The 72,089-nt window shown below is 46.7% G+C and overlaps 3 protein-coding genes and 1 pseudogene across 3 annotated transcripts; all 4 read right to left on the bottom strand.

The window, feature by feature from the left end:
- Window positions 1–36,727: 36,727 nt before the first annotated feature.
- LOC125515053 (cold-shock protein CS120) lies at window positions 36,728–38,171 on the bottom strand. Its single transcript, XM_048680472.2, has one exon. The coding sequence runs from the start codon at window positions 38,069–38,071 to the stop codon at window positions 36,896–36,898; it is 1,176 nt and encodes a 391-aa protein (XP_048536429.1). The 5' UTR covers window positions 38,072–38,171; the 3' UTR covers window positions 36,728–36,895.
- A 2,120-nt stretch (window positions 38,172–40,291) lies between these two features.
- LOC125516941 (uncharacterized) lies at window positions 40,292–41,558 on the bottom strand (annotated as a pseudogene).
- Window positions 41,559–43,052: 1,494 nt separating this feature from the next.
- On the bottom strand, window positions 43,053–46,212 carry LOC125515050 (protein CYPRO4). The gene is made up of 2 exons (XM_048680470.2): window positions 44,450–46,212; window positions 43,053–43,584 (listed from the first exon to the last, which is right to left on the bottom strand). The coding sequence occupies exons 1-2, from the start codon at window positions 46,088–46,090 to the stop codon at window positions 43,303–43,305; spliced, it is 1,923 nt and encodes a 640-aa protein (XP_048536427.1). The 5' UTR covers window positions 46,091–46,212; the 3' UTR covers window positions 43,053–43,302.
- An 8,881-nt stretch (window positions 46,213–55,093) lies between these two features.
- On the bottom strand, window positions 55,094–56,041 carry LOC125512768 (NDR1/HIN1-like protein 26). Its single transcript, XM_048677850.2, has one exon. The coding sequence runs from the start codon at window positions 56,024–56,026 to the stop codon at window positions 55,268–55,270; it is 759 nt and encodes a 252-aa protein (XP_048533807.2). The 5' UTR covers window positions 56,027–56,041; the 3' UTR covers window positions 55,094–55,267.
- Window positions 56,042–72,089: the final 16,048 nt, after the last annotated feature.

Here is a 72,089-nt window from a genome sequence, read left to right as displayed (position 1 = left end):
GGCGCATCGGACTCGGGGCGTCACAACACTCCACCACTATGAGAAGATCTCGTCCCGAGATCTAGGATGGCACCGGAGGGAAACGGAAGAGGAAGAGAAGAGGTAAAACTAAGTTGCTTCTTTGACAAAAGAGTGAAACCGAAGAACCTTGAGAGGTTGAAAAATTGAAAGAAAGAAAGAACACAACAGAGTTGAACGAATTTGAGAGCACTCCAGTAGAAAAGAGAAATAAGGAACATTACTAGAACCTAGTAGGTTGAAACACATAAGAAAAAGGGTTGCAATGGACAGGAAGTACATGCAAGCACTCCGGTAGAAACGATATGTACAAGGAACGATAAGGATCAAATATGACAACACTCTGGTTGGAAATGGAAGGTAAAGAATATGAGCTTGGCAAAATGAAAGCACTTGGATGAGAGTCCGGTTAGAAGAGGAATGATAGCCACAACACTCCGGTTAAAACGAGATAGAGAAGGAATAAGAATGATATAATTTGGGCAGCACTCCGATTGAAAATGGAAGGAATTGAACATGAACTTGACAAGATGAGAGGATACTTGATGAAATCAACAACACACTACCTCTGGAACTATTGAAAGAATGGCACAAGGGGTAAGAAAGATTTCAGACAGCACTCCAGTTGAGAAGGGAGGCAAAACTTGATAAGATGAGAGAACTTGAATGAAGGACACGACACTCTGGTTGAATGGATAAGCACAAAAAGAACACGATCCTCGCAATTCGAGATGATGAGTGAAAACAGCAACATCACAATGCCTCCAAAAGAAAGACTAGAAGAAAGATCGTCGGAACAAAAGAATGGAGAAGAAAATGACAACTTCTACCACAAATGAGCTTGAAAAGCACCCTTCCAAGAAAGGTTATAACGGAGTTGTTGGAAAACCAACAACAAAAAGAGTAAGCTTGTAGTGGGCTTATGGAGAACATCTCAAAACTATGAGGTGAAATTCTGCCACTAACGGAAACAATAGATTGGATTGATATGAACAAGGAGACGAGAAACTTATTTCACCGGGAGGATAAATGAAGAACTTGGATCATTTATAAGCACCATAACTAGCAACAATCCTTAGGAAAGTTTCTGGTGAAATATAACCCAAGATAACTCCAATGAAACGATTGATGGGATGCAAAGGATCTCATGAACGAATTGAAAATGATGGGTTTAAAATATGTCATTTCGGCCAACTTGTGAATCAGGAAACATGAAGGAAGCTGTCAAAACGACATAACACCACCTCAAAAGATAATGTAGAAAGAATAGCACTTCAGAATGCAAGATGAAGAATACTTGAACTCCTCAAAACAAGACATGTGTTGAACACCGTGTTTATTTCAGAGTATAGCTTGGCGGATCTTATCTTCGAGAGAAAACTTGAAGAACAATTGAAGAATGAAAAGAATCCTTGATGAACCACCATGTAGAGCCTTCATGAAGAACTCTGGTAAGAAAAGATGAAGCATCTCGACCCGAGAATGTGATATGATGAACAACTCCGGAAAGAAGAAATTAGGTCACTTGGATGAAACAATAATAAGAATTACGTTATGCGTATCCTTCACCAATTTAAATTGATGACAAGCAACAGATTTTGCATACTACTTATTCTCGTAGAAAGGATTAAAGAGAGGTATAGCTAACTTGATAAGGTCTTCAACGAACCACCGGTAGGATTGAAACAACGAATGAATTAATATGATAACCATGGAAGAGAATCTTGAGCAAACCACCGTAAGACTTGAAAATGAAAGTAGCAAAAGCACAAAACACCGGGAAGATTTTGAAAACGAATAAAGATACTTGCTGGGATTTAGATACATGAGAACGAAGAGATCACGAGCTGATAAAAGAATACTTGAATGATGCACCGGTAAGATTTGAAGAACGACAGCTGAAAGCTGGAATGAATAATTCTGAGATGAGGACTCCGGAGAATCAAAAGTGAAGAGGTTGAGCCAACGATGAACGAATTTGAAAGATCTTGGAGGAAGACATATGGCTGATGACAGTTCATTCTTACGTCAAACTTGAAATGAATTTGAGAATAACACCGGGAAAATAAGAGTCAGGTAAGATCCTATGAAAAACTTGTGGGTTAGGGCCCACTCAAAAGAAACATCGTTGAAAAGATTGCTTGAAAAGAGAGATTGCACCGGTTGAATTAAATGGCTTGAATGAAATAACATCCTCAAAAGAGCTTGAACAAATGCAGAGTGGAAACACTAATCTTCGAGATATCTTCAGCACTTCGGACCAATTGAATTGCGATAAGTGGATGATTAAGAGGTGCACCGACATGAGAAGGCATTTTAAACAAGGAAAGGAATATGATCAACAAGGCTTGAATTGAATCCACCGGAAAAGAAAGAGAACGAAGAGTGATGAACTAGAAGCTCCGTTAGAATCTTCCTGAGAACCACCAGATAAGAACATTGACGGAAAAGAGTGGAGAGACTTCACACCCATACGATGGATACTTGATTAAGAAATATGAGTCCTTGAAGAAAAAGGGTGGGAGGGCGGGAAAACAAAAGACAGCTTGGGACGGATGAAATGAACATGATGATGCAATGCAGATGATGACATGGCAAGATGCAACACGCAAGCGAAAGACATGGCAACAACAACGAATAACTGGAAGACACCTGGCGCATCGGACTCGGGGCGTCACACCCCTCCCCACTATATATAGGTGGAGGGGCGTGGTAAACAGCCCCTCCAAGCCCTAGGGCGCAGCTAAAGGGGAGAGGACTTCTGTCGGTGTCAAAACCGGCGGATCTCAGGTAGGGGGTCCCGAACTGTGCGTCTAGGCCGGATGGTAACAGGAGGCAGGGGACACGATGTTTTACCCAGGTTCAGGCCCTCTTGATGGAGGTAAAACCCTAAGTCCTGCTTGCTTAATATTGATGATATGGGTAGTACAAGAGTAGATCTACCACGAGATCACAGAGGCTAAACCCTAGAAGCTAGCCTATGATATGATTGTATGTTATGGTTGTTGTCCTACGGACTAAAACCCTTCGGTTTATATAGACACCGAAGAGGGTTAGGGTTACACAAGGTCGGTTACAAAGGAGGAGATATCCATATTCGTATTGCCTGGCTTGCCTTCCACGCCAAGTAGAGTCCCATCCGGACACGAGACGAAGTCTTCAATCTTGTATATTCATAGTCTAACAGTCCGGCCAATGGAGATAGTCCGGCTGTCCGGAGACCCCCTAATCCAGGACTCCCTCAGTAGCCCCTGAACCAGGCTTCAATGACGATGAGTCCGGCGCGCAGTATTGTCTTCGGCATTGCAAGGTGGGTTCCTTCTCCGAATACACCGCAGAAGAATTTGAATACGAGGATAGTGTCCGACCCTGCAAAATAAGTTCCACATTCCACCGTAGAGAGAATAATATTTTCACAGATCTAATTTGTTGGCTTGTTTTGGCAGCATGACGTTACGTCATGGCCCGGTGATTATTCGAACCGTTTCTTTTAACCAGCCCCGCACATAACGCGAGGCAGTTTTTCGACACGTCTTGTCAAAGCAGAGATCGTGTCCCCTTATTACGGGATTCTCATCAATACGGGCATGGGTAACCCAACCGCGCCATGAATTGCTGTGCTTGGGGGATAAGCGAGTTTTACCAGGCAAGTGGGGACGCTTAGTTTCGTCCGCCCATATAAAGGGATAAGGATTCACCTTTCTATCCACGCCTTCTTCCTCCTTTGCTCATCCGTTTTCGCACACTCGAGATCTAGCGCCCAAGTCCGCACTTCCCACCTCGACCTTCTCCAATCATGTCCGGAGCGGGAGGCAAGTGGATGGTCTTCTCCATCACGGAGGGAGACATCAAGAAACTGAGGAGAGCCGGATACCTGCCCGACGACATCGCGCACCAGCTCCCAGATGAGGGGCAGCTCATCCCCACCCCCAGGCCCCATGAGAGGGTAGTATTCCTCACCCATTTCCTCCCCGGACTGGGGTTCCGTCTGTTGGGGAATGTTGCAGAAAACAAAAAAAATTCCTACGTTTCACCAAGATCAATCTATGGAGTCAACTAGCAACAAGAGGAGAGTGCATCTACCTACCCTTATAGATCGCGAGTGGAAGCGTTCAAGAGAACGGGGATGATGGAGTCGTACTCGCCGTGATCCAAATCACCGATGACCAATTGCCGAACAGATGGCACCTCCGCGTTCAACACACGTACGGAGCGGATGACGTCTCCTCCTTCTTGATCCAGCAAGGGGGAAGGAGAGGTTGATGAAGATCCAGCAGCACGACGGCGTGGTGGTGGATGCAGCAGTGATCGCAGCAGGGCTTCGCCGAGCTTCTGCGAGAGGGAGAGGTGTAGCAGGGGAGAGGGAGGCGCCAAGGCTTTTTGTGTGGCTGCCCTCCCTACCCCCCTTTATATAGGCCCCCTGGGGGGTGCTGGCCCTAGGAGATGGGATCTCCTTGGGGGGGCGGCGGCCAAGGGGGAGGCTTGCCCCCCAAGGCAAGTGGAGGCGCCCCCCACCCTAGGGTTTCCAACCCTAGGCGCAGGGGGGGCAAGGGGGGCGCACCAGCCCACTAGGGGCTGGTTCCCTCCCCACTTCAGCCCACGGGGCCCTCCGGGATGGGTGGCCCCACCCGGTGGACCCCCGGGACCCATCCGGTGGTCCCGGTACAATACCGGTGACTCCGAATCCTTCCCAATGGCCGAAACTGCACTTCCTATATATAATTCTTCACCTCCGGACCATTCCGGAACTCCTCGTGACGTCCGGGATCTCATCCGGGACTTCAAACAACTTTCGGGTTGCTGCATACTAATATCTCTACAACCCTAGCGTCACCGAACCTTAAGTGTGTAGACCCTACGGGTTCGGGAGACAAGCAGACATGACCGAGACGACTCTCCGGTCAATAACCAACAGCGGGATCTGGATACCCATGTTGGCTCCCACATGCTCCTCGATGATCTCATCGGATGAACCATGATGTCGAGGACTTAATCAATCCGTATACAATTCCCTTTGTCAATCGGTACGTTACTTGCCCAAGACTCGATCGTCGGTATCCCAATACCTTGTTCAGTCTCGTTACCGGCAAGTCACTTTACTCGTACCGTAATGCATGATCCCGTGATCAACCACTTGATCACATTGAGCTCATTATGATGATGCATTACCGAGTGGGCCCAGAGATACCTCTCCGTCATACGGAGTGACAAATCCCAGTCTCGATTCGTGCCAACCCAACAGACACTTTCGGAGACACCTGTAATGTACCTTTATAGTCACCCAGTTACGTTGTGACGTTTGGCACACCCAAGGCACTCCTACGGTATCCGGGAGTTGCACAATCTCATGGTCTAAGGAAATGATACTTGACATTCAGAAAAGCTACAGCAAACGAACTACACGATCTTTGTGCTATGCTTAGGTTTGGGTCTTGTCCATCACATCATTCTCCTAATGATGTGATCCCGTTATCAATGACATCCCCATGTCCATAGCCAGGAAACCATGACTATCTGTTGATCAACGAGCTAGTCAACTAGAGGCTCACTAGGGACACATTGTGGTCTATGTATTCACACATGTATTACGATTTCCGGATAATACAATTATAGCATGAATAATAGACAATTATCATGAACAAGGAAATATAATAATCATTTTATTATTGCCTCTAGGGCATATTTCCAATAGTCTCCCACTTGCACTAGAGTCAATCATCTAGTTACATTGTGATGAATCTAACACCCATGGAATTCTGGTGTTGATCATGTTTTTCTCTAGGGAGAGGTTTAGTCAACGGATCTGCTACATTCAGGTCCGTATGTACTTTACAAATCTCTATGTCTCCATTTTGAACACTTTCACGAATGGAGTTGAAGCGACGCTTGATATGCCTGGTCTTCCTATGAAACCTGGGCTCCTTGGCAAGGGCAATAGCTCCAGTGTTGTCACAGAAGAGAGTCATCGGGCCCGATGCATTGGGTATGACTCCTAGGTCGGTAATGAACTCCTTCACCCAGACTGCTTCGTGTGCTGCCTCCGAGGCTGCCATGTACTCCGCTTCGCATGTAGATCCCACCACAATGCTTTGCTTGCAACTGCACCAGCTTACTGCCCCACCATTCAAAATATACACGTATCCGGTTTGTGACTTAGAGTCATACAGATCTGTGTCGAAGCTAGCATCGACGTAACCCTTTACGACAAGCTCTTCGTCACCTCCATAAACGAGAAACATTTCCTTGGTCCTTTTCAGGTACTTCAGGATATTCTTGACCGCTGTCCAGTGTTCCATGACGGGATTACTTTGGTACCTTCCTACCAAACTCACGGCAAGGTTTACATCAGGTCTGGTACACAGCATAGCATACATGATAGACCCTATGGCCGAGGCATAGGGGATGACACTCCTCTTTTCTCTATCTTCTGCCGTGGTCGGGCATTGAGCCAAGCTCAATCTCGTACCTTGCAATACAGGCAAGAACCCCTTATTTGACTGATCCATTTTGAACTTCTTCAATATCTTGTCAAGGTACATACTCTGTGAAAGACCAATGAGGCGTCTCGATCTATCTCTATAGATCTTGATGCCTAATATATAAGCAGCTTCTCCAAGGTCCTTCATTGAAAAACACTTGTTCAAATAGGCCTTTATGCTTTCCAAGAATTCTATATCATTTCCCATCAACAGTATGTCATCCACATACAATATGAGAAATGCTACAGAGCTCCCACTCACTTTCTTGTAAATGCAGGCTTCTCCATAAGTCTGCATAAACCCAAATGCTTTGATCATCTCATCAAAGCGAATGTTCCAACTCCGAGATGCTTGCACCAGCCCATAAATCGAGCGTTGGAGCTTGCACACTTTGTCAGCATTCTTAGGATCGACAAAACCTTCCGGCTGCATCATATACAATTCTTCCTTAAGGAAACCATTAAGGAATGCCGTTTTGACGTCCATTTGCCATATCTCATAATCATAGAATGCAGCAATTGCTAACATGATTCGGACGGACTTCAACTTCGCTACGGGTGAGAAAGTCTCATCGTAGTCAACCCCTTGAACTTGTCGATAACCCTTAGCGACAAGCCGAGCTTTATAGATGGTCACATTACCATCCGCGTCTGTCTTCTTCTTAAAGATCCATTTATTTTCTATGGCTCGCCGATTAATGGGCAAGTCAGTCAAAGCCCATACTTCGTTTTCATACATGGATCCTATCTCGGATTTCATGGCTTCCAGCCATTGGTCGGAATCCGGGCCCGCCATCGCTTCTTCATAGTTCGAAGGTTCACCGTTGTCTAACAACATGATTTCCAAGACAGGGTTTTCGTACCACTCTGGTGCGGAACGTGTCCTTGTGGACCTACGAAGTTCAATAGCAACTTGATCTGAAGTTTCATGATCATCATCATCAACTTCCTCTCTAGTTGGTGCAGGCACCTCAGGAACATTTTCTTGAGCTGCGCCACTTACTGGTTCAAGAGGTAATACTTCATCAAGTTCTACCTTCCTCCCACTTATTTCTTTCGAGAGAAACTCTTTCTCTAGAAAGGACCCATTCTTGGCAACAAAGATCTTGCCTTTGGATCTGAGGTAGAAGGTATACCCAACAGTTTCTTTAGGGTATCCTATGAAGACGCATTTTTCCGACTTGGGTTCGAGCTTTTCAGGTTGAAGTTTCTTGACATAAGCATCGCATCCCCAAACTTTTAGAAACGACAGCTTAGGTTTCTTCCCAAACCATAATTCATACGGTGTCGTCTCAACGGATTTCGACGGAGCCCTATTTAAAGTGAATGCGGCAGTCTCTAAAGCATAGCCCCAAAATGATAGCGGTAAATCGGTAAGAGACATCATAGATCGCACCATATCTAATAGAGTGCGATTACGACGTTCGGACACACCATTACGCTGAGGTGTTCCAGGCGGCGTGAGTTGTGAAACTATTCCACATTTTCTTAAGTGTGTGCCAAATTCGTGACTCAAGTATTCTCCCCCACGATCTGATCGCAAGAACTTGATTTTCCTGTCACGTTGATTCTCAACCTCACTCTGAAATTCCTTGAACTTTTCAAAGGTCTCAGACTTGTGTTTCATTAAGTAGACATACCCATATCTACTCAAGTCATCAGTGAGGGTGAGAACATAACGATAGCCACCGCGAGCCTCAACACTCATTGGACCGCACACATCAGTATGTATGATTTCCAATAAGTTGGTTGCTCGCTCCATTGTTCCTGAGAATGGAGTCTTGGTCATTTTACCCATGAGGCATGGTTCGCACGTGTCAAATGATTCGTAATAAAGAGACTCTAAAAGTCCATCTGCATGGAGCTTCTTCATGCGTTTGAAACCTATGTGACCAAGGCGGCAGTGCCACAAGTATGTGGGACTATCATTATCAACCTTACATCTTTTGGTATTCACACTATGAATATGTGTAGCATTACGCTCGAGATTCATTAAGAATAAACCATTCACCATCGGAGCATGACCATAAAACATATCTCTCATATAAATAGAACAACCATTATTCTCGGATTTAAATGAGTAGCCATCTCGTATTAAACGAGATCCTGATACAATGTTCATGCTCAAAGCTGGCACTAAATAACAATTATTGAGGTTTAAAACTAATCCCGTAGGTAAATGTAGAGGTAGCGTGCCGACGGCGATCACATCGACCTTGGAACCATTCCCGACGCGCATCGTCACCTCGTCCTTCGCCAGTCTCCGCTTATTCCGCAGCTCCTGCTTTGAGTTACAAATGTGAGCAACCGCACCGGTATCAAATACCCAGCAGCTACTATGAGTACTGGTAAGGTACACATCAATTACATGTATATCACATATACCTTTTGTGATGTCGGCCTTCTTATCCGCTAAGTATTTGGGGCAGTTCCGCTTCCAGTGACCACTTCCCTTGCAATAAAAGCACTCAGTCTTGGGCTTGGGTCCATTCTTTGGCTTCTTCCCGGCAGCTTGCTTACCGGGCGCGGCAACTCCCTTGCCGTCCTTCTTGAAGTTCTTCTTACCCTTGCCTTTCTTGAACTTAGTGATTTTATTCACCATCAACACTTGATGTTACTTTTTGACTTCTACCTCTGCTGATTTCAGCATTGCAAATACTTCAGGAATGGTCTTTTCCATCCCCTGCATATTGAAGTTCATCACAAAGCTCTTGTAGCTTGGTGGAAGCGACTGAAGGATTCTGTCAATGACCGCGTCATCCGGGAGATTAACTCCCAGCTGAGTCAAGCGGTTATGCAACCCAGACATTTTGAGTATGTGCTCACTGACAGAACTATTTTCCTCCATCTTACAGCTGAAGAACTTGTCGGAGACTTCATATCTCTCGACCCGGGCATGAGCTTGGAAAACCATTTTCAGCTCTTCGAACATCTCATATGCTCCGTGTCGCTCAAAACGCTTTTGGAGCCCCGGTTCTAAGCTGTAAAGCATGCCGCAATAAACGAGGGAGTAATCATCAGCACGTGTCTACCAAGCGTTCATAACGTCTTGGTTCTGTGGGACGGGTGCGTCACCTAGCGGTGCTTCTAGGACATAATCTTTCTTGGCAGCTATGAGGATGATCCTCAGGTTCCGGACCCAGTCCGTATAGTTATTTCCATCGTCTTTCAGCTTGGTTTTCTCTAGGAACGCATTGAAGTTGAGGACAACGTTGGCCATTTGATCCACAAGACATATTGTAAAGATTTTAGACTAAGTTCATGGTAATTAAGTTCATCTAATCAAATTATTCAATGAACTCCCACTTAGATAGACATCCCTCCAGTCATCTAAGTATAACATGATCCGAGTTGACTAGGCCGTGTCCGATCATCATGTGAGACGGACTAGTCAACATCGGTGAACATCTTCTTGTTGATCGTATCTTCTATACGACTCATGCTCGACCTTTCGGTCTTCTGTGTTCCGAGGCCATGTCTATACATGCTAGGCTCGTCAAGTCAACCTAAGTGTATTGCGTGTGTAAATCTGTCTTACACCCGTTGTATGTGAACATTGGAATCTATCACACCTGATCATCACGTGGTGCTTCGAAACAACGAATTGTCGCAACGGCGCACAGTTAGGGGGAACACTTTCTTGAAATTATTATGAGGGATCATCTTATTTACTACCGTCGTTCTAAGTAAACAAGATGCAAAAACATGATAAACATCACATGCAATCAAATAATAGTGACATGATATGGCCAATATCATATAGCTCCTTTGATCTCCATCTTGGGGCTCCATGATCATCTTGTCACCGGCATGACACCATGATCTCCATCATCATGATCTCCATCATCGTGTCTCCATGAAGTTGCTCGCCAACTATTACTTCTACTACTATGGCTAACACGTTTAGCAATAAAGTAAAGTAATTTACATGGCATTTCTTAATGACACGCAGGTCATACAAAAAATAAAGACAACTCCTATGGCTCCTGCCGGTTGTCATACTCATCGACATGCAAGTCGTGATTCCTATTACAAGAACATGATCAATCTCATACATCACATATATCATTCATCATTCATCACAACCTTTGGCCATATCACATCACAAAACACTTGCTGCAAAAACAAGTTAGACGTCCTCTAATTGTTGTTGCAAGTTTTTACGTGGCTGCTATAGGTTTCTAGCAAGAACGTTTCTTACCTACGCCAAAACCACAACGTGAATTGCCAATTTCTATTTACCCTTCATAAGGACCCTGTTCATCGAATCTGATCTGACTAAAGTGGGAGAGACAGACACCCGCCAGCCACCTTATGCAACTAGTGCATGTCAGTCGGTGGAACCGGTCTCACGTAAGTGTACGTGTAAGGTTGGTCCGGGCCGCTTCATCCCACGATGCCGCCGAATCAAGATAAGACTAGTAACGGCAAGCAAATTGACAATATCGACGCCCACAACTACTTTGTGTTCTACTCGTGCATAGTAACTACGCATAGACCTAGCTCATGATGCCACTGTTGGGGAACGTTGCAGAAAACAAAAATAATTCCTACGTTTCACCAAGATCAATCTATGGAGTCAACTAGCAACGAGAGGAGAGTGCATCTACATACCCTTGTAGATCGCGAGCGGAAGCGTTCAAGAGAACGGGGATGATGGAGTCGTACTCGCCGTGATCCAAATCACCGATGACCAAGTGTCAAACGGACGGCACCTCCGTGTTCAATACACGTACGGAGCGGATGACGTCTCCTCCTTCTTGATCCAGCAAGGGGGAAGGAGAGGTTGATGAAGATCCAGCAGCACGACGGCGTGGTGGTGGATGCAGCACTGATTGCAGCAGGGCTTCGCCGAGCTTCTGCGAGAGGGAGAGGTGTATCAGGGGAGAGGGAGGCGCCAAGGCTTTTGTGTAGCTGCCCTCCCCCCCCCCTTTATATAGGCCCCCTGGGGGCGCCGTCCCTAGGAGATGGGATCTCCTGGGGGGCGGCCAAGGGGGAGGCTTGCCCCCCAAGGCAAGTGGAGGCGCCCCCCACCCTAGGGTTTCCAACCCTAGGCGCAGGGGGGGCCAAGGGGGGCGCACCAGCCACTAGGGGCTGGTTCCCTCCCCACTTCAGCCCATGGGGCCCTCCGGGATGGGTGGCCCCACCCAGTGGACCCCCGGGACCCATCCGGTGGTCCCGGTACAATACCGGTGACTCCGAATCCTTCCCGATGGCCGAAACTGCACTTCCTATATATAATTCTTCACCTCCGGACCATTCCGGAACTCCTCGTGACGTCCGGGATCTCATCCAGGACTCCGAACAACTTTCGGGTTGCTGCATACTAATATCTCTACAACCCTAGCATCACTGAACCTTAAGTGTGTAGACCCTACAGGTTCGGGAGACAAGCAAACATGACCGAGATGACTCTCCGGTCAATAACCAACAGCGGGATCTGGATACCCATGTTGGCTCCCACATGCTCCTCGATGATCTCATCGGATGAACCATGATGTTGAGGACTTAATCAATCTGTATACAATTCCCTTTGTCAATCGGTACGTTACTTGCCCGAGACTCGATCGTCGGTATCCCAATACCTTGTTCAGTCTCGTTACCGGCAAGTCACTTTACTCGTACCATAATGCATGATCCCGTGATCAACCACTTGATCACATTGAGCTCATTATGATGATGCATTACCGAGTGGGCCCAAAGATACCTCTCCGTCATACGGAGTGACAAATCCCAGTCTCGATTCGTGCCAACCCAACAGACACTTTCGGAGACACCTATAATGTACCTTTATAGTCACCCAGTTACGTTGTGACGTTTGGCACACCCAAGGCACTCCTACGGTATCCGGGAGTTGCACAATCTCATGGTCTAAGGAAATGATACTTGACATTCAGAAAAGCTACAGCAAACAAACTACACGATCTTTGTGCTATGCTTAGGTTTGGGTCTTGTCCATCACATCATTCTCCTAATGATGTGATCCTGTTATCAATGACATCCCCATGTCCATAGCCAGGAAACCATGACTATCTGTTGATCAACGAGCTAGTCAACTAGAGGCTCACTAGCGACACATTGTGGTCTATGTATTCACACATGTATTACGATTTCCGGATAATACAATTATAGCATGAATAATAGACAATTATCATGAACAAGGAAATATAATAATCATTTTATTATTGCCTCTAGGGCATATTTCCAACACCGTCTCCATCCCTTTGTCCGAGGGCTCATGTTTTATTACGTCCTGGATTTCCACGATCTGGTCCCGAACTTCATCCTCAACATCTCGGCGTTTATCGTCGTGTGCGAGGCCTTCCTCCGCATCAAGCCCCACTTCGGCTTATGGCTGAAGACCTTCAATGTCAAGCCGAAGGTGGTGGGCGGCCGCCAAGCGGAGTGCGGAGGCGCCATGGTGGGCAAGATGCCCAACATAACATGGCTCAAGGGCTCCTTTGTGGAAACCATAAAGGGGTGGCAATCGGGGTGGTTCTATATCACCGAGCCACGCGACCCTGCATGGGCAGCGGCCCCGAGTTCCGATCTGGCTTCCCCACGCGGCTCACCTCCTGGAAAGAGAAGGGCCTGTCCTGGGGTAGTTTGAAAGAGCTGACCGGACTCCAAACATGTATTCAAAACATGGTGGACAAGAAGCTCAAGCTTGTCAACATAGTCCAAGTTATGCTCATCCGCCGGATACTCCCGTGCCAACAACGGGAGTTCAACTTGTGGGAGTTCAATCCGGCACAGCACCGAACTCTGAACAGGCTCTTCGACACAACTCATGAAGACGCCTGGAGGGTGCTGTTCAAAAGTGCCGAGGTCCCCCCCCCCCTATTACTGAGGATCGCGGATTCAGCGCGAAGCGCCAAGCCAGTGCGGTAAGCTGTTTTACCTTTCACAGGATAATTATTTTTTATATAGATTGACTCCATGCAGGATCTAAACTCCTGTACCTTTGACAGGACTGGCAGAAGATGGCCGGACAGATCGACTGTCCGGCTCCTTTGCCCGAAGGCCTCGCAGACGCTCTTCTGGCGAAGATGCTGACTCCGGTCCCTTATAAGGTGCCGGAGAAGACCAAGAAGGCCAAGGGAACCCGAAAGAGTTCCCGGCGCCAGGCGTCGTCGGACTCACCGTCTGATGACTCTGCGGCGCTCTCTTCCCTCGAAGACGAGGAAGAAGAAGAAGAAGAAGAAGAAGATGCTCCCCCACCGACTGGGGGAGACAAGAAAAGGAAGGCCGCCCCAACCGGGGAGGCCGAAGGGTCCAAGCAGGGAAGGATTCTCCTTCCGGACAGTTCCACCGCCGCCGACGAAGGCAAAGGCAAGTGGTTGCCCAGGGTCAAGCCCCCGGGGAGATCGTAAGTAATCGGGTACCAGAGTAACTCCTAGGATTCCTTTGTCGCACTGCTTTCCCTAACGCCGAACGCAATTATGCAGGCCGCCACGAGCCAGTATCGATGTATCATCGGATGACTCCTTGGGCTTGTCGGACATGGATAGCGATCTAGTCCCGACCGCCACCTCCCCTCATCCTGCCAATGACGCCGAGGTGTTGTCACAAGAGGCACCGGATCGAGGGGAGACAGTCCTGGAGGCGCCTCAAGGCAACCTTCCGGACTCCGGGAGCCGCGGGGATGGGGCCCCCTAGAGCTCCGAGTTCGGCCCTCAGCTGAACACCGTGTCGGACCCTCCAGCGGTTCCGGGCTCGGGCAGGCGGCCTCCTTCTAAGAGGGGCAAGACGCCTGTGCCGGTGACCTCTGTCCATCCAGAGGCACCGGACAATCTGCTGGAAGCGCTTCGCAGCGCTTCCATCAACGAGGAGCACCGCACTATCATGAGTGCGGTGATCCAGAAGGTTCAGTCTGCCAAGAGCAGATTGACTGAAGCCTGTGCCAGCCTTCTAACAGGCTTTGAGGTAAGTGTTTTAAAATGTAGTAGAAATATTACCGCATAGACAGTAGCCCCTGATGCTTTATTCGGTGTTCACAAAGAAAAGCCGAACAGAGGATCAAATAATATCGCAGGAGTCTAATATAAGTATGTCAATATGCATATGCAAGCTTCGCTGCTGGCGTCCGCCGCACTAACTGTGGAGGTCGCTGTACTGAAGCAGGACCTCGAAGGGTCCAAGAAAGAGCTCGGCCTTGCCAAGAGGCAGCTCGAGGAGAACAAGGGTAAGTAATACCCCGTCTATAGATATGTATATATAAAAAAGGACGCGATTTTAAAATGACAGGATCATTGTATGTTTGCCAGGGGCCACGACGAGGTGGCGACCCTGAAGCAAGCGCTGACCAAGGCCGAAGATACAGCGGCCAAGGAGCGCACCGAGCGAGAGAAGCACGAGGCTCGGGTAGGCGAGGTGCAGCAAGAGCTCCAGGCTCTTGTGGCGAAGCACGAGGCGTTGGAGCTTGACTCCAAGACGCGGGAGTCTGGGCTTGCCGCGGCCCTCGAGAGTGTAAAAAGTGCCAAGACCGAAGCCCAAAAGGCCCTCTAAGAGATCGACGCGATGAAGAAGATAGCGGCGGGTAAGGCTTTCTATATGCAAAGCAAGCATGTAAAAGTAAATTACCGGTTACTTACCCGGATCCGGAGCTCTTCAGGAGCATTCGCAGATTTGCCCCGCAGTGTGTCCGATGCCGCACAATTTTACCAGGCCGAGGATGGAAGCTCGACGGAGAAGCTGTTCTGGTCTCACTATGCTGAGGCCGAACATCCGGTGCCAATGAGCGACCAGCTGAAGCAGATGGTCGAGCTACATAAGGCGGCCGATCAGGCCATGAAGAGCTTTGTAGTCCGGTTGTGGCCTGGCGACGCCCTTCCGAACAGCTTCTTCGGCCTGGTGAGGCGGCTCGTGGATGCCTGCCCACGGCTGGAGGTCGTCAAGCGATCCGTCTGCATTGAAGGTGCACACCGGGCTTTCGCCCGTGTGAAATTGCAGTGGGTCAAGCTAGATGCCGTGAAGCTGATCAAAGAGGGGCCCCCAGAGGGCAAGGAGCACCGCCACCCCGAGATGTACTACGAGGGTGTTCTGCCGGGCGCCCGTCTCATCGCGAACGAGTGTTCGAAAGATGTAATATTTGAATGAAACTTGCCCGTTTTATCCTGTATGTATGAAAACTTGTTTCATATGCGCTATGCAACGCTTGTTGGAATTTAAAATATTACCTTCTGTTTGGCTGTTTATCCAATCTGAGAGATGGCTAGTCCTCGGCTTCTGCCCCCATGCCACGAGTGCTGGGGTGTTCGGGATAAACCTGAGCACTCTTGTTCCCATGTTTGGGTCCTTCGAGGGAGGTGCTCAGCACAACGAACAAGGCAACCGGACTAATAATGCTTTATCACTCTCACTTAGCCATAGAATTCTATAATTTTAAATTTCGGCGAAGCCCCTGGTATTCAGAAGGCCGAATTCGGGGCGCGATACACGCCTGTAAGCCGGACAGGGCCGGCCCCTCGCCCTAAGCGGCATAAGTCTTTAGGGACTCGAAAAACCTCGCTGAACAGCGACCAGTCTCTCGCCTTATCATGACAGTCAGTTTTAGCTTTCTCTACTGAGGTGCTCAGCCCGGCAGAACCGGGGCACAATCGCAGTAGTTCTCCTAGCGCTACCTTAGCCGATAGAGCGGAACGTAAGGTACCAAAACATAGGAGCCGGGCAAACCCAACATTTGACCAAAGACATGATTCGGAGCTGATGCATATAATGCTATAAGTTCGGGGTGCCGCACTTGTGGAAGTGTTCGGACTTTTCACACCGCATTGTGGGGTACGTGAGCCCCTGGTGTATTGGCCGTACCAGAGTGTACGGTTGCAAGGCGTCATTAATGAACACATAGATATATATATATATATATATAACAAGATTGCAATAATAGTCGTAATGTCATGCATTGTTTATTGAAAAATTGCGTTAAAGCAGAGTGATACAGATAGTGCGATAAGCAAAGAGTAGGACTATGTCCCTTCCAAGGGCAAGCTGAGGAATGATATGAAATCGAATATTTCGCTCGTTACTTTAATCAACCTAGGAATTCCGTGGTATAACGTAGCTATCTGCCTCCTTGGTTGTAGCATCATGTGTTCGGCAATAGTGCTGCCGGACAGTGTTTCCAGAGATTAAGGTCCTGAAAGAAAAAGAAAAATAACCAAACGGGAAGCCCCTAGTGCGGTTTAGGCCACGTTTTGGGGCGTGCCGCAGTTGTGCCCCCCTCCCCACCTGTGCCCATGGTATTTTTAATGCGTAATTATGTACGCGCGGCACGAATATCGCCGTTGGGCTGGGATTGGGGTGTCCTCCGTATTGCTACGCGAGCTCAGATCGTGCCAGGCAGTTTATTTGCCGATTGCCCCGAGCGCGCTTGAAGGTGTCTGGGCTTTGAAACGCCGAACTGGTTGATTGCCTTGAGAGGCTGCTTTGCGCTTCTGCTGCGAGGGCCGCGGTGTGCTCCTCTATTCGGAGAGAGCGCTCTGTGTTTCCATTGACTGTAATAACTCCGCGAGGTCCTGGCATCTTGAGCTTGAGGTATGCATAATGCGGTACCGCATTGAATCTAACAAATGCGGTTCGCCCGAGCAGCGCGTGATAACCACTGCGGAACGGGACTATATCGAAGATTAACTCTTCGCTTCAGAAGTTATCCAGGGATCCGAAGACCACTTCCAGTGTAATCGAGCCTGTGCAATGGGCCTCTACGCCTGGAATGACGCCCTTAAAGGTCTTTTGTGGGTTTGATCCTTGAGGGGTCTATACCCATTTTGCGCACTGTGTCCTGATAAAGCAGGTTCAGGCTACTACCGCCGTCCATAAGGACTCGAGTGAGGTGAAATCCTTCGATGATTGGGTCTAGGACCAGTGCGGCGAATCCGCCATGATGGATACTAGTGGGGTGGTCCCTGCAATCGAAGGTGATCGGACAGGAGGACCAAGGGTTGAACTTTGGGGCGACTGGCTCCAACGCATATACGTCCCTGAGCGCACGCTTCCGCTCCCACTTGGGGATGTGGGTTGCGTATATCATGTTCACCGTCCGCACTTGCGGGGGAAACCTCTTCTGTCCTCCAGTGTGCGGCTGCCGGGGCTCCTCCTCGTCGTCGCTATGCGGCCCCTTGTCCTTGTTTTTGGCAATTAACTTGCCCGCCTGCTTGAACACCCAACAATCCCTGTTGGTGTGATTGGCTGGCTTGTCTGGGGTGCCGTGTATTTGACACGAACGATCGAGTATACGGTCCAAGCTGGACAGACCCGGCGTACTTTGTTTGAATGGCTTTTTCCGCTAACCGGGTTTAGAGCCTTTGAATCCGGCATTGACTGTCGTATCCTCGGTATTTTTGTTGTTAATGTGGCGCTTATGCTTGTTGCGACGTGACCTGCTATTGCCGTCCTTGGTATCTGAGGTACCATGGTTCTTTGATATGTTATTACTGCGAGCCAGCCAGCTGTCCTCTCCCGCACAAAAGCGGGTCATGAGCATCGTGAGAGCTGCCATAGATTTTGGCTTTTCCTGACCAAGGTGCCGAGCTAGCCACTCGTCTCGGATGTTGTGCTTGAAAGCCGCTAAGGCCTCCGCATCCGGACAGTCGACGATTTGATTTTTCTTTGTAAGGAACCGAGTCCAGAATTGCCTGGCCGACTCTTCTGGCTGCTGAATTATGTGGCTCAAGTCATCGGCGTCTGGTGGTTGCACATAAGTGCCTTGAAAGTTGTTGAGGAATGCGGCTTCCAGATCTTCCCAACAGCTAATGGAGTCCGCTGGCAAGCTGTTAAGCCAATGCCGCGCTGGTCCTTTGAGCTTTAGTGGGAGGTATTTGATGGCGGGTAAGTCATCGCCGCGGGCCATGTGGATGTGTAGGAGGAAATCCTCAATCCATACTGCGGGATCTGTTGTGCCGTCGTATGATTCAATATTTACAGGTTTGAAACCTTCTGGGAATTGATGTTCCATTACTTCGTCTGTGAAGCATAAGGGGTGTGCGGCGCCTCTGTATTGGGTTATATCGCGACGCAGCTCGAATAGGTCTTTCCCGCTGTGTTCGGCCCAGCCGGATTTGCTTTTACTGTATCCGGCGTGACGTTTGTCGTCTCGCAGAGTGGTGCGTCCTCGTGATCCATAGATCGATCTTGAATGCTTTGCCTTGTCCTCCAATATGTCTCGTAGGTCTGGCGTATCTCCCCATGCCTTTTTATTTGAATGGCGTTGGGGTGGAGGCTGAGCTTTTGGCTGGAATGCCTCTCTATCGCGGCCACGAGGTGGCCAATCAGCCATATCATACGCTTCTTCCTCCAGTCGGGGTAGTAACATGTGCCTTGGGTAACTCTTGGAAGGACGCTCGAGTTTATATTCCTCGGCCGCGAGGACTTCAGTCCATTTTTCAGCTAGAAGATCTTGATCAGCTTGAAGCTTCTGCCGCTTTTTCTTCAGGCTATTTGCCATGGCCATAAGCCGGCGCTTGAAGCGCTCTTGTTCGACGGGATCCTCTGGTATGGCGAATTCATCATCGCCGAGGCTTGCCTCGTCTTCAGAGGGGGGCATGTGATCATCCTCCTCCTCTCCGTCTGCCGCTCTCTCAGGAGAGCTGGCTCCTTCATCCTCCTTCTCTAAATCTTGCTGGAGGGGATTGTTGTTGTCTTCGGCACTATCCGGAGTGTTATTATCTCCTATGCCGGTATCACCACTTTTGCTTTGGTGGGACTTAGAGCAGTGCCGCTGACATCGGCGCTTGGGTTGCTTCTTGGAGGGGTCATCCTCCGCTATCTCGTCGCCATTGCCTTCGTTGGGTGTATCCACCATGTATATGTCATATGACGAGGTGGCTTTCCAGTGCCCTATAGGTGCTGATTCATGTTCGTCTCCTACATCGTCGTCCATACCGTCGATGTCTTCGGAGTCAAAGTCGAGCATGTCAGTTAAATCATCGACGGTGACTACGAAGTGGGTGGTGGGTGGGCGTCGAATTTCTTCGTCGTCCGCATCCCAATCATGTTGGCCATAATCCGGCCAGGGCTCTCCTGACAAAAAGAGAGACCTTAGTGAATTCAGAATGTCGCCGAAGGGCGAGTGCTGAAAGATATCCGCGGCGGTGAATTCCATGACCGACGCCTAATCGGATTCGATTGGCAGGGGCGCGGATGGTTCGGAGTCAGAAAAAGAGTCCGACACCTTGGAGTCATGGGCTGCGCAGAGGATTATGCTGGTGTTTGGCTCGATCGTCGTTGAGACTGCAGCCCCTGAGGCAATGTCTAACCACCCGTCCTCGATTGGCGCAGTTGGCTCCGAGCTAAGGGTCGGAGCTGATGCGGGCGCGGCCTCTGGGGTATTGTTCGGAGGCAGAGCTAGGTCATACCCATCGCGACAGTGCGTCGCGCCCGGCTGTGGCTCGAATCCGTCGAAGATCAAGTCTCCGTGGATGTCGGCCGTGTAGTTCAAACTTCCAAATCTGACCTGATGGCCAGGGGCATAGCTTTCAATCTGCTCCAGATGGCCAAGCGAATTAGCCTGCAGTGCAAAGCCGCCGAATATGAAGATCTGTCCGGGGAGAAAAGTCTCACCCTGGACTGCATCGCTATCGATGATAGTAGGAGCCATCAAGCCTAACGGCGATGACACAGAGGAACTCTCAATGAAAGCACCAATGTCGGTGTCAAAACCGGCGGATCTCGGGTAGGGGGTCCCGAACTGTGCGTATAGGCCGGATGGTAACAGGAGGCAGGGGACACGATGTTTTACCCAGGTTCGGGCCCTCTTGATGGAGGTAAAACCCTACGTCCTACTTGATTAATATTAATGATATGGGTAGTACAAGAGTAGATCTACCACGAGATCAGAGAAGCTAAACCCTAGAAGCTAGCCTATGATATGATTGTATATTATGGTTGTTGTCCTCCGGACTAAAACCCTTCGGTTTATATAGACACCGAAGAGGGTTAGGGTTACACAAGGTCAGTTACAAAGGAGGAGATATCCATATTCGTATTGCCTGGCTTGCCTTCCACGCCAAGTAGAGTTCCATCCGGACACGAGACGAAGTCTTCAATCTTGCATCTTCATAGTCTAACAGTCCGGCCAATGGAGATAGTCCGGCTGTCCGGAGACCCCCTAATCCAGGACTCCCTCAACTTGGACTCCAAGTCCAATCCTATTCCTACTAGGACTCCTTCCTCTTTTTTTGCTTTTCCTAGCCACATGGGCTTTTGAGGACTTTGTGCGCCTAGCCCAATAAGTCCAGGGCGCCTCCCCGCAGCCCAGGCTAGCCCTTGGGTCGTCGTGGAACCACTTGTGGACTTCCGGACCCCTCCAGAATCCTTCGAAAGCTTCTAGAAGCTTCCTGGTACAATACCGAAAAAGCTACATCTTTTTCCGGAACCCAAAATATGACTTCCCATATATAAATATTTACCTCTCAACCATTCTGAGACTCCTCATGACGTCCGGGATCTCATCTGGGACTCCGAACAACATTTGGTTACCACTCATCAAATATCCCAATACTACTCTAGCGTCAATGAACGTTAAGCGTGCGACCCTATGGGTTCGGGAATTATGTAGTCATGACCGAGACACCTCTCGGTCAATAACCAATAGCGGAACCTGGATGCCCATATTGATTCCTACATATTCCATGAAAATCTTTTATCGGTTGAACCTTTATGACAACATACGTAATTTCCTTTGTCTGTCGGTATGTTACTTGCCCGAGATTCGATCGTCGATATCTCTATGCCTAGTTCAATCTCGTTACCGGCAAGTCTCTTTACTCGTTCCGTAATACATCATCTTGCAACTAACTCCTTAGGCACTTTGCTTGCAAGCTTCTTGTGATGTGTATTACCGAGAGGGCCCAGAGATACCTCTCCGATACATGGAGTGACAAATCCCAATCTCGATTAACACCAACTCAACACACACCTTTGGAGATACCCGTAGAGCATCTTTATGATCACCCAGTTACATTGTGACATTTGATAGCACACAAGGTATTCCTCCGGTATCCGGGAGTTGCATGATCTCATGGTCAAAGGAACTTGTATTTGACATTAAGAAAGCAGTAGCAGTAAACTGAACGATCACATGCCATGCTAACGGTTGGGTATTGTCCATCACGTCATTATCCTAATGATGTGATCCCGTTCATCAAATGACAACACATGTCTATGGTTAGGAAACTTAACCATCTTTGATCAACGAGCTGGTCTAGTAGAGGCTTACTAGGGACATGGTGTTTTGTCTATGTATCCATGCATGTATCAAGTTTCCGGTTAATACAATTCTAGCATGAATAATAAACATTTATCATGATATAAGGAAATATAAAATAACAACTTTATTATTGCCTCTAGGGCATATTTCCTTCAATTATTGCCTCTAGGGCATATTTCCAACACATATGCCTCTGGATCACCATAATTTATGGATCTCCCTCCATATCGAGCCTTCCAGCCACCATAATTGGCAAGTCAGGCCTGCCTTTTGGAGCGCAGTCCATATGAAAGTTGCATGTGTCATGAAGAAAACTTCAGGTGGTCCCTCACCTCACCTGGGATGGCAGGGATATTGGGGGAAAAGATGCACCATTATTGAGTGGGTCCCACAATTATAAAGGTAGCAAATATGGAGATACAAGTTTGCGTATCACCTCGACAATCTCCATAATGCATGTGGAGCGGCTACCAATATGGCAACTCTGCTAGAGTTGTTCTAAGTAATAGGTGCTTGCACGTGCTAACGACCGACCTATCGGAACTCCTTCGAGCATGCTTTGCCAGCACCTGTAGCCAAGCGTGTAGCAGTCAAGTCACAATGAACCTCCCAGGAGTCCTGGTTGGACATGAAAGTCATGCACGTAGATGGGGCGGAGATTGGATTTTGTTGTTATAGGAACGCCAATTATTTTCTCGACCAATGCACCATCCATAACATTGCTCAAGGACAGACTTAAGGAAATAAAGTAGACTAAAAGTGAATTCAGGATCTAAGAGGAACTCTAAGAAACTCCAAAAAAGCTTTAACTCCACAAAATATTCCCTTTTGAGGAGTTAATTCACACCTAGACGAACTCTCCAAAGGTAAATCTTATCCAAAAAAATTAGGACAAGCGTCCGCCGACTCTAAAATTTGATCATCCAAAATGAGTTCTCAACAAAATATTCCTTTGGGTTTCTGCTCCCTTTCTCTCGGCGGCCTCCACCATGCCGACATCCTGCAACTTTGCTGACCAATTGGTCCACCTTGAATTTACTCGTCGGCCTACCACGCAGCCAAAATTGCCCCATATCGTTGGAAATGTCGATCGGGAGCTCATGCTTGAATAGGGTGACATTGAGCATCGTTTCACCAAAAAAAAGAACCGCCAGAGGAGCACGATGGCTTAGAGATGCTCGCGTTGAAGATGAACGGTATCGGAATTGTGGCCATGCGCAACATGGCGAAGAGCTCATGTGGGAAGTGGAGTTTGTCACTCTGCAATACGAGCACCCGGATCTCTTCGACGATGATGACTATCCATGTAACTCAAAACAACCTTCTCAGGGTGGTCAGAAATTCTTGGCTCTATTATTTTATCATTGTTTAACCCCCTTCATCACTCTGATGCTCTTGTTCTTTTTTCTTTCTTTTCTTCTGTGCATCTTCATGTGCGTATTCTTGACCTGTCCTATCATGTTGTGGAGAATCATGAACTTTTTCGAGCACGTGATGGAGGATGGAAAAGGTGCGCAGCCAACCCCTCAAGGAAGATGTTTGCTAAAAACTTAAACTGGGTGGGAACACACCCATTGATGCTGCTAATGTCCCGCAAAGGTGTGCAATGTTGTTGCTTCATAAAATGTTTTGGTTTGATGTTGCCTTTCTACTACTCCCTCCGTCCCATAATATGAGAGAGTTTTGGACATACGCTCTTATATTATGGGACAGAGGGAGTACATTGTTAATCGTTGGGGGCTTATTCAAGATAATTTCATACCTTGGTACCCTATTGAACAAACCCTGGAGTTCATGAGTTATTTATATATGTGTTGCGCGGATTGTTTCATATATGCTGGTGTAAATAGGAATATCACCATTGCCCGCATCAACACCTCGCGCAAGCCACGACACCACCTTGCATGAGTGCATATGTGTGCCCAGCGGTTAGACAGGCAATAGCCCCAACCAATGGTATCATAGACCCCAAACATCAACCAGGCAGTCAGGTACGCAGACACAACAGAATGGCCCCACCAACACTCTAGTCGGTGTGTGATCGAGTGCCATGCCGCTAGCCTTACCCGGCTGGGTTTCTCACATGAAATGACGCAGGCATTGCAAAACTGGTCGAGCGCCAAAGGGCATCCCCCATGAGGAAGAACAACGCTATGCATCGCTGCTGCCGTGTCCACAATGGACAAAGGTTTTCACCCAGAACCCTGATAACCCACAAGTATAGGGGATCGCAACAGTTTTCGAGGGTAGAGTATTCAACCCAAATTTATTGATTCGACACAAGGGGAGCCAAAGAATATTCTCAAGTATTAGCAGCTGAGTTGTCAATTCAACCACACCTGGAAAACTTAATATCTGCAGCAAAGTATTTAGGAGCAAAGTAATATGATAGCAGCGGTCAATGGCAAAAGTAACAGTAGCAGTTTGTAGTAATTGTAATAGTGGCAACGGAAAAGTAACTAAGCAAAGATCAATATGTGAAAAGGTCGTAGGCAATGGATGAGTGATGGATAATTATGTCGGATGTGATTCCTCATGCAATAGTTATAACATAGGGTGACATAGAACTAGCTCCAGTTCATCAATGTAATGTAGGCATGTATTCCGAATATAGTCATACGTGCTTATGAAAAAGAACTTGCATGACATCTTTTGTCCTACCCTCCCATGGCAGCGGGGTCCTATTGGAAACTAAGGGATATTAAGGCCTTCTTTTAATAGAGTACCGGACCAAAGCATTAACACTTAGTGAATACATGAACTCCTCATACTACGGTCATCACCGGTAAGTATCCCGATTATTGTCACTTCGGGGTTAACGGATCATAACACATAATAGGTGACTATAGACTTGCAAGATAGGATCAAGAACTCACATATATTCATGAAAACATAATAGGTTCAGATCTGGAATCATGGCACTCAGGCCCTAGTGACAAGCATTAAGCATAGTAAAGTCATAGCAACATTAATCTCAGAACATAATGGATACTAGGGATCAAACCCTAACAAAACTAACTCGATTACATGATAAATCTCATCCAACCCATCACCGTCCAGCAAGCCTACGATGGAATTACTCACGCACAGCGGTGAGCATCATGAAATTGGTGATGGAGGAAGGTTGATGATGACGATGGCGATGGCGACGGATTCCCCTCTCCGGAGCCCCGAACGGACTCCAAATCAGCCCTCCCGAGAGAGATTAGGGCTTGGCGGCGGCTCCGTATCGTAAAACGCGATGAATCCTTCTTTCTGATTTTTTTTCTCCCCGAACGTGAATATATAGAGTTGGAGTTGAGGTCGGTGGAGCACCAGGGGGCCCACGAGGTAGGGGGCGCACCCAGGGGGTAGGCGTGCCCCCACCCTCATGGATAGGGTGTGGGCCCCTGGCCTTGATTCTTTCGCCAGTATTTTATATATATATATCAAAAATATTCTCTGTTGATTTTCAGGTCCTTTCGAGAACTTTTATTTCTGCACAAAAATAACACCATGGCAATTCTACTGAAAACAACGGCAGTCCAGGTTAGTTTCATTCAAATCATGCAAGTTAGAGTCCAAAACAAGGGCAAAAGTGTTTGGAAAAGTAGATACGATGGAGACGTATCAACTCCCCCAAGCTTAAACCTTTGTTTGTCCACAAGCAATTCAGTTGATAAACTGAAAGTGATAAAGAAAAACTTTTACAAACTATGTGTGCTCTTGTTGTTGTAAATATGTAAAGCCAGCATTCAAGTTTTCAGCAAAGATTATGAACTAACCATATTCACAATAACATTTAGGTCTCATGTTTACTCATATCAATGACATAATCAACTAGTGAGCAATAATAATAAATCTCGGATGACAACACTTTCTCAAGACAATCATAATATGATATAACAAGATGGTATCTCGCTAGCCCTTTCTGAGACCGCAAAAGATAAATGCAGAGCACCTCTGAAGATCAAGGGCTGATTGGAAATTGTAATTCATGGTAAAAGAGATCTAGTCAAGTCATACTCAATGTAAACTAATAATAATACATGCAAATGACAGCGTTGCTCTCCAACTGGTGCTTTTTAATAAGAGGGTGATGATTCAACATAAAAGTAAATAGATAGGCCCTTCGCAGAGGGAAGCAGGGATTTGTAGAGGTGCCAGAGCTCAATTTTGAAATAGAGATGAATAATATTTTGAGCGGTATACTTTCATTGTCAACATGACAACCAAGAGATCTCGATATCTTCCATGCTACACACATTATAGGCGGTTCCCAAGCAGAATGATAAAGTTTACACTCCCCCACCTCCAACAAGCATCAATCCATGGCTTGTCCGGAACAACAGGTGCCTCCAACTAACAATAATCCTGGGGGAGTTTTGTTTGCAATTATTTTGATTTGATTTGAGCATGGGACTAGGCATCCTGGTGACCAGCCATTTTCTCGTGAGTGAGGAGCGGAGTCCACTCCTCTTGAGAATAACCCGCCTAGCATGGAAGATACAGACAACCCTAGTTGATACATGAGCTATTCGAGCATACAAAACAGAATTTCATTTGAAGGTTTAGAGTTTGGCACATACAAATTTACTTGGAACGGCAGGTAGATAACGCATATAGGAAGGTATGGAGGACTCATATGGAATAACTTTTGGGGATGGAGTTGGATGCACAAGCAGTATTCCCGCTTAGTACAAGTGAAGGCTAGAAAAGACTGGGAAGCGACCAGCTAGAGAGCGACAACAGCCATGAACATGCATTAAAATTAATCAACACTGAATGCAAGCATGAGTAGGATATAAATCACCATGAACATAAATATCGTGGAGGCTATGTTGATTTTGTTTCAACTACATGCGTGAACATGTGCCAAGTCAAGCCACTCGAATCATTCAAAGGAGGATACCACCCTATCATAACACATCACAACCATTTTAATAGCATGTTGGCATGCAAGGTAAACCATTATAAACTCCTAGCAAATTAAGCATGGCCTGAGCAACTATAATCTCTAATTGTCATTGCAAACATGTTTCATTCATAATAGGCTGAATCAGGAACGATGAACTAATCATATTTACAAAAACAAGAGAGGTCGAGTTCATACCAGCTTCTCTCATCTCAATCAGTTCATCATATATCGTCATTATTGCCTTTCACTTGCACAACCGAATAGTGTGGATAATAATAATAGTGCACATGCATTGGACTAAGCTGGAATCTGCAAGCATTCAATTCAAGGTAGAAGACAAGGTAATATGGGCTCTTTGTTAGATCAACAATAATGCATATGAGAACCACTCAACATTTTCATCAAGGTCTTATCCTCTCGACCCCCAAAGAAAAGAAACAAAACTATTTATACGGGAAAGCTCCTAACAAGCAAAATAAGAACGAGAAATCTTTTTTGGTTTTATTTTTAATTACTACTACTACAGGCATGGAAAGTAAACTAGCTAAAAGCTACAACTAATTTTTTTTATTTCCTTAAGGTTTTTCAAACACACAAGAAGAAAGCTTAAAACAGAAAATAAACTAGCATGGATGATACAATGAAAAAGTATGAGCACCGACAACTGGCATGAGTGTGTGAACATGAATGTAATGTTGGTGAGAGATACGTACTCCCCCAAGCTTAGGCTTTTGGCCTAAGTTGGTCTATGCCCACGGATCAAAGCTGTCCTCTCCGGTGTACTGAGAGGGTCCTCGGGGTGCCACTGGTTGGCGATCTCCTCCGGATCCCACTGATAAACAGACTGACGGTGAGGATCCAATAGTGGCTCCGGCTCTGGAGCTAATGTCGGGCTCTGGTATGCCTGAACGGCCTCCGGCAGAACAAGGTACGTGCCTGAAAATATGTTGAACAAAGAGGGAGCAGGCAAGGTAATAGTCTCAAAGTAATTTTTATCAAATATCAGTGTGTAGTTAAGCATCTTCTTCTTATTCTTAACAATAAAGTTATGTGCTACCATACTCTTATAATCTAGAAAAATAGGAGGCAGCAACTTTTCCTCTTTCTCAAAATGCCTAATAGGTATATTAAAGTGTGCAGCAAGGTGCGAGGCAAAGATGCCTCCAAAGACGGGGCCCTTTGTACGTTTCAGATTTAACCGTTTAGCAACAATAGCGCCTAAACTAGAAGTGGTATGACGAAACAAAGCATGGCACAAAATAACAATATCAGGGGCACTAAGATTTCCACAGTTCCCGCGACCAATTAAGCATATACTAGCAAATATTGCAAAGTAACGTAGAACAAGAAAATGTATGCTAGTGAGTCTTGCATCGGAAACTTTCCTCGTTTCCCCTACAGCAATCATATCAATAAATCCCTCCACTTCATTACGATGTGGTTTCTCTATGCTGCCCTCAAAGGGCAACTTGCAAACCGCACAAAAGTCATAAAGTGACATCTCCTTATGCTCATCATATAAACAACATTCCACCAAAGGTGACGATCTCCTAGCATGGAAATGAAAATTTTGCACAAAAATATTGGTGAGTGGGAGATACTGTTCACACTAGTCATGGGGGAAGTCGGTAAGGCCTGCATTCTCAGCCAAATAATAAAAATCTTCATAAATCCCGGCTTCTCTCAAAAACTCATCACAGGGCCATTCGCACGGCCGAACCTCCGCAGTACGAGGGAGATTATACTTGGGCTTCTTATTCTCTTCACTTTGCTTATCCTTCGAGCTTCGGCTCGAGGAGCCCCTCAAAAATCTATTCATAATTTTCTGAAAATTTTAGTAACTCAAAATAAAAGTGAACCGAACTCAACAAGATTGATAGCAACTGCTCCTACAAGTGCCTAGAGGCCATATCATGCATTAAAACTATTTTTGACCACATAAATTTGACATGCAAGCTCAAGAACAGGGTCACCTAAGCAGCAAAAATTTGCAATAAATAAAGCACTAGAACAAAAACTAATTGGACCATTGGAGGAGTTACATACCGAAGAACAATCCCCCAAAGCAGTTTTGTGAATGGAGCTTTGAGCAAGGAGATCGAAAATGGCAGCAAGATGAGCTAGAACACGGGTTTGGGCTGGTGGATGATTTTTTCTGGAGGAAGACGAAGTATGTGGGTGCAAGAATAAGTGGAGGGGACCCACGTGGGGTCCACGAGGCATGGGGCGTGCCCAGGGGGTGGGCGCGCCCTCCACCCTCGTAGGCACATGGTGAGGTCCCCTGGTGTGTTCTCAGTGCCAAAAATTCTTAAATATTTTAGAAAAAAATCATATTGAATTTTCAGGGCATTTGGAGAAATTTTATTTTCAGGGTATTTTTTATTGCAAGGATAATTCAGAAAACAGACAGAAAATACTATTTTTGCTTTATTTAAACTAAATAATAGAAAGTAAAAGGAGGGTACAGAGAGTCGTGCTTTCTAACTTCATCCATCTCATGCTCATCAAAAGGAATCCACTAACAAGGTTGATCAAGTCTTGTTAACAAACTCATTCCGAATTGCATGAAACCGGAGAAATTTCGAATAACACTAGGTTACCTCAACTAGGATATGCACATCCCCAACAATAAGAATATCATATTTCTTCTTGACAGTAGGAAGAGGAAATTCAAAACCTCCAATAGTAATTGTTGAAATTTTTCCAAAAGAATTGATACTGTGGACTTGAGGTTGTTTCCTCGCGAAGTGTACCGTATGCTCATTACCATTAACATGAAAAGTGACATTGCCTTTGTTGCAATCAATAACAGCCCCTGCAGTATTCAAAAAGGGTCTACCAAGGATAATCGACATACTATCGTCCTCGGGAATATCAAGAATAACAAAGTCCGTTAAAATAGTAACGTTTGCAACCACAACAGGCACATCCTCACAAATACCGACAGGTATAGAAGTTGATTTATCAGCCATTTGCAAAGATATTTCAGTAGGTGTCAACTTATTCAAATCAAGTCTACGATATAAAGGGACATGCATAACACTAACACCGGCTCCAAGATCACATAAAGCAGTTTTAACATAGTTTCTTTTAATGGAGCATGGTATAGTTGGTACTCCTGGATGTCCAAGTTTCTTTGGTATTCCACCCTTAAAAGTGTAATTAGCAAGCATGGTGGAAATTTCAGCTTCCGGTATCTTTCTTTTATTTGTAACAATATATTTCATGTACTTAGCATAAGGATTCATTTTAAGCATATCGGTCAAACGCATACGCAAAAATATAGGTCTAATCATTTCAGCAAAGTGCTTAAAATCCTCATCATCTTTTATCTTGGATGGTTTAGGAGGAAAAGGCATGGGTTTCTGAACCCATTGTTCTCTTTCTTTATCGTGTTTCCTAGCAACAAAGTCTCTCTTATCATAACATTGATTATTTGATTGTGGGTTATCAAGATCAATAGCAGGTTCAATCTCTACATCATTATCATTGCTAGGTTGAGCATCAACGTGAACATCATCATTAACATTATCACTACTTCACTAGGTTCATGTTCATCACCAGATTGTGTTTCAGCATCAAAAATAGAAATATCATTGGGATTCTCAGGTGTGTCAACAACAGGTTCACTAGAAGCATGCAAAAGTCTTATAATTTTTTCTTTTTCTTCTCCTTAGAAGAACTAGGTGCATCAACATTAGTTCTCTGAGAATCTTGCTCAATTCTCTTAGGGTGGCCCTAAGGATACAAAGGTTCATGAGTCATTTTACCTCCCCTAGTCATAACTCTAACATCATTATCATTTTTCTTATTATTTAATTTGCTGAGTAAATCATTCTGAGCCTTAAGTACTTGTTCTACTTGAGTGGTAACCATAGAAGCATGTTTACTAATAAGTTTAAGTTCACCTTTAACTCTAGACATATAATCACTCAAGTGTTTAATCATATAAGCGTTGCGTTTCAATTGTCTACCAACATAAGAATTGAAGTTTTCTTGTTTAACAATAAAATTATCAAATTCATCCAAGCATTGGCTAGCAGACTTATTACGAGGAATATCATCTTCATCAAATCTATAGAGAGAATTTACCTTTACTACCTGTGTCGGGTTATCAAGACCATGTATTTCTGCAATAGGTGGTAAGTTATTAACATCTTCTGCTTTCATACCCTTTTCTTTCATAGATTTCTTTGCCTCTTGCATATCTTCAGGACTGAGAAATAGAATACCCCTTTTCTTCGGAGTTGGCTTAGGAGTTGGTTCAGGAAGTGTCCAAGCATTTTCATTACTCAACATATTATTCTTGATCAACAGTTCTTTCCCTGAAAACACAACCGGCACAACTATCCAGGTGGTCTCTGGAAGCATCGATTAGTTCATTATAAAAGATATCAAGTATTTCATTTTTCTTGAGAGGATGATCAGGCAAAGCATTAAGTAATTGGAGAAGCCTCCCCAAGCTTGTGGGAGACTCTCTTCTTCAATTTTCACAAAATTATATATTTCCCTTAAAGAAGCTTGTTTCTTATGAGCAGGGAAATATTTAGCAGAGAAGTAATAAATCATATCCTGGGGACTACGCACACAACCAGGATCAAGAGAATTAAACCACGTTTTAGCATCACCCTTTAATGAGAACGAAAACAAATTAAGGATAAAGTAATAGTGAGTTTTCTCATCATTAGTGAACAGGGTGGCTATATCATTTAATTTAGTAAGATGCGCCACAACAGTTTCAGATTCATAGCCATAAAAAGGGTCAGATTCAACCGAAATAATTAACTCGGGATCAACAGAGAAATCATAATCCTTATCGGAAATAAAGATAGGTGAAGTAGCAAAAGCAGGGTCATATTTCATTCTAGCATTCAAAGACTTTTCTTTAAGCTTAGCTAATAATTTCTTAAGATCATATCTATCATTGCAAGCTAAGAAGTCTCTAGCAGTTTCTTCATCCATAACATAGCCCTCAGGCACAACAGGCAATTCATATCTAGGGGAGAATCTTCATCATCACTTTCATCAATATTATCAGTTTTAATAATTTCATTCTCCCTGGCCCTAGCAAGTTGTTCATCAAGAAATTCACCTAGTGGCACAGTATTATCAAGCATAGAAGTAGTTTCATCATAAGCATCATGCAAAGGAGAAGTGGCATCATCAATAACATGCGACATATTAGAATGAATAGCAAGAGTAGGTGTCGCAAGTTTACTCAAAACAGAGGGTGAATCAAGTGCAGAGCTAGATGGCAGTCCCTTACCTCCCCTCGTAGTTGAGGGGAAAATCTTGGTTCTTTTATCTTTTAAGTTCTTCATAGTGATCAGAAGATATAAATCCCAAGTGACTCAAAGAATAGAGCTATGCTCCCCGGCAACGGCGCCAGAAAATAGTCTTGATAACCCACAAGTATAGGGGATCGCAATAGTTTTTGAAGGTAGAGTATTCAACCCAAATTTATTGATTCGACACAAGGGGAGCCAAAGAATATTCTCAAGTATTAGAAGCTGAGTTGTCAATTCAACCACACCTGGAAAACTTAATATCTGCAGCAAAGTATTTAGTAGCAAAGTAATATGATAGCAGCAGTAACAGTGGCAAAAGTAATAGTAGCAGTTTTGTAGTAATTGTAACAGTGGCAATGGAAAAGTAACTAAACAAAGATCAATATGTGAAAAGCTCGTAGGCAATGGATCAGTGATGGATAATTATGTCGGATGCGATTCCTCATGCAACAGTTATAACATAGGGTGACACAGAACTAGCTCCAGTTCATCAATGTAATGTAGGCATGTATTCCGAATATAGTCATACGTGCTTATGGAAAAGAACTTGCATGACATCTTTTGTCCTACCCTCCCATGGCAGCGGGGTCCTATTGGAAACTAAGGGATATTAAGGCATCCTTTTAATAGAGTACCGTACCAAAGCATTAACACTTCATGAATACATGAACTCCTCATACTACGGTCATCACCGGTAAGTATCCCGATTATTGTCACTTCGGGGTTAACGGATCATAACACATAATAGGTGACTATAGACTTGCAAGATAGGATCCAGAACTCACATATATTCATGAAAACATAATAGGTTCAGATCTGAAATCATGGTAGTCGGGCCCTAGTGACAAGCATTAAGCATAGCAAAGTCATAGCAACATCAATCTCAGAACATAATGGATACTAGGGATCAAATCCTAACAAAACTAACTCGATTACATGATAAATCTCATCCAACCCATCACCGTCCAGCAAGCCTACGATGGAATTACTTACGCACGACGGTGAGCATCATGAAATTGGTGATGGAGGAAGGTTGATGATGACGATGGCGACGGATTCCCCTCTCCGGAGCCCTGAACGGACTCCAGATCAACCCTCCCAAGAGAGATTAGGGCTTGGCGGCGGCTCCGTATCGTAAAACGTGATGAATCCTTCTCTTTGATTTTTTTTTCTCCCCGAACGTGAATATATAGAGTTGGAGTTGAGGTCGGTGGAGCACCAGGGGGCCCACGAGGCAGGGGGCGCGCCCAGGGGGGTAGGCGCGCCCCCCACCCTCGTGGACAGGGTGTGGGCCCCCAGGCCTTGATTCTTTCGCCAGTATTTTTATATATTCCAAAAATATTCTCCGTTGATTTTCAGGTCATTCCGAGAACTTTTATTTCTGCACAAAAATAACACCATGGCAATTCTGCTGAAAACAGCGTCAGTCCGGATTAGTTCCATTCAAATCATGCAAGTTAGAGTCCAAAACAAGGGCAACGGTGTTTGGAAAGGAGATACGATGGAGATGTATCAAACCCAAACACGGGGAGATGCACCACAATGACGTCTTCAAGAAGAGATAGACGACCACAAGTGTTGTTCTCGTGGGTGACAAAGTGTAAAGCTTTCGCTCGACAGCTCCCTTGTGCCACCACGAGGCCTCCATGACAAGCGTGAAGAGTTCAGAACTCCAGATCCAGATCGGGGAGCCTCCACTGCCAGTGACAGAGAGCGCGCCCGAGCCCCCCACCCCCCCCCCCCCCCCAGAGCACTCCACCTCTCGCCGCCCACACGACCAATATGAAAAGCAAACACTACCACAATGGTGCCCGCCGGAGAGCCAACCATGCGAACTGCCATCCGGGGTCGGCGCCCCGGCATCCATGTCCGAGACACCACCACACCCCCACATCACAATGCACTCACTAACATAGTAGGAGTAAAAGGCATCTCCTTTCACTCCTAGCCCGGCATCAGCCACAGAGTCTAGTGATAACCCACAAGTATAGGGGATCACGACAGTCTTCGAGGGTAGTATTTCACCCAATTGATTCGACACAAGGGGAGCCAAAGAATATTTATGAGCCTTAGCAGTTGAGTTGTCAATTCAACCACACCTGGGAAATTATATTTCTACAGCAAAATGTTTAGTAGCATAGTAATATAATAGTTTGATGGCAGTAGTAACAGTAATAGTAACAGAGGCAGTTTTGTAGTGATTGTAACATCAGCAGCAACGAAAGTAACTTAGCAAAGACCAATATGAAAAAAGTGTAGGCATTGGATCAGCAATGGATAATTGTTTCGGATGATATTCATCATGTAACAGTGACAACCTAGAGCGATACATAACATCTCCAATTCATCAATGTAATGTAGGCATGTATTCCGTATATGGTCATAAATGCTTATAATAAGAACTTGCATGTCATCTTTTGTCCTACCCTCCCGTGGCAGCGGGATCCATAAGGAAATCTAAGAGATATTAAGGCCTCCTTATAAAAGAGAACTGAAACAAAGCATTAGCACTTAGTGAGTACATGAACTCCTCACACTACAGTAATCATCGGAAAGAATCCCAATTTTTGTCACCTTGCGGTATGCGGATCATAAAACATAATAGGTGCATACAATTAACTTGCAAGATAGGATCGAGAACTCAAATATATTCATGAAAACATAAAGGGTTCATATCTGAAATCATGGCACTTGGGCCCTAGTGACAAGCATTAAGCATAGCAAAGTCATAACAACTTCAATCTCAGAACATAATGGATACTAGGGATCAAGCCCTAATAAATTGACTCGATTACATGACAAATCTCATCAACCTCCATCACCGACCAGCAAGCCTACGAAGGAATTACTCACTCCCGGTGGTGAGCATCATGGAATTGTTGATGGAAAAGGGTTGATGATGACGACGACGATGAATTCCACCCTCCGGAGCCCCAAACAGACTCCAGATCAGCCCTCCCGATGAAGATCGGGAGTTGGCAGTGGCTCTGTATCGTAAAATGTGACGATTCCTTCTATCTGATTTTTTTTCTCTGCGAGACGGTACTTATGGAGTTGGACTTAGGGTTGTCGAAGGCTCCAGGGGCCCACAAGCTTGCTAGGCGTGTCCTGGGGGTGGGCACGCCCCCTGAGCTTGTGGCTCCTGGGTGGGCCCCCTCCGGTAGTTTTCTTCGACGATGATCTGCCCAACAAAGTAGCGGGGGCCCGAGCACCGCAACAACAGCAAGAGGGACCTCATCGCCCGTGGGACCACCGGGGCCAAGCCCAACATCACCTACCAGGAGCGGGAGCCCCGACCCACATCAGGACCCAATCATATCTTCCCGAGCACAAGCCTCACGTCCCTGCCATCTCCATTGCGCGAGAGAAGCTCGTGCCGCTGGCCCGAAACTAGGAGAAGAGATGCGCCACCACCACAGGCACACCAGCCTTGAGCACCAACCGTCGCTGCCCAAGCAGATGTGGCTGCCTGGGCAACCAGAGTGCCACCACTACACGACTGTCGAACACCAACCAAGGCCCCCTGAGGCACCAGAGAACCGGATCTGGGCCGAGACCCAGCTGCCTGCCGCCGCCATACTCGGAACCCCGGTGCACCCAGGCCACCGTGCCCACCTCCTGTAGAGACTCGGCCAGGCCTCCGGTCACCACCCGTGCCGCGCTCTAGGCCACTGGCACTAGATCCGGCCGGACCTGGCCAAGGCACATCCCGCACGCATCGGCCAGAGAAGGACCCTCAGTGGTCATTGCGCCTTGGACATGCAGCAGCATGCCATCGCGCCGCCGTCCAGCATGCCCGCCGCTGTGCCGAGCAGACCCACGTTAGGCCCACGACTCCGCCCGAGAGGGTCGTCCCGCGCCAGCCCAAGCCCCGAGCAGAGAAGAACGCGAGCCCCGCCAGCACCTACACCGGCGGGGCTTTGCTCGATGGCACCTCATGGCGGCAACGAGGGAGGGAGGCCGGAAGGGGAGGGAGAAGCTGCGGCGCGCTAGGGTTCGCCCCCTGTCGCCGGGACATGGATCCTCCGACGTAGCAACCCCTGCCATACCCTGCCTTTGAGTCACTAAGATGGGCCCCACGCTCGGTGGGACACATATGTCATTGACTCAAAGGTAGGATAGCCCACGTCAAGGGATCCTCATCCCTGTCGCCGGCAGGGGCGACCTCGGGTTTTGTGTTCAGCTTTTTTTAAGTGGCCTATAAGCCAGAAATCTGTCCTAGAACGCTGTTGTAGAGTGTGTTTCTTTTGTTTTGAACTTTGTAAAAGTAAAACTGAACCTGATCACAGGCTTCTTTCAAGTAGCACGAAGCCAGGGTTTACTCTAAAGAAGAGAAAACTGTCATACCACTTGGAAAGTCCTGCAGCACGAAGCTACCATTCCTTTCTTTTACAGCTCCGAAGTACTTGCAAGATTTATTTCAACATTGTTGACATGCCTGTTTGGCCATGTATTCCATGGACAATGGGTAAAAAGAGCGAGGATTTGGACTTTTGGAGGATGATTCTGTATTCGTTGTATGTGCTTTGCGCTAAGCACTACTCCAATGTAGGATGCCTGGTTGGCCATGCATTGTACTCTAGGATGCCTGTGTGGCCACGTCGCCGTCGCTGTATTTTGTCTCAGCCATTTTGCTTCTTGCCGACCTCTTCTCGTAAGCGTTAGCAATTTCACCGAGTGTCGCCTGATACTAGGATTGAGATCAAACTCTGAGTGTCGCCTGATACTAGGATTGAAATTAACCCGGAGTTTGATCTGACAATGGTCGCTGCGTCTGTCTGTCGGATAATAAGATGGACAAAAAAGGAAGAACAAAAGGAAATTTGCACTACAGAGTGTAAACAGACGAAAACCGTGAACACAATATTGTCCGTGAAAACTTTAAACAAGATACAAGATACATTCGCTCCTCCAACGGCCAAGTGAGCTAGGTGAACTAGACTCAGATCAATTTATACACGGTAGGGTTATTATTCTGCAAGGGAGCGGCCGTCGGCACACCGGGCTCAGTGCTGTCCAGGCAGCTTGTCCTTGATCTTGTCCATGAGGCTCTTCTTCTCGCCCACCCCGTCGGTGCCGTGTGTCCCAGTGCCAGTCGTTCCGGCGTGTCCGTGCTGCCCATGGGTGCCGCCGGTGGCCGTGGTGCCGTGCGTCTCCGTGCCGGTCATTCCAGTGTGTGCATGCTGCCCGTAGGTGCCGCCGCCAGCCGGAGTGCCATGCGTCGCCGTGCCGGTGTGTCCCTGCTGCCCGTAGGCTCCACCGGTCTGCTGGTGGTCGCCGTGGCCACCGGGGAGCTTCTCCTTGATGTTCTCCATGACGCCCTTCTTCTCGCCGGTGCCGTGTGTCCCCGTGCCGGTCATCCCGGTGTGTCCGTGCTGCTCATAGGTGCCGCCGCCGGCCGGGGTGCCATGCGTCGCCGTGCCGGTGTGTCCCTGCTGCCCGTAGGTGCCACCGGTCTGCTGGTGGTCGCCGTGGCCGCCAGGGAGCTTGTCCTTGATGTTCTCCATGACGCCCTTCTTCTCGCCGGTGCCGTATGTTCCCGCGCCGGCCACTCCGGCGTGTTCATGCTGCCCGTAGGCCCCGCCGGTAGCCGGGGCGCCATGTGTCCCCGTGCCGACGTGTCCCTGCTGCCCGTAGGTGCCAGCGGTCTGCTGGTGGTCACCATGGCCACCAGGGAGCTTCTCCTTGATGTTCTCCATGAGGCCCTTCTTCTCGCCGGTGCCGTGCGTCCCCGTGCCGGTCACTCCGGTGTGTCCCTGCTCCCCATAGGTGCCACCGGTCGCCGGGGTGCCATGCGTCGCCGTGCCGGTATGCCCCTGTTGCCCATAGGTGCCAGCGGTAGCCGGGGTGCCATGCGTCGCCGTGCCGGCGTGTCCCTGCTGCCCGTAGTGGCCACCGGTCTGCTGGTGGTCCTCGTGGCCACCAGGGAGCTTGTCCTTGATGTTCTCCATCACGCCCTTCTTCTCGCCGGCGTGGGCGCCATGCAACCCCGTGCCGGTGGTTCCAGCGTGACCCTGCTGCCCGTAGGCACCACCGGTGGCCGGGGCACCATGCGTCGCCGTGGCGGCGTGCCCGTGGGTACCAGCGGTCTCCTTGTGGTCGCCGTGGCCGCCGGGGAGCTTCTCCTTGATCTTCTCCATGATGCCCTTCTTCTCGCCGGCGATGTGTGCCTGGTTCTCCATCTTGCGCTGAGCTTCTGACTCGTGAAATCTACTAGTGCTGATGTGTTTACTTCTCTTGGCTGTGTGAAGCAGGTGGTTGTGCAAAGTATGTGCAGCACGGGCCAGTATTTATAGGCCGGTGGAGGGTAGACGAAGCACGACGTGCGCGGTCGTGAGTGGACGGGCAGGTGAGTGCCGACTAGCCCATAAAGAGGGGTGGTCAGATGGACGAATCGCCGCGGCTGGGCGCTACGTGCGGTGGCATCGGTGGTCGGCAGATGGCTGCCGACTAGAGGGGCCGGGCCTCTTAAGCTAGTTGGCGCGTCCCGGTCGCCACGTCCCAGCTCATTCGTCCTCGTCCGGCCGGGAAGAAGATGATTCCCCGAAAAATCTGACCCTTCTTTTCGCTTGCAAAAATGGTATTGTTTGCTTAAGATAAGAGGATGGAAGATCCAAAGTGTCGGCATGTAACGACGAAGCATACGAGAAGCTAAGGGCTTTGATTCAAAAGAAATTATTATAGGATTTTTAGACGATTTACTCTCTCCGTCCGGTAATTTGTCCTTCGAGATTTTAGAACAAATTATAAAGTGAAGTAAAAAATGTATTGGAAAGATGCAAGCCATCATCTCTCTCATCTTTAATTATCCAACCCTAATGAGCTAAGTGTATGTAGAAATTAAAAAGATCATGTGTAGATTGTTACTTGTCTTGATTACCGTGTGATGAGAGAGAAGTATGTTTTTCTACTTTAAAGTGCATTGAGAAGATAGAAGTACACTCTTTTGTGGACAAATTTTGGAGTCAAATGTACACTCTATGTTGCTGTTTGATTTATAGGATTGAAATGTTTAGTAATTTTCCTTAAAATTCATTTGCACTTTATTCTGGAGAAAAATGCGCATCCACTGAAATATCTTTGTAGACTTCCTTTGCTTTTATAGGGATAATATCAAACAGTCTTTTATTCGAATTCATGTAGTTTTCTAATTCATAGGATTCAGGACATGTCACTACAATCCTTCGTATTTTAGCAGTAAAGAAACACAACCACAATGAAGTCAAAACCGTGAAGCAGGCAATTTGCGAAGACAATAGCAGAGAGCAACATCCTCAGAATTTTTGCATCAAACAAACTTGATTTGCTAGACTATAGATATTCAGTGCAGTATTTAAATGCAGGTTGGGGATTCACACTAGATGAATGCTGGTGAGCCAAAGCAGAAGTAAGAACAGATGACCCAAAAGAGGGGGTGAAATCGATCACAATTATCTGGTCTCAACTGAAAACTGGAAGTGCTGCCTCCAGCAACAGTAGCACCTCCATACATAGATATAATTTTAAGATAAAAAAAAGTTAATCTGTTTATGCAATAATCTCATACCAGAGCAGCATATGACTTGCTTTCTATATAAACAAAGCACAACAAAAATATTGAAGCAATTTATAGACACTTTTTTCATCCTACACTCGCACTTGACCTATGGTAATTTCAGACTTTCAGTTATCATCAGAGGCGGTATGATTCAAGCGCGACGCAACCACATGAGCCGTTGCTGGATGGTAAACTGCAGCCACGCGTAGGAAAAACAGTGGGATCGAAGCACATTGGGGGGGGGGGGGGGGTCTGTCCTAAAACGCTGCTGCAGAGCGCTTCTTTTGTTTTGAACGTTGTAAAACTGTACCTGATCACAGGTTTGTTTTCCAGTAATGGAGCCGGGAACTCAGCTCACTCCCTGTTATTCTAAAAATATGAGTTAGAAATCTGTTGAATCACTAGGGCGTGTTTGGTTACATTACTGATTCAGCCTGGTCCGGCGAGCCTGGCTCTATTGAGCCAGTTTGAGGGAATGCAGGTCAAAAAAAATCAGATGCACATAGTTTGATTGCCTGCATGTCCCTAGTTACATGAGATAACCATTTTCGACCCGGTGTTTGGTTGCCCGCATTGCATGAGGCGCACATATGACATGGTGTTTGATTGCAACCTGCATAAGGTGTTGTCACCACTTCTAACTAGTGGTGAGCTTGCCACACAGAATCTGAATATGTAGCGCCATCTACTTAAACAAATGACGGTTCATCCTAACTACTATCAAATGACAGTTCAAATTATTAAGAGCCATTGGCTAAATAGAGGCTAGTTCATCGGTGCTACCAGATCTTTCTCTTCCTCTCCTCTTCTTCTACTTCTGCTTCTGCTACTGCTCCTGCTGCTTCTTGTTCTTCTTCCATCTTCTTCAAATCCTGCACTGACCTCTGTTAAGCCACATCGCCTCTGCCCACTCCAACCTTTTGTTATTCCAAGCGTCATTGTCAAATGCCTCCACACCATGGCGGAGCTTACAACATCGTCAGGCTCGACATCTTCCTCCTCAGGCACGTGTTCATCAAAGCTCCATTGTAGGATCCAGTTATGCAGAATGCAACAAGTAAGAACTAGCTTAACCTGAGTGGGGTATGGGTGGAATGGCTTCTGATCCAGGATCTTAAACCTATTCTTCAGAGCTCCAAATACCCTCTCAACAGTTACTCTAAGGCTGGAGTGTCTGAGATTAAACAGTTCCTGTGCAGTCCTAGGATAGTTCCTACCAGAGAACTCGTTGAGATGGTACCTTGTTTTCCTGAAGGGTGGAAGAATACCCGGCCGACATGCATAGCCAGCATCTCCAAGGTAGAACTTGTCGTCGGGATGTTGATCCCATTAGGTCAACTCATGCTGTCAGTGAGAATGTTAGCATCATGCGCTGACCCCTCCCAGCCAGCCAGCACATATGTGAACTTCAGATCAAAGTCAACAGCAGCAAGCACATTCTGGCTTGTGTAGTGCTTCCTCCCCCTGTATGTTGCAGACTGTGACCTAGAAACTCTGGCAGTGATATGAGTGCCATCTATTGCCCCAATGCAATCCTGAAAAATGGCATCACAAGCATGTGTTAGTGCTCAACTTGAACAATACAAGCATATCAAGCTATGAAAAGTGTATATTGTCAATGCTCACCTTAAAGTATGGATACCATCTTGGGCTTCCATGAATCTTGGGTGGTGTCTGGCCAGATGATCTCCTGATCATCTCTCCTCTAAGCTCCCCAATAGCATAAAGCACCTGCTTGAAGTACCTAGAGATGGTCTCCATTGACCTCCTGAACGTGTTGTGAATGACCCTGAACCTCTGGTTATGGCCAACAACATGGAGGAACATCGCCACTTGCTCTTCTATACCGGTGTTGATGCTATCTTGTAACAGTCCCTGCTCCTAAAGGTCTCGACAAGCCTGGCAAATGGTGCTCTTTTCATTCCAAGCATCTACAGAGCCTCGACGTCATTGCAGTTGTAGATGTAGTTCAGATTTTGGATCCTCTCCTATTCCCGGGGAAACAAGGGACCATAGCGGAGCAAAGGTCTCCCAGCACGACGAACAACTCTCTGGTGCATGAACATGACCCATGTCTGAATCACACTAATCAGTGTTGCTGCCTGGATTATCAGCCTCATCCGTGTGTCCATAACCTAGTGACGGTTCGTTCAGTGGGAAATCGATCGTACACCTAGCTTAACGGCCTAACCAATAAGGTAACAAAGGGGGGAGGGGTGCTGCTTACTGACATCGGAGACGAGGACGGCGTAGGTGGAGCCATGGCACAGACGGTGGCCAACAGCAAGGGCAGCACCAGATCCGCCGCAAACGCCGCCGCCTCTTCCGCTGCCTATAGCGCAGATCTGAAATCGCAACCGCCGCCGGTGGTGAGGCAGTAGGGAAGAAAGGGGGGCAGTGGCTATGGGTGAGCGAGTGAAAGGGGGTGAGGCTAATTTGGCGCCAGGACGGCGCGCCAGATTTCCATCTCCCGCCATCCCCCTCGCCCTCGCCTCACTCCCGCCCGTGCGACCTCGCGCCGCACTGAGCCTGACTCGCGAGAAACTGTCGATCCGAGGGTTTCCAACGAGTCAGGCTCTGGGCTGCTTTGAAGAGTGTGCGATGCAGGCCCAACAGGAAAACCAGGCAATCAAACAGGCCTCTTTCTTTTTGCGCGGGCCTGGTTGGGCTCGATGCGGGCAACCAAACACGCCGTAAGAGTAGTCCGGCAACACGAAGCTACCATTTCTTTTACCGTTCCGAAGCCCTTTGCTGTATTTATTTCTTTGCGTTCACATGCCTGTCTGGCCATGTATTCCAAGGACAACGGGTAAAAAGGGTGAGGATTGTAAGGATGATTCTGCATTGCATTGTGTGTGCTTTGCGTTGAGCCCTACTAGTATTTTGCCTCTTCCCGAGATATTTTTCGTGAGCAATTTTACCGTGTCGCCAGATACTTAAACCTACCGTGTGTTCCTCTTTGCTGGCAAGCTCATGAATTTCTTTCTGTCTACAACTTGAACACACGTAATTTGAGATGATGGTGCAGGTTTTCCGGAAGGCGATGAGAAGGCGGCGCTGTAAAAAGACGCGGAGGTGCTGCAAGCTGAAGCACTGCTGATTGAGGTTGTGCTGCGATTCGTAGTTGACCACAGGTTGGTCTTTAGAAGGGTTTTTTGGGCTCTGTTTATCAGCAGTGTGCCTCGATCTGACAATGGTCGCTGCGTCTGTCTGGCCCAAAAATCATTAGAGAGTGCCGCACAGGAACCTGTTGTAACTTGTAACACTACGGTTCAGAATGATGGGTGCCTAGCGATACTTTAGGTCTTGTCGGGTGAAGTGAAATCTTCAATTTCTACTGGAACCAGTTCATGAAATATTTGTTTCTACTAACTGCGAAAACGTCTTATATTATGTGTACTCCTGCGCTCAGACTTCTCGAAGTACCTTCAGTTAATCGTTTTTATTCTTGAGGGATTCAGTAAGTAATTTTCTTATGCTGAACACTTGCAAGTTCGTCTCGCTCTTGTAATGCCATCTGGTGACATGTCAGCGTATGGCACTACTGATCTATGCCACCGATGAATTGCGGAGCGGTACGAAATTGAATACCAAAAACGAGGGAGGAGAAAGAACAAACATTCAGATGCTTCTTTTCAACACACTTCCATTGCACACGCGTGAAAATGATGTTTGCATTACACACACAGAACACTACTCACTACACTCTTGTCCGAACATTCAGAATGAGGCCATATGTTTTATCAACAAGCAAACACGCAAGTCTAAAACCGCAAGCAAATAAGTACATGACTCTACATTGAAAAGAACCAGAAAAAACTAGACGAGTGACCAATCTGCACAGAGGCCCGTAACTTCTAACACTACGGTTCAGAATCAACGCTTGCTTGCGATGCTGAAGGAGCTAACTTTCATTGGGGTGGCGACAACCAGGGGAGCTTCAGGGGAGTCGGATCCTGCGAAGTTCTCGTGCATGAACCGGCTGTCGACGATGGACTCTTCCTTGAGGACGACCTTGTAGCAGTAGCAGCTCTTCAGGCCCTCCTGGTCGCGGTAGCAGTGATGGTTGCTGTCCTTCACCTTTTGGAAGTTCCATATGAGGCTGAACTTGCCGACTGTCGCGACGAGATGCTTTTCTTGCTTCCCGTTCTCCGTTACCTGGGGGCAAAATCACAGCAGAGGAACACGGATCAGAGGATATGCTTATCAACAGTGAAGAATTAAGGAAGCTGTAAGAAGCCATTTGCGTACAAATGAACATAACAGAGATATAATATCTGAAACGAGCAATGGAATGAGAGACAGACTATTGCATTCAAGTGTCATTTAGGAAGAACACTAATTCGTACACTGCAGAAATTGTTATTCCCAAACACTATACCCTGTTTCCAATTGAAGAAACATGTTTATAATCCATGAAAACATGGAACCACAGAAAGGATGGACAAATTTCATACGGAGTACTTCCATTGGTAGTGGCGTTGAAGTCACAAGTTAGTTTCATGTAAAAAAACAGAGAGGAGATTTCAGAAAGGGTTCAATTGGTGTTGGTTCTGAATTGACATTTGTACTATGAACTGAACTTGTTCTACTCATTAGTACCAAAAGTAATGCAGTCTAAACTGAGAGTATCAACAAACTGTCTGGCTACTGATTACCCTAGAAGTAGGCACACTGCCATGTCGAGATGGATATGCTAATTAGTACCGCATATTCAAAGTTAATAATTAGTACCGCATGAATTTTCCTGTAAACTGGTATTTAATCAGTACAGACTTCCAGTTAGAGCTATGACAAGTTAGTAAGTTAGCGAACTGCCATTATGGACAGCGAACATTTTGCCTTAACTGATTACTAGCATAGTACCTTCACTGAATTCACCTATAACCAGGACTACATAAGTCTAGATGAACAGCGAATATTGCATATTCCAGATAAAATTTGGTTAAGACTAGAAAGTGCATTGCCAGATAGCAGTAGGAACAGTCAATGGTATGTGCCTGAATAAGAATATGACACTTACCCATGAAAATTGTCCACCATGGAATTTGTTGTCATTCCCAGCCAAGATTGAATCAAGCGGACTGAGCTTCAGCAACCTCGGCGCGGCGATCCTGCTTCCCATACGCCCACTGAACCCGGTCTTCTCCTTGCCATCCTTGTCCTTGAAGATGGTGCAGATCAAAACCAAGTATGTGTCTGTGGTGCCCAGGATCCACTTCCCGTCATAAGTAACATCCACATGCGTGATCGGCGACCCAAGCCCCGGGAAGACCGTCTTGGCCATCCGCATCGAGCTCCTGGAGTAGAGCCTGATCTTGCCATCGACGGAGCCAACAACAATCGAGCCATCCCCGGTGCTCGCGAAGCACTGGAAGTTGGTGCCCCGCGAGAACTGGTGGCCCTGCGACCAGTGCAGCACCGGCGAGTCGTCGGAGTTGCCGATGGTCTGCACCCTGCCCCTCGCGTCGCGCATGTCCCACCTGCACAGCCGGTTGTCGTCCAGCCCCAGGAAGGTTGATCCGGAGGGCTCCAGCTGCGCGCTCTTGCTGTCGTTGGCGATGTCCCGCATCGTGATGTCGGTGCCGTCCTTCTCGAACCGCCACTCGGCGACGACCTTGCCGGTCTCGATGTCGACGTGGTGCACGCCGTTGGAATGCGGCGCGCCGGTGTCCCCGGGGCTCATCAGCAGCATGTTGGTCTCGCCGCGCATCAGCAGGGCCTTCTTGGGCGTCGAGTAGTTGGTGCTGGTGCCGCCACCGCGGCCGCCCGAGATCCTGACCGACACGCCCTTGCCGTGCACGCCGTGCCGGAAGTTCTTGACCACCTGAATCCCGGCGCCGCCGACCAGGAAGCTGTTGTCGAGCGCGCCGAGCGCGAGGCTCTGGATGCCGCTGCCGTCGCCGGCCTCCTCCTCGAACTCCTCGAGCAGGTCCCTGGCGGGCGCGGCGGGGGGAGGGGCGAGGTCGTCCTCCGCGTCGGCCCAGACGGCGTCGTCGGCCTCGGCGGGGCGCGCCCAGGCGGCGAAGTCGGCGCCGAAGACCTCCCGGCGGCCCTCGTCCGTGGCCTCCACCCCGTACGTGTTCTCGAAGAGGCACCGGTCGTACTGCTCCCGGAAGCGGCGGAAGGCGGCGTCGTTGGGGAAGCGCAGCGCCCACACGGAGCCCGCCGCGGCGAAGTCCGCCCGGCGCTGCCCCGGGAGCGCCTTGAGCTGCAGCTCCTGCCCCACGGGCGCCGAGACCCGCCGGCCCGGGTCCACCTCGAGGACCCACCGGGGCCCCCGCGAGGAGGCCGAGGACGAGGAGCGACGGCCGCGGCGCTCGTCGTCGTAGTAGTCGTCGTCGTCCACGGCGGCCGCCTTGTCGAGGAAGGCGTAGGTGGCGCGGCGCTCGGCGGGGACCCAGCGGGCGTCGGCGGAGGCGCCGCCGACGTGGAGGTAGAGGCGGGCAGCGTTGTCGGGCTGCTTGTACTTGAGGTCGAGGGCCCGGAGCTTGGCGTCGAGGAACTCGATGGAGGCGGGGGTGGTGGCCCGGAGCGGGTCGTCCTGACGCTGCTTGGCCCCGGAGGCGGACCCGGGGTCGTACTCCTCGTCGGCGTCCTCCTCCTCCTCCTCGCCGGAGGAGGAGGTGAGGTCGAGGTCCTCGCGGCTGTTGGCGGCGCCCATGGCCGGCCGGCGGGGGTAGGTGGGGGAATTCGGCGGTGATCGGGAGGATGGATGGAGCGGAGCGGAGCGGGTGTGGGAGGAAGAGGAAAGCGATCGGGTCCGTCGGTCGGTCGGTGGGCCGCGGGGGATTATATAAGCGGATGCGATCGTGTGGCGTTAGACGTGGCGGAGGAGGGGAGGTCGGTGCGTGACTGCGTGGGAATGACGCGACGCGCTCCACCTACGTACGCGGCCGGGGGCGGACGAGGTATGGATGAACCTGTCTGTCATCGGTTGCTTCGCCCACGGGTGATGGGCCCGGATTTCGCCGTCGATCGTGCCGACGAGCTACACACTCCAATCCAGTTTTCTCTTTACAAAATTGTTTTTTGCGAGGGATTCTCTTTATAAAATTAATTACAAAATTAATTAGATACTCCCTTCGTTCACAAATACTCCCTCCGTCCGGAAAAACTTGTCCCAAACTTGTCTCTCAAATGGATATATTTAGCACTAACTTGGTGATAGATATATTCAGGGTGATAGATATATCCATTTGAGGGACAAGCTTTTCCGGACGGAAGAAGTATAATGTGTTCTATTTCTTTTTCTAAATCAGATACTCGTTTCAGTTCATATATAAACATATTGTAGTGTGTTTGTTCACTCGTTTCGGTCTGTATATAATTCATAGTGTTTTTGTTTAGAACTCAATATAGATGTACATCCTCATACATACACGCATACATTCATTCCTATAAATATACACACGTAGACTCTACCCTTATGAGCATCATGCAAAGACATATCATCTTAGAACTGATGAAGTCACCATAGACGCCTCGTAGTCGACAGAAACGTCTCCTTCCATTAAACACGCATCGTCGAAAATTTCAAAATAAATACAGAAATAAATGCGATAATCAAAACTTAAATCCTGGTGGGCTGATGATAACACTGTTCACCTAACGATCCAATCACAGGTTGGTTCGTAAATTAATTTATCCTTCATGTCAATGTAGACTGCTCCGATTGCTTCTTTTGTCCATCGCTTCTTGTTGCCGTTGCAACATATTTCCGCGAAATCGCACGGTGAAATTTCCGCAAAAGTGCGAAGCGAAATTAATGAAACATCGTACATCGAAATTTATGGCAACAATCTGGAGTGTTGGGTTTTAGCAATAATACTACTACTTTCTATGTAAGCTAATATAGGACATTTTAGAGACTTGTTTACAGAGGCAGTACATCTACGTATGTTTTATGCAAGTTTTAAAAACTCTCTCTTAATTTCACCAGGGTGTATCCTCACCTCCCTCTACTTCCAATCCTAAGCCTCCATGTTGCTCTGTCCGTCAATTCCATAGCAAACCCCCCACACGTCTAGCATTGCTCAGTGTTCTAGACTAAAAGAAAGAAGCACCGAATGTTTTCCCTCAAATTTTGGCATGACATAGATCACAATTAGCTAATTTTGTGTGGTTCAGGGACATTATTTAATGTACTTGTACGGTCACAAAATTAAAATGCTTTCCCTTTCTTTTGTACTCCCGTACCAGTAGTATTTGAGGGTATTTAGAGTATTCATCTGGTCGCACGCTTGGATTGGTACGCAACACATTTTATAATTTTTGATTGATGATGGGCAGCACGTACTACTACAACACAGTGCAATTATTACACAATATTGATACGTTCACAACAGTGCAAGAGCAGTACTACATACACCAGCGACCGTTGTCTCCCCGCCCGGAAAGAATATGCACCAACACAGAATCGGACAGGATAGCAAGCCTAGCTACTGATCTGGTGTTCACGGACACCGCAGAGTAAAGCGGTGGAAATGTGGCAGTAAAATTTAGAGTGAATTCCGGCTTCTACCCCTAACTAATCATTTTTGGCACTATTTACCCCATTTAACAAATTTTCATCCAGATTACCCCATTTAGTGACAATCTTGTCTGTTCTTATCTCTTTTAAATTTTAAGAGCCTTCTTGTAAAGATCATGTTAATTTTACTTGAGACTAAGTGCCCAAATGTACATTTTTATAAAAAGAAAAAAAATCCGATCCTATGATGCCAATAACTTTTTTTTGCAAGAATCATGTCAATAACCGATGGTACTAATTTTCAATGGACACACATCATTGGAGCCCACTAAAAAAACACATGTACGACAATAGCACTGCAGACATGTAAAATAGACTGTGGTGTTTTTGTTTAATGATCTCCCAAAGCTTAAAATAAGTGGTTCCTTCGATGTTTTGCATCAACGAAGAAAACTAAAATATCAACACATTAAACCTAGAAACCGAGTACGAAAGTGTTACGCGCCGGGCACGACCTCATCTGGCGCTCCCACGAGCGGCAGGGGAGGCAAACCCTACCGCCGCCGCCAGGCCCCCTCCTCCCTCCCTCGCCGCCGCCAGAGTCCGCGGCCGAGCGACGCCTCGCCGGCGCTGGTGGCGGCTGGCATGTCCTGGTGTCGGCTGGCGCGTAGGCGGCTTATGTCGGCCTTTGATTCCTCTCCTTGTCGTCCGGGCACTACTTTGGTCGAAGGATTGGACCTCTCCAAGCTGTGGTCCATCGCTCGTCTCGCGCCCGATAGCAGGACCGACCTCGTCTCGCGCCCGGCAGCACGAGTGACCTCGTCTCATGCCCTATAGCACAACCGAGCTCGTCTCGCACCCGGTGCAGCAAGACGGGTCGATGGAGGCCAGTTTTGGCTGGCCTATTGGGTCTCGGCGCTGGGGGGCTACCCAGGGGTGTGAAAGGCGGGGCCTTTCCACTCGTATCTTTTGTTGGGGTACCAGCGAGTCTCGGGTGAGGTGGTGTCAAGGTCTTGGATGCCAGGGCGGTGGCCCTGGTGGTGGTAGCACGGTGCACATGGGTAGAGCCCGTGGCTCGGTGTTGCCCGGTGGCCATGGCCGGGTGGGCGGGGTGGTGGGCGGCGTGGTCGACGGGGTGTGGCGTACGGTGGCGGTGAGTGTTGACCGGGGTGAAAACATGTTCGATCTTCAGATGGACTGGCGGTGGCGAAGCTCGTTCCCTTCCTGAAGGCATCGTCGCGGCTCTCATTGCCCATCGTGTTGCTCTAGGGGAAACTCTGATTCTCAGGTCGGGTGGTGATGGCCCTCTGGTATCATAACCTTCCTGAAGGTGCCATCTTGGAGCCCACGGTTTGTCATATGCGGCTTCATCTCTTCGCGATGGCGTGTTCACGGTTGAGGACCCCGGTTGCTCTTGTAGTGCTAGGGGTGGTGTTGTTGTGCTCAACGCCTATGTATCATGCCTTGGTGTGTGCGTGTGTTGTGGTGGCGTGCATTTGTACTGGCTGTGGATGATCGTTGTTTTATATATAAAGTGGGACGAAAGCTTTTTTCGGTAACCTACAAACCACAACCCACAATGCAAAATTTAACGTACTTGACCGCCGAAGATAACTATTCCTCTTTCCCTCAATGTGGTGCGCACGTACCTGACAGCCATGAGAAAAAAACTGGGTGCGACTAAACCAAGTGACCTGGTCGGGCATTGGAAAAGAGTTAAATGCACTCGAGGTCCTAAAAGTTTCGTCGTTGTGTCACTTTAGTCCTATTTCTTTGAAAATGCACCTTTAAGTCCCAATTCTTTCATAAGTGGTTCACCCCAGATCCTTTTCTTCACTAGCGCTCGCTGACCTGCCCTCGTTGACCCACGCCACGTCGACACAGGGGCTGTGGAGGCTGCTCTTTTTTACAGAAAACCCCTTAGAAACACTCTTCTTCACATTCCCCGGTCCCTTGCTCTATTTCTTCCCCAAATCCCCCTCTGTCTCTCCCGTGCCCTAACCCTAGCCATGGCCGGCACTTCAAGCTCCTCGGCGGGGAAGCAGTTGAAGAAGAGGAGCATGGTAGCGTCGTCGTCAGCGCCACCGTCGCTGCCGGTGCAAGCTCCAATTTCGTCTGGTATGTTGCTGCTCGTGGCTTGCCCTTGCTGCCATGTCCGTGACACCATTGTGCTCCGTTCGAAATCTGCTGCCAACCCTGGACGGGTGTTCTACAAGTGCCCCAACCATCGTGTAAGAACCAAGAGTTTGATGTTTTGAAGCCTTTATCTTTGATTCTATCCCATTTCTCTTTTTCTGAATGTGTCAAATTCGTCCAGGTTGGAACGAATCCATGCCAACACTACTACTGGGAAGATGGCCCAGATAACTATTTTGATTTTCTGGTTAAGAATGGCCACATATCTATTGCAAGAACAGGAAGATCTAGAGGTATCTCTGGTCATTCATTGGGCGACATAGAAAGTGAAGAGGCAGAGGAGGAAGAAGACAGAGGTGTTGAAGTTCAGAAGATTTGCAATGGTGTGATGATTGATGTTGTGAAGAAGCTGGATGAGCTGATCTGCTTAGTTAGGATGTTCTTGTTTTGTATTGTCACTTTGTTGGTTGTGATGGTTTATGTAGTGGCTCTGAAATGAATGAAGTACATGTAAGCACTATTGGGATGAACTATTTGAATGAAGTGTTTAATCTGAATTGAAAAGCAAGATTGAGATTTTGGAAGCATTTTGATCTAAATGAAGTGTTTGATTTGAATGAAAGTTAGCTTATTTTTACTCTTTTTTGTCTCATGGACGGTCGAGGTGATCATCCACATTGATGAATAGCTTCCTTTTGGTCAATGTGGACGGTCGCGGCGATCGTCCACATTGATGAATAGCTTCATTTTGGTCAATGTGGATGGTCGCGGCGATCGTCCACATTGACGAATAGCTTCATTTTGGTCAATGTGGACGGCCGCGGCGATCGTCCACATTGACGAATAGCTTCATTTTGGTCAATGTGGACGGTCGCGGCTATCGTCCACATTGATGAATAGCTTCATTTTGGTCAATGTGGACGGTCGCGACGATCATCCACATTGATGAATAGCTTCATTTTCGTCCACATTGAGAACAACAAAGCTCACACAATAGTTCATTTCCAACATTGCATAGTTCACAGAATAGTTCACTTGGCCATACTAGTACTAGGCAAGCACATAAGCATGCCCTGCTTGTCTAGTTCATAAGACACTGTTGATGGTTTGGATGAAACCTACATCATGAGAACACTAGGTTTAATTTCAAACCAATCAGTGCTAGCCCAAAAGAAGCTTTTTAGTTTTCAAGCTCAAAGTACAACATCAGAACACTTCTTCTATACTTCAGGAACTGTGTTCTCCTTGGTCTTCACTACCCATTTCTTCCTCTGCCTTTTTAAACCAAGAGTTGCTGTAGTAGGTCTTGGCTTTGGAATAGCATCTCTACAGTTTGCAATGAATGCACTTTCTGGTAGAGGGCCTTGAGCAATGGTTTGAGACTGCTGAGTTGATATGGCCTGAAAGAACAAAAAATATTTTGAGTTTGAAATGGTTTGAGATCAACACAGTTAACTTGAGTATTACAACATACTTGTTCATGTAGTATCTCCAACACTGAAACATTCTGCTCATACACATGTGTTGTGGTAGATGCAGCCACACTAGTGAAGAAAAGGACCTCGGGTGGGTCAACGCGCCACGAGGGCAGGTCAGCGAGCGCTAGTGAAGAAAAGGACCTCGGGTGAACCACTTATGAAAGAATTGGGACCTAAAGGTGCATTTTCAAAGAAATAGGACTAAAGTGACACAACGACGAAACTTTTAGGACCTCCAGTGCATTTAACTCTTGGAAAAAATGCCAAGAAATCTGATGGCGGGGAGTTAGCAAGAAGATCACTCTCAAAAATCTTACTAGGGTAAAAACTGGCAAGACTTTTGCTAAATGGGGTAATTGGAATGAAAAAATGTTAAATGAGATAATTAGTGTAAAAAATGTGGAAGTAAAGGGTAAAAACTGGAATTCACTCTAAAATTTACTAGGCGATCTTGAATGGTACGAGGAAGCCACTAGCTGAGACTGCGACAAGGAGAAGAAGGTAGGCGAACGGCAGTAGGCGCCTCGCGAAGGTGTGGCAGCGCGGCTCGTCGGAGCGGAGCAGGACGAAGCCGTCGCCATCTCCACGGCGGCGGCGGTGAGGACAAGGATGAGGGTGAAGTAGTAGACAGCCGGGCCAAAGATCGGTCCGACCGACGGCAGGTGGAACGCGGTGGTCATGCCCATGACCAGCGTCACAGACCCTGTAGCCCAGAGCGAGCGCGCCAGTTGCGCCCTCGTGGGCGAAGCCCATGGGCACAACGATTGAGCGATCTGGCTCACCGTCGTGGCGGCTTCCAGGTCGATGATGGTGCCGGTGGTGCTACTCATCTGCAAGGCGGACGCCATTAGTGATCAGCTGAATTGCTGGCCACTAAACAAGCAAGAGAGGAGGGAAGAGCACCAGCAGTCCTCTGTGTGACTGCGTCTGGGCTCTGGCGAAGGGCAAGCAATGGGAGGGAAAGGGGAGACAGGCAAAGGACAAGGGAAACGGGGCCAAGGGTGCCATAATTTATGGAGGGAAAAAGTCCAAAATAAACCTTGAAATTGTAGACGAAAGCTAAATCAAACCCTGAACTTTGAATCCCGGAAATTGGCACTCTGAACTTGTAATCTCGGTCTATTTTAGACCCTAGACCTGTTTGGCACGCTGGGAAGACTACAATCCCGGCCGGGATTCCACCTATTACTCTCACGGACTAGAATTTGGGCCGGCCCACTATAAAACAACAAGAATTCGTGAAGTTTAAAAAATGTTCGCACGTTTCTAAAATTGTTCAAAAGTTAAGAATGTTTCTGTTTTCTATTTTTCGCACAAATTCAATTCATTTTGTGTTTTTAAGAACTGTTTGGAATTTCGTGTTTCGCACAAAATCAACTCTGTTAGCATTTTAAAAAACTGTTCGCGATTTACAAAAAATCATATTTATAAAAAATGTTCAGAATTCCAACAGTTTTTCACATCCTATGAAAAATATTTCGTATTTTCAAAATTGTGTTACATTTTTTAATTCTGTTTTTGTAATTTCATAAATTATTTCATAAATAATGTATTTAAAAAATGTTTCGGATTGTTGGGAGTGGACTCGACTGCGCCAACCCACCAGACATGTAGCGAGTTTTTTTTCCTTAACACACCACGTACAAAATTCTTTCTTTCTTTTTCTTAACGGCGACGTAATAATTCCAAAACAAAAAAAACATGCTGTGGAGTCGAACTTGGGCCTGGTAGCCACTACACCAGACGACTATGACTGGCATAGTCAGAGGCCCAAAATATTTAATCAGAAACCAAAGCGCCGAACTTTGTAAACATTTTTTAGGGGAAAACAATTATTAAAAAAATATTTATTTATGAAATCTTTGAACATTTTATAATGTGATAGAACTTTTTGATAATTTCGAATATTTTCAAAAAACCAACAACTTTGAAAAAGCAAACACATTTATAAACATTTTTTGAAACCTGAACAAAATTTTAAAGTGCAAACACTTTTTGAAACATAAATTTTTTTCTGCAACCTGAACAAAATTTTAAAGTGCGGACATGTTTTGATACATAAACATTTTCTGAAACCTGAAAATATTTTGTGACATCTAAAAAATATCACAAGTTTCAAAAAATGTATGGGCCAATCCAAATGTTTATACAATGTACAATAATATTTGTGTGATTCAAAAAAATGTTTTATACATTAAAAAATGTAACATTTCAAGAATGATCACGAGTTCCAAAAAATGTGTTTGTGACATTTTTAAAAGAATGTTTTTACAATGTAAAAAAATGTTTGCGTGATGTAAAAAAATGTGCTAAATCCTTAACAGAATATATGTGGCATGCCCTTAAAAAAAGTGTATGCAAATTTAAAAATGTTGAACCACGTAAAAGAGTGTTGTGTAGTTTTATAAAATGTTTATCATCATAAAGAAAATGTAAAACATGTAGTTGAAAAAAATATTACCATGTATTAAAAAAGTTTTGAAAACATGTAATTTATAAATGTACATAACATATTTGAAAATATCAAAAGTTTATCCAAAAATATTTAATGTGTGTGTTAAAATGTACATTGAGTACTGAGAAAAATTAGACATGTGTAAAAATGAAAACGGAAAAGGAAGAAACTAAGAAAAAAAACAGATTAGTGCGCGCGCGCGAGCAACTGCGCTACTGGGCCGACCCAATTCAGCAAAGCCGACTATGTTCTGTCAAGGTTTAAAATAGACCAGGGTGAAAGAGTTTGGTGTGCTGATTTCAGAGATTGAGAGTTCGAGGTTTGATTTAGCTTTCGCCTACAAATTGAAGGTCGATGCTCATTCTTTACTCATACGTCTGAGCGTGTTTTGACATCAAACTGGTGTCTGGACAATCCGGGCACCCATATATCCAGACCAGGGGGGTTATGGTTGTTTGAACTATCATTTATGTTATCTTCAACATGCGGGCACAACACAAAAGTCCCTTCCCATTTCCTATGTGACCCTCCGCTTCTCGCTCGGTTTCACGCCATAGTGAGAAATTTCTTGCTAGAGTCCTCTTCTTTAAAACCAAATGATGCCATCTCACCTTCTCTCCTTTATACCATACTTTCTCATGGATTGTCAAGGAGGAGTCCCTCGCTATCCGCCTTGATCCCATCCCCATGTGTTTGTGCCGATCCGCCACCGCCATCAGGGAGAGGAGGGGGGGGGAGGCTTGCGCCATCCATGACGCCCTCCCCACCCTAGAGTCAAGAAGGCAAATCCAATATCTTTCAAGTCATTGCCACGCTGTAACATGGCCCCCCGTTTACTAATATAAGACATTTTAGCGTTTTATTGAATTGTATGTATCTAGACACATTTTAGTATGCATGTTCACTCCGGTAACCCCTGCATCACCGTCCTCGTCCCGGCATATACCTGTCAAGTTTTTGTCTCAGACCCACCGGCTCCTGCTCGTTCATGGCTTGGCCTCGCCGTGGCCGACGATCGTTCATGTCGCTCCTCACGTCCTCCTCGCCTTTGGCCTCAGGGGGAAGCACAAATGACTAACGCTATAACTTTCTCAGGAACCTGAGATTTAGCAAACGCGGCAACCATAACATGCACGTGCCGTGGATCTTCTCCTTTTAAAAAAATTAAGCAGAGGACGTAGAATGTCTCTCATAAGTACAAGAACAATAGTGCAATTAAGCTAAACACAGGCGCTAATTGCAAAAGTAATTTATCGACTGATGCATACATATGTGCACATATGTAGATTTATTATTCATTCACTGGAGGGTGGTGGCGCACTGGGAACCCTGCACGACGACGGCCGTGAGCTGCGACGGCACGACGACAGCGACGCACTCGGCGGCGAGGGCGCGGCTGCCGGACACCCAGGCGGACACCTTCCACCGGAGCTGCCCCTCGACGCGCAGCCTCAGCAGCAGCGTCGTGCGCCCGGCCTCTGCGGTTTCGGCTGCCGACGCCGCCGCAGATGACGCCGAGAGCGAGGCGGTGAGCACGGCGTCGCCCTGGGCCTGCTGGAACGGCGGGAGCGGCGCGGTGGCGGCGAGCTGGACACCGGCGTAGGACGCGCGCGCCTGGAGCCGGTCGTAGAGCGCGGCGGCGCGCGCGTTGGGGTTGTGCGCGACGAAGGCCGCGTCGAGCCGCACGATGCCGCCGGCGGTGGCGTTGGGGGCGGTGGCGGTGGCGGCCAGCAGCGTGAAGCGCGGGCTGGAAGGGCGGAGGGTGAGCCAGAGTATGATGGCCAAGGCCAGCAGCGAGGCCGCCGCCGACAACGCCCCGATCAGCAGCCGGCGGCGCCCAGCCGAGTGGTGGTGGCGGTGCTTGGTGGCGCAGTCCCTCGGGGAGTGCTCGGGGTCATCCGTGATGCGAGACATGGTGGTGCACAAGAGGAGAGAGAGAGAGGCGTGCGTGTGAGCTGAGATAAGGTTTGTGAGTGGCACTACCAGTATATATTTTCTCTGGTTATAGTTAGTGGTAGTTGATATAACCACTAATAAACTTTGAGACTTTGTAAACATCTTCTTAGTGGTGATTATGAATTATGATGATCGAAATGTATGGTTTCTTGCTTGCTGCTGCATCAACCATCATGTTGTCTTTCCACTCCATTTTCCCCTTTGGCCTGAGGGGAAGAAAAGCACCTGCCCCTGCCTGCCTGCCTGCCCTGATGGAGACGTCCATGGCTGGCTAGGCTACATCACAAGATGCTAAAGCTGCCAAGGAAGATGCATGTGTATATCCATGGCTGGTGAATTAGCTAGCAGTTAAGACTTAAGACCAGACAAGAGCGAGCAAAGGTGATTAAGGAAGCTGGTAATCATCATGACCATCATATAATCTAGGAAAGTGGGAGATGGAAAGCAACCTTTCTCCCTTTCTCTTCTTGCTTTTCACAAAGTAGGAAGCTAGCTATGTGATCTCCCTCTGCCCTCTGCTGGTGCTGGAAGGAAAGTGGGGATGGATTCTTCATGTCTGTGTGTGAAGCATGAATGAATTGCCATGAGGAACAAGAAAAGGCAAAGATATACCAAAGTGGATACTCGAACATTCAAGTCTGCTACCTCACTCATCCTCAGCCCCACTCAAATTATTCCTCTTGTCACAATAATCTATTCTTCATAAGTGAATAGTAACTCTCAGATTACTGCACTAAGCAAAAACCCTTTTACTCAATAACACATATCAACTAAGATGTGGGGAAATTTACTAGCACTGGTGCTAAGGGATGTGAGGCTAGGTGTTATTATAAAAAAAAATTGGCAACATCATAACTAGCACCAAACGAGTTACAGATCATTCCGGGACGTGTGTCCGATTTCACAAATTGAAGGTGGAGGAGTGTAAGAACATAAGAGACACAAAGAACAAGAGTGAAAAAACACTAGTCAACACACATACTCCCTCCGTCCGGAAATACTTGTCCTTGAAATGGTTGTATCTAGACTTATTTTAGTTATAGATACATCAATTTTATCCATTTCGAAGACAAGTATTTCCGGACGGAGGGAGTATATACAAGTAGGATTCACTCAAGAAACATAAGATCCTCAAACCGACCATACATCTCACGGCCAATTCTACTGAACGAGGTACAATTGATCCAACAACTCCGAGGGAGAAAGGTAAAACGAAGAAACATAGTTCATCCCCAAATTTTAGAGATGGAGGTCTTGTGCTTCATGGAATCCTTCACCTGTGGGGGTATTGTAGTCGAACGGAGTCTTCTCCCATGGGTGGGCTTGTACTCCTCATAGAGTCTTCTCCCCTTGGAGGTCTTATCCCAATTTCGGAAGTTAGATGACCAAAGCTCTATCAAGTTCTCAGTTTATGTTATTACTAACCCTAGATCTGACCCAAGGAAATGTATGTATAGGTAAGGGACGAAGGGTGGTAGCTGGCATACATGGGCTAGCCTGTTTTAGCATCCAGGCATTCATCCGGACCGTCTGGATGAATCAGTCTGGACTGTCCGGCGGGACCTCCTATTCATTGACCTGCACGGCGGAGAACGAGCAAACACCCCCCTCTCACGCATGCTTTTGGGCTGGCCCTTGTGTGGGGCGTGAGATTCCCACCCACCCACCCACCCCCACCCCAATTTTTTTCCTTTTATTTTTTATTTTTATTTACTTCATTAAAAATGTTCAAGATTTCAACAAAACCAAATTTTAAAATCTTCTCAAAATTTAAAAATTCCCTCAAATTCAAAAAATGTTCATGAGTTTGAAAAAACGCTTTGAATTTGAAAAATGTTGGTGAATTCAAAAAATATTAGTGATTTAAAAAAATGTTCATGAATTCAAAAAGTGTCCCCAAATTTGGAAAAAGTTCATGAAGCTAATTCAAAAAATGTTCACGAATTTAAAAAATCGTTCATGAATTAAAAAAATATGACTTGTAAAAATGTTCATGATTTCAAATATTGTTCGCAAATTGGAAAAAATATCACGGTTGGAAAAAAAGTTTGTGAATTTGTAAAAGAATGTTCATAATTTTGAAAAATGTTGCAAATTTGTAAAACAAATGTTCTCAAATTTCAAAATTGTTCGCTGTTACAAAAAAAGTTCAGAATTTTAAAAAAAGTGGACACAATTCAAAAATATTTGCAAACTGAAATATGTTTATAATTTCAAAAAAAATGTTCACCATTTCAGACAATGTTTGAGAATTTGAAAAGACATTGCAAAATGAAAAAAGAAAAAGGAAAGCAAAAGAAAAAAAAAGAACATGAAGAAAAGAAAATGAAAATTGAAAAAAGAAAAGAAAACAAATAAAAATAAAAATGAGAAAAACAAAATAACGGAAGAGGAGCCTGCGCTACTTGGGCCACCCCAAATTCACATAGTGAAGGAGCGTAAACCGGGAGCTCTAGTCAGCCCTTATAGTGCAAGCTAGCGAGCTGGTGTCCCAACTAAGTCACCTGCACGTTAAGTTAAGGCGCAGACGTATTGCTAAATAAAAAAATGTTCGTTTAACCGAGACAATTTATGTACACGATATTACATATTTATAAGAAAATATAACTCAAATTACACTGTATTCATGTCAATTCGTGCAGCCACAAAACTAAAATTAAGGAGGGAAGGGGAGGATAAGTAGTTATACTTGGGTGAGCTAAAGAGAAAGCAGTCGGTGCCACTACCTCGATAGTAGGTCTCGACAGCCGGCTCCACGCTCAGCCTCAGGATGGCTCTTCGCACAATTCCACTACTGGTTAATGACGATTCAGTCGTGTCGGCGTGTGATAAAGAGAAGGAAATAAGAACTATTGACGAGAGCAAATGAGGATGCAATCTCTATCCCGGCCCAATGCTCGTCCTCGCTGAGCCCATGAGCAGCTGGCGTAGGCTCCATGGTGTCTCCTCCCAGGACCTCGCCTCTGCCAAGCTCCAGTAGGACATCCTCCTTCGCTTGGTCTATGGTGCGCCATCGTGATATGTCTCCGATGTATCTACAATTTTTGATTGTTTCATACTATTATATTATCAATTTTGTATGCTTTACATGTCATTTTATATCATTTTTAGGAACTAACCTATTAACTCAGTGTCCAAACATGATGAAACTTTTTGATGATTATTTCTAAACAAAAATAGACCCTGGAAGCTTCGGGAGGAGACCAGACGCTGCACGAGGGAGCGGCCAGGCAGGGGGGCGCGCCCTGGTGCCTTGTGGCCCCCCTTTGGCTCCGTTTGACCTAATTCCAATGCTACAAATTCTCATATATCCAGAAACCCCCAGGAGAGGTCCAAAAAACTACTTTCATCGCCGCAAGCCTCTATTCTTCCGTGATCCCATCTGAAGGACTTTTCTAGTACTCTGCCAGATGAAAAATCGATCACGAAGACCATCTTCATCAACCTTTGTTGCCTCCAGATGATGTGTGAGAAGTTCCCACATGACCTACGGGTCCATAGCAGTAGCTAGATCTCTCTCTCTCTCTCTCTCTCTCTCTCTCTCTTGATCTTCAATACAATGATCTCATCTAAGATCAATATGATGTAAACTTTTGCGGTGTGTTTGTTGGGGATACGGTGAATTATGGGTTTGGTCAGATTATTCAATGAAAGTATTTGAGTCTTTTCTGAGTTTTATTTATGTAGATTTTATAGCCTTGTATTTCTCTCCGGTCTATCTATCTCTTTCAACCAATTAGATTCATTTATCTTCAGTGGGGAGGTGCTTGGTGGTAGGTTCAATCTTGTTGTGTCCTTACTCTGTGTCAGGAGGAGTTGCGAGAAATGTTTTTGTATTGTTTCTACTAAGTGTAAAACGATGGGGCTCGAACATATTATTTGGTCTTGCTTTGTCTACATTATGTCATCATGCTTCAGGCATTACTCTCTTTGTTATGGACTTAATACTTTTAGATGCATGATGGATAGCGGTCTTGGGGTGGAGTAATAGTAGTAGATGCAAATGGATGTCAGTCTACTTGTCTCGGACGTAATGCCTATATATTGATCATGCCATGAAGAATCATCATAACTATGCGCTACTCTATCAATTGCCCAACGGTAATTTGTTTACCCACTATTGATATGCTTATGAGAGAGGTGCCTCTAGTGAACGCTATGCCCCCATGCTCCATTCACTTTATATTTACTAAAACCCTAAAAATATTTGTTGTAATTTATTTACTTTTATTTTCCTTTTATATTATCTATCTACCACTTAAGATTTAATCCTTGCAATTAACAAGTACAAGGGGATTGACAACCCTCTTGCACGTGTTGGGTGCAAGTATTTGCTTTGTGTGTGTGTGTGTGCAGTTACCGCTTACCTTTTTGTGTGGTGTCTTCTATTGGTTCGATAAACCTTGGTTCTTAACTGAGGGAAATACTATCTGCTACTATACTACATCACCCTTCCTCTTCAGGGAAATCCCAACACCTATCACAAGCAGCATCGAGCTACCATGGCGGGGGCATCTCAGCCCTCCGGCTTCACCACTCCCTCACCTAATACGCCCAGTCGCTGCCTTGACCAGCACCCCTCCCCCACCGTCTTCCTTCTTAGCCTCCAATGAGAATCTCTGCCGCGATCCCGAGGTCAATTCCGTCAGCATGGTAGCTCTTTGATAACCCATAAGTATATGGGATCGCAATAGTTTTCGAGGGTAGAGTATTCAACCAAATTTATTGATTCGACACAAGGGGAGCCAAAGAATATTTGCAAGTATTAGCAGCTGAGTTGTCAATTCAACCACACCTGGAGATTAATTATCTGCAGCAGTATGATCAGTAGCAAAGTAATATGATAGTTTTGCTAGTAGTAGCAACAACAATAGTAACGGTAATAGTGATAGCAATTATTTTGTAGCAAGTATAACGGTAAAAGCAGCAGTAGTAACTTAGTAAGAACAATATAAGAGAAATTCGTAGGCATTGGGTCGGTGAATTCGTTGGATGATATTCATAATATAACAGTCATAACCTAGGGCGATACGGCACTAGCTCTCATTCATAAATATAATGTAGGCATGTATTTCGTAAATTGTCATACGTGCTTATGGAAAGAACTTGCATGTCATCTTTTGTCCTACCCTCCCGTGGCAGCGGGGTCCATATGGAAACTAAGGGTATTAAGGCCTCCTTTTAATAGAGAACCAGAACAAAGCATTAACACATAGTGAACACATGAACTCCTCAAACTACGGTCATCACCGGAAAGTATCCCGACTACTGTCACTCTGGGGTTTACGGATCATAACACGTAAGAGGTGGCTATAACTTGCAAGATCGGATCTAGAACATAGATATAATGGTGATAACATAAACGGTTCAGATCTGAAATCATGGCACACTGGTCCAAAGTGACAAACATTAAGCATGGCAGAGTCATAGCAACATCAATCTCAGAACATAATGGATACTAGGGATCAAGCCCTAACAAAACTAACTCGATTACATGATGAATCTCATCCAACTCCTCACCGACCAGCGAGTCTACGAAGGAATTACTCACTCCCGGTGGGGAGCATCATGGAATTGGCGATGGAGAAGGGTTGGTGATGACGAAGATCAAAGATCCCCCTCTTTGAAGCCCCAAACGAACTCCAGACCTGGCCTCCTGATGAAGAACAGGAGGTGGCGGCGGCTCCGTCTCGTGAAACGCAATAATTCTTTCTCCCTTTTTTCTTTGAAAATAGGGTTTTATAGCGTGGGAATCAGGGTCTGCGGGGCCACCAGGTGGGGACAACCCACCTGGGCGCGCCAGGAGGGGGGCGCGCCCTGGTGGGTTGTGCTCACCCAGGGGCCCCCTCCGGTGGTTCTTGGCTCCAGTATTATTCTTTTATTCCATAAAAAACTCCGAAAAGTTTTGTGCCATTCTGAGAACTTTTATTTCTGCACAAAAACAACACCATGGTAGTTCTAGTGAAAACAACGTCAATTTGGGTTAGTTTCAATCAAATCATGCAAATTAGAGTCCAAAACAAGAGGAAAAGCGTTAGGAAAAGTAGATACGATGGAGATGTATCACTCTCATTTCTCTAGTTCCTCCCTCCCACGTTGTGAGGGCATGAGAATGAAATGAGGCACTAGTGGTTGGCTCTTCCTTCTTTAAAGCAGGACAGGGAGAACCGGCGGCGGTGCGGAGGGGAATTCCTGCAGCGTTGGCGGTGTGAAACCCTAGGGGGATTCCATGGGAGTGGACTGGTTAATCGAGACGTTGCATGTCGCAAGCCTGGGTGAGAGAGGGAGAAGTCCCGGGATTGACGGAGGCAGGAGGAACTGGAATATGAAACGAGCCTCAATGGTCGCTTTGAGGCGAGATCGCGCGATTGTTGCAGCGTCATTGGCGCGATAAATGGTAGTGAACATAGAGATTTTGAAATGTTGGAAGAGCACTAGGAGCGGGAGATCATCTCATTCCTCACACTATTGTATAAGACTGAACTTGGAACAAGCAAGTACCCAACTCTCTGGAGTTGAAAACATTTTTTTTTCAAAAAAGTGGTCTCTAGAGCAGAATTAACAAACACTACATTTGGGATTACACACTGAAGGTCAAAGACTAACCAAAGATCTGATTTGGGCTATTTTTTATGGGATTAGAGGAGAGGTAATCTGCAATGGTAATCATGCAAGATGAAATTACTAAAAGCAAAACCAGGGTGAAATGGCCTATCCTTAGAGCTCTGGTGAGAGAGCAACTATTGAATCGATGAGGAGGAGCTCAAGCCATGACGGTCCGGCGATTGGAGTTCAACACGGGTCGTTGCATGAGAAGGAGGAAGAAGCACAAGTCACATCCCCATGGTAGCATCTGCGGGTTCCATGGCCCTTCCAAGCGTGGAGGAGTGGGGATCAAACATGTGGGTGACAGAGGTTTGATGGATCTGTAGGACAAGTAGTGCGGTGAGGGAATGATGAGCATGCAGCAATGCGGGTGGTGACAGAGTTTGATGACGATAGGAAGGAGAAGCTGCAGCTGGAGATGGGTGAGACCGCGAAATCGGAGCTTCACCACTAAAGTGGAACTGAAGCAGGGTGGCGACCAGGAAGGTGCCGAGAGACAGGGTGGACGGGTGGAAGTCGATGAGGAGCGTGGTTGCAGGTTGAAGACCAAAGCTCGATGGCGGAACGCGAGAGGGAAGCTCACTCTAGACAAGATTTTGGAAATCTAGCCCGTCCGCTTCATCAAGGCTCAGTTGGAAGCAAGTGTAGTTTCTGGCATGGAGAAGTCGGTCTCCGAGGTTGCAGGTGGATGTGGAGGAGTGTTGGGGAGGGGGGGTTGCGGTTGGCCGCCGGCAACTTGGGCCATCGGCGATGCGGGTAGGAGGTGGGGCGGGAGTGGAGCGTGGGGTGGGGGCATCTTGCCGGTAGAGCAAGCCTATAGTTAAAGAAACCTATACCAATGACATCAAAAAATACAATATGAAAAAGAAAGTCATGGCGAATATGAAAAAGAAAGTTGACAACATCAACGTCCACAACAAATTGTGTTCTACTCGTGCAAGAGAACTACGCATAGACCTAGCTCTGATACCACTGTTGGGGAACGTTGCAGAAAACAAAAATTTTCCTAGTCGTTTCACCAAGATCCATCTAGGAGTTCATCAAGCAACGAGTGATTGGATGCATCTACATACCTTTGTAGATCGCGAGCGGAAGCGTTCAAAGAACGGGGTTGATGTAGTCGAGCACGACGTGATCCAAATCACCGATGACCAAGCGCCGAACGGACGGCACCTCCGCGTTCAACACACGTACGGAGCGGATGACGTCTCCTCCTTTCTTGATCCAGCAAGGGGGGAGGAGAGGTTGATGAAGATCCAGCAGCACGACGGCGTGGTGGTGGATGCAGGGCGTCACAGTAGCAGGGCTTCGCCGTGTACTACGAGGGAGAGATGTAACAGGGGAGAGGGAAGCACCAAAGGCTGAGGTATGAAGTCCTCCCTCTCCTCAACTATATATAGGAGGGCCAAGGGGGGGTGCGCTAGCCTAGGAGATCCAATCTCCTAGGTGCGACGGCCAAGGGGAGGTTTCCCTCCCCCCCAAGGCACCTAGAGGTGCCTTCCACCATTGGGACTCTTCCCTTTTGTGGAAACCTAGGCGCATGGGCTTTTGGGGCTAGTGCCCTTGGCCCATGCAGGCCAAGGCGCACCCCCTACAGCCCATGTGGCCCCTCGGGACAGGTGGCCCCACCCGGTGGACCCCCGGGACCCTTCCGGTGGTCCCGGTACAATACCGATAACCCCGAAACTTGTCCCGATGGCCGATACTGCACTTCCTATATATAATTCTTTACCTCCGGACCATTCTGGAACTCCTCGTGATGTCCGGGATCTCATCTGGGACTCCGAACAACATTCGGGTTACTGCATATACATATCTTCATAACCCTAGCGTCACCGAACCTTAAGTGTGTAGACCCTACGGGTTCGGGAGACATGCAGACATGACCGGGACGACTCTCCGGTCAATAACCAACAGCGGGATCTGGATACCCATGTTGGCTCCCACATGCTCCACGATGATCTCATCGGATGAACCACGATGTCGAGGATTTAATCAACCCCGTATACAATTCCCTTTGTCAATCGGTATGTTACTTGCCCGAGACTCGATCGTTGGTATCCCAATACCTTGTTCAGTCTCGTTACCGGCAAGTCACTTTACTCGTACCGTAATGCATGATCCCGTGATCAACCACTTGGTCACCTTGAGCTCATAATGATGATGCATTACCGAGTGGGCCCAGTGATACCTCTCCGTTATATGGAGTGACAAATCCCAGTCTCGATCCGTGTCAACCCAACAGACACTTCCGGAAATACCTGTAGTGCACCTTTATAGTCACCCAGTTACGTTGTGACGTTTGATACACCCAAAGCACTCTTACGGTATCCAGGAGTTACACGATCTCATGGTCAAAGGAAAAGATACTTGACATTGGAAAAGCTCTAGCAAACGAACTACACGATCTTGTGCTATGCTTAGGATTAGGTCTTGTCCATCACATCATTCTCCTAATGATGTGATCCCATTATCAATGACATCCAATGTCCATAGCCAGGAAACCATGACTATCTGTTGATCAACGAGCTAGTCAACTAGAGGCTTACTAGGGACATATTATGGTCTATGTATTCACACGTGTATTACGATTTCCGGATAATACAGTTATAGCATGAATAAAGACAATTATCATGATCAAAGAAATATAATAATAATACTTTTATTATTGCCTCTAGGGCATATTTCCAACAGTCTCCCACTTGCACTAGAGTCAATAATCTAGTTACATTGTGATGAATCGAACACCCATGGAATTCTGGTGTTGATCATGTTTTGCCCTAGGGAGAGGTTTAGTCAACGGATCTGCTATATTCAGGTCCGTATGTACTTTACAAATCTCTATGTCTCCATCTTGAACATTTTCACGAATGGAGTTGAAGCGACGCTTGATGTGCCTTGTCTTCTTGTGAAACCTGGGCTCCTTGGCAAGTGCAATAGCTCCAGTGTTGTCACAAAAGAGTTTGATTGGCCCCGACGCATTGGGTATGACTCCTAGGTCGGTGATGAACTCCTTCACCCATATTGCTTCATGTGCTGCCTCCGAGGCTGCCATGTACTCCGCTTCACATGTAGATCCCGCCACGACGCTCTGTTTGCAGCTGCACCAGCTCACTGCTCCACCATTCAACATATACACGTATCCGGTTTGTGACTTAGAGTCATCCAGATCTGTGTCGAAGCTAGCGTCGACGTAACCCTTTACGACGAGCTCTTCGTCACCTCCATAAACGAGAAACATTTCCTTAGTCCTTTTCAGGTACTTCAGGATATTCTTGACCGCTGTCCAGTGTTCCTTGCCCGGATTACTTTGGTACCTTCCTACCAAACTTACGGCAAGGTTTACATCAGGTCTGGTACACAGCATGGCATACATAATAGAACCTATGGCTGAGGCATAGGGGATGACACTCATCTCTTCTATATCTTCTGCCGTGGTCGGGCATTGAGCCGAGCTCAATCTCACACCTTGCAAAACAGGCAAGAACCCTTTCTTGGACTGATCCATTTTGAACTTCTTCAAAATCTTATCAAGGTATGTGCTTTGTGAAAGACCTATGAGGCGTCTTGATCTATCTCTATAGATCTTGATGCCTAATATATAAGCAGCTTCTCCAAGGTCCTTCATTGAAAAACTCTTATTCAAGTAGGCCTTGATGCTGTCCAAGAGTTCTATATCATTTCCCATCAAAAGTATGTCATCTACATATAGTATGAGAAATGCTACAGAGCTCCCACTCACTTTCTTGTAAACGCAGGCTTCTCCATAAGTCTGCGTAAACCCAAACGCTTTGATCATCTCATCAAAGCGAATGTTCCAACTCCGAGATGCTTGCACCAGCCCATAAATCGAGCGTTGGAGCTTGCACACCTTGTCAGCATTCTTAGGATCGACAAAACCTTCCGGCTGCATCATATACAATTCTTCCTTAAGGAAACCATTAAGGAATGCCGTTTTGACGTCCATTTGCCATATCTCATAATCGTAGAATGCGGCAATTGCTAACATGATTCGGACGGACTTTAGCTTCGCTACCGGTGAGAAAGTCTCATCGTAGTCAACCCCTTGAACTTGTCGATAACCCTTAGCGACAAGTCGAGCTTTATAGATGGTCACATTACCATCCGCGTCTGTCTTCTTCTTAAAGATCCATTTATTTTCTATGGCTCGCCGTTCAATGGGCAAGTCAGTCAAAGTCCATACTTCATTTTCATACATGGATCCTATCTCGGATTTCATGGCTTCTAGCCATTTGTCGGAATCCGGGCCCGCCATCGCTTCTTCATAGTTCGAAGGTTCACCGTTTTCTAACAACATGATTTCCAAGACAGGGTTGCCGTACCACTCTGGTGCGGAACGTGTCCTTGTGGACCTTCGAATTTCAGTAGGAGCTTGATCAGAAGTATCTTGATCATCATGAATAACTTCCTCTCTAGTCGGTGCAGGCACCTCAGGAACATTTTCTTGAGTTGCGCCATTTACCGGTTCAAGAGGCAATACTTCATCAAGTTCTACTTTCCTCCCACTTACTTCTTTCGAGAGAAACTCTTTCTCTAGAAAGGATCCATTCCTGGCAACAAAGATCTTGCCTTCGGATCTGAGGTAGAAGGTATACCCAGCAGTTTCTTTAGGGTATCCTATGAAGACGCATTTTTCCGACTTGGGTTCGAGCTTTTCAGGTTGAAGTTTCTTGACATAAGCATCGCATCCCCAAACTTTTAGAAACGACAGCTTAGGTTTCTTCCCAAACCATAATTCATACGGTGTCGTCTCAACAGATTTCGACGGAGCCCTATTTAAAGTGAATGCGGCAGTCTCTAAAGCATAGCCCCAAAAAGATAGCGGTAAATCGGTAAGAGACATCATAGATCGCACCATATCTAATAGAGTGCGATTACGACGTTCGGACACACCATTACGCTGAGGTGTTCCAGGCGGCGTGAGTTGTGAAACTATTCCACATTTTCTTAAGTGTGTGCCAAATTCGTGACTCAAGTATTCTCCTCCACGATCTGATCGTAGAAACTTGATTTTCCTGTCACGTTGATTCTCAACCTCACTCTGAAATTCTTTAAACTTTTCAAAGGTTTCAGACTTGTGTTTCATTAAGTAGACATACCCATATCTACTCAAGTCATCAGTGAGGGTGAGAACATAACGATAGCCACCGCGAGCCTCAACACTCATTGGACCGCACACATCAGTATGTATGATTTCCAATAAGTTGGTTGCTCGCTCCATTGTTCCTGAGAACGGAGTCTTGGTCATTTTTCCCATGAGGCATGGTTCGCACGTGTCAAATGATTCATAATCAAGAGACTCTAAAAGTCCATCTGCATGGAGCTTCTTCATGCGTTTGACACCTATGTGACCAAGGCGGCAGTGCCACAAGTATGTGGGACTATCATTATCAACCTTACATCTTTTCGTACTCACACTATGAACATGTGTAGTAATACGCTCAAGATTCATTAAGAATAAACCATTGACTATCGGAGCATGACCATAAAACATATCTCTCATATAAATAGAACAACCATTATTCTCGGATTTAAATGAGTAGCCATCTCGTATTAAACGAGATCCTGATACAATGTTCATGCTCAAACATGGCACTAAATAACAATTATTGAGGTTTATAACTAATCCCGTAGGTAAATGTAGAGGTAGCGTGCCGACGGCGATCACATCGACCTTGGAACCATTCCCGACGCGCATCGTCACCTCGTCCTTCGCCAGTTTCCGTTTATTCCGCAGCTCCTGCTGTGAGTTACAAATATGAGCAACGGCACCGGTATCAAATACCCAGGAGTTACTACGAGTACTGGTAAGGTACACATCAATTACATGTATATCAAATATACCTTTGGTGTTGCCGGCCTTCTTGTCCGCTAAGTATTTGGGGCAGTTCCGCTTCCAGTGACCCTTCCCTTTGCAATAAAAGTACTCTGTCTCAGGCTTGGGTCCATTCTTTGACTTCTTCCCGACAGCTTGCTTGCCGGGCGCAGCAAATTCCTTGCCGTCCTTCTTGAAGTTCTTTTTACCCTTGCCCTTCTTGAACTTAGTGGTTTTATTCATCATCAACACTTGATGTTCCTTCTTGACTTCTACCTCTGCTGATTTCAGCATAGCAAATACTTCAGGAATGGTCTTTACCATCCCTTGCATATTGAAGTTCATCACAAAGCTCTTGTAGCTTGGTGGAAGCGACTGGAGGATTCTGTCAATGACCGCGTCATCCGGGAGATTAACTCCCAGCTGAGTCAAGCGGTTATGTAACCCAGACATAGTGAGTATGTGCTCACTGACAGAACTATTTTCCTCCATCTTACATCTGAAGAACTTATCGGAGACTTCATATCTCTCGATCCGGGCATGAGCTTGAAAAACCATTTTTAGCTCTTCGAACATCTCATATGCTCCATGTCTCTCAAAACGCTTTTGGAGCCCCGGCTCTAAGCTGTAAAGCATGCCGCACTGAACGAGGGAGTAGTCATCAGTACGTGTCTGCCAAGCGTTCATAGCGTCTTGGTTCTTTGGGACGGCTGGATCACCTAGCGGTGCTTGTAGGACATAATCTTTCTTGGCAGCTATGAGGATGATCCTCAGGTTCCGGACCCAGTCCGTATAGTTGCTGCCATCGTCTTTCAGCTTGGTTTTCTCTAGGAGCGCGTTGAAATTGAATACAACGTTGGCCATTTGATCTACAAGACATATTGTAAAGATTTTAGACTAAGTTCATGATAATTAAGTTCATCTAATCAAATTATTAATGAACTCCCACTCAGATTAGACATCCCTCTAGTCATCTAAGTGTTACACGATCCGAGTCGACTAGACCGTGTCCGATTAACACGTGAGACGGACTAGTCATCGTCGGTGAACATCTTCATGTTGATCGTATCTTCCATGCGACTCGTGTTCGACCTTTTGGTCTCTATGTTCCGAGGCCATGTCTGTACATGCTAGGCTCGTCAAGTTAACCCTAAGTGTTTTTGCATGTGTAAAACTGTCTTACACCCGTTGTATGTGAACGTAAGGATCTATCACACCCGATTAACACGTGGTGCTTCGAAACGACGAACTGTAGCAACGGTGCACAGTTAGGGGAGAACACTTCTTGAAATTGTTGTAAGGGATCATCTTATTTACTACCATCGTTCTAAGTAAACAAGATGCAAAACATGATAAACATCACATGCAATCAAATAATAATAGTGACATGATATGGCCAATATCACATAGCTCCTTTGATCTCCATCTTGGGGCTCCATGATCATCCTGTCACCGTCATACTCATCGACATGTAAGTTGTGATTCCTTGTATAATAGCATGAACATCTCATACATCACATATCGATCATTCATCATTCATCACAACTTTGGCCATATCATATCACAAAGCACTTGCTGCAAAAACAAGTTAGACGTCCTCTAATTGTTGTTGCAGGTTTTACGTGGCTGAAGTAGGGTTCTAACAAGAACGTTTTCTTACCTACGTGTAAGCCACAACGTGATTTGTCAACTTCTATTTACCCTTCATAAGGACCCTGTTCATCGAATCTGCTCCAACTAAAGTAGGAGAGACAGACACCCGCCAGCCACCTTATGCAACTTGTGCATGTTTGTCGGTGGAACCGGTCTCACGTAAGCATACGTGTAAGGTTGGTCCGGGCCGCTTCATCCCACAATTCCGTTGAAGCAAGATAAGACTAGTAGCGGCAAGAAAGTTGACAACATCAACGTCCACAACAAATTGTGTTCTACTCGTGCAAGAGAACTACGCATAGACCTAGCTCATGATGCCACTGTTGGGGAACGTTGCAGAAAACAAAAATTTTCCTACTCGTTTCACCAAGATCCATCTAGGAGTTCATCAAGCAACGAGTGATTGGATGCATCTACATACCTTTGTAGATTGCGAGCGGAAGCGTTCAAAGAACAGGGATGATGTAGTCGAACACGACGTGAATCAAATTACCGGAGATCCTAGCACCGAACGGACGGTGCCTCCGCGTTCAACACACGTACGGAGCGGATGACGTCTCCTCCTTTCTTGATCCAGCAAGGGGGAAGGAGAGGTTGATGAAGATCCAGCGGCACGACGGCGTGGTGGTGGATGCAGGGCGCCACAGTAGCAGGGTTTCGCCGTGTACTACGAGGGAGAGATGTAACAGGGGAGAGGGAAGCACCAAAGGCTGAGGTCTGAAGTCCTCCCTCTCCTCAACTATATATAGGAGGGCCAAGGGGGGGTGCGCCAGCCTAGGAGATCCAATCTCCTAGGTGCGGCGGCCAAGGGGAGGTTTCCCTCCCCCCCAAGGCACCTAGAGGTGCCTTCCACCATTGGGACTCTTCCCTTTTGTGGAAACCTAGGCGCATGGGCTTTTGGGGCTGGTGCCCTTGGCCCATGCAGGCCAAGGCGCACCCCCTACAGCCCATGTGGCCCCTCGGGACAGGTGGCCCCACCCGGTGGACCCCCGGGACCCTTCCGGTGGTCCCGGTACAATACCGATAACCCCGAAACTTGTCCCGATGGCCGATACTGCACTTCCTATATATAATTCTTTACCTCCGGACCATTCTGGAACTCCTCGTGATGTCCGGGATCTCATCTGGGACTCCGAACAACATTCGGGTTACTGCATATACATATCTTCATAACCCTAGCGTCACCGAACCTTAAGTGTGTAGACCCTACGGGTTCGGGAGACATGCAGACATGACCGGGACGACTCTCCGGTCAATAACCAACAGCGGGATCTGGATACCCATGTTGGCTCCCACATGCTCCACGATGATCTCATCGGATGAACCACGATGTCGAGGATTTAATCAACCCCGTATACAATTCCCTTTGTCAATCGGTATGTTACTTGCCCGAGACTCGATCGTTGGTATCCCAATACCTTGTTCAGTCTCGTTACCGGCAAGTCACTTTACTCGTACCGTAATGCATGATCCCGTGATCAACCACTTGGTCACCTTGAGCTCATAATGATGATGCATTACCGAGTGGGCCCAGTGATACCTCTCCGTTATATGGAGTGACAAATCCCAGTCTCGATCCGTGTCAACCCAACAGACACTTTCGGAAATACCTGTAGTGCACCTTTATAGTCACCCAGTTACGTTGTGACGTTTGATACACCCAAAGCACTCTTACGGTATCCGGGAGTTACACGATCTCATGGTCAAAGGAAAAGATACTTGACATTGGAAAAGCTCTAGCAAACGAACTACACGATCTTGTGCTATGCTTAGGATTAGGTCTTGTCCATCACATCATTCTCCTAATGATGTGATCCCGTTATCAATGACATCCAATGTCCATAGCCAGGAAACCATGACTATCTGTTGATCAACGAGCTAGTCAACTAGAGGCTTACTAGGGACATATTATGGTCTATGTATTCACACGTGTATTACGATTTCCGGATAATACAGTTATAGCATGAATAAAGACAATTATCATGATCAAAGAATATAATAATAATACTTTTATTATTGCCTCTAGGGCATATTTCCAACCGTCTCCCACTTGCACTAGAGTCAATAATC

Source organism: Triticum urartu, chromosome 6A, assembly GCF_056163025.1.
Source record: "Triticum urartu cultivar PI428250 chromosome 6A, HENAU_Tu73, whole genome shotgun sequence".
NCBI classification, from domain to species: domain Eukaryota; kingdom Viridiplantae; phylum Streptophyta; class Magnoliopsida; order Poales; family Poaceae; genus Triticum; species Triticum urartu.
Note: the sequence above shows the minus strand (reverse complement) of the source record. Positions and strands in the feature narration are given on the sequence as shown.

Coding starts and splice junctions, on each gene's coding strand:
- LOC125512768 (XM_048677850.2), bottom strand. CDS start 56,026: ATGTTTACAAAGTCTCAAAGTTTATTAGTGGTTATATCAACTACCACT.
- LOC125515053 (XM_048680472.2), bottom strand. CDS start 38,071: ATGGAGAACCAGGCACACATCGCCGGCGAGAAGAAGGGCATCATGGAG.
- LOC125515050 (XM_048680470.2), bottom strand. CDS start 46,090: ATGGGCGCCGCCAACAGCCGCGAGGACCTCGACCTCACCTCCTCCTCC. Junction 43,585..44,449: donor ATGGTGGACAATTTTCATGG/GTAAGTGTCATA, acceptor TTTTGCCCCCAG/GTAACGGAGAACGGGAAGCA.